Source organism: Arachis ipaensis, chromosome B4 (assembly GCF_059453495.1).
Source record: "Arachis ipaensis isolate K30076 ecotype BB chromosome B4, ASM5945349v1, whole genome shotgun sequence".
In the NCBI taxonomy this organism is placed as follows: domain Eukaryota; kingdom Viridiplantae; phylum Streptophyta; class Magnoliopsida; order Fabales; family Fabaceae; genus Arachis; species Arachis ipaensis.
Window position 1 is genome coordinate 64,061,160 of NC_142439.1, and position 72,089 is coordinate 64,133,248.

At 37.5% G+C, this 72,089-nt stretch overlaps 2 protein-coding genes across 7 annotated transcripts; one reads left to right on the forward strand and one right to left on the reverse strand.

Moving 5' to 3' along the window:
• Window positions 1–5,218: 5,218 nt before the first annotated feature.
• LOC107636529 (uncharacterized) lies at window positions 5,219–6,298 on the forward strand. Its single transcript, XM_016340030.1, has one exon. The coding sequence runs from the start codon at window positions 5,219–5,221 to the stop codon at window positions 6,296–6,298; it is 1,080 nt and encodes a 359-aa protein (XP_016195516.1).
• A 4,912-nt stretch (window positions 6,299–11,210) lies between these two features.
• Window positions 11,211–17,015, reverse strand: LOC107639347 (P-loop containing nucleoside triphosphate hydrolases superfamily protein). Of its 6 annotated transcripts, none has more exons than XM_088483498.1 (9): window positions 16,774–17,015; window positions 16,582–16,645; window positions 15,865–16,044; window positions 14,856–15,037; window positions 14,586–14,766; window positions 14,297–14,508; window positions 12,268–12,393; window positions 12,080–12,183; window positions 11,211–11,595 (listed from the first exon to the last, which is right to left on the reverse strand). In XM_088483498.1, the coding sequence occupies exons 1-9, from the start codon at window positions 16,799–16,801 to the stop codon at window positions 11,389–11,391; spliced, it is 1,284 nt and encodes a 427-aa protein (XP_088339624.1). In that variant the 5' UTR covers window positions 16,802–17,015; the 3' UTR covers window positions 11,211–11,388. The 6 variants fall into 6 exon arrangements, with proteins under 6 accessions (XP_088339624.1, XP_016198308.1, XP_016198309.1 ...); XM_016342822.3 differs by having other exon boundaries at window positions 11,211–11,610; window positions 16,774–17,004; XM_016342823.3 differs by having other exon boundaries at window positions 15,865–16,053; window positions 16,774–17,004.
• Between the last annotated feature and the right edge of the window lie 55,074 nt (window positions 17,016–72,089).

Sequence of the window (72,089 nt, forward strand, 5' to 3'; positions counted from 1 at the left end):
TTAACGCCAGATTGCCACCCTTTTCTGGCATTTGGACGCCAGAACTGGCCATCCCTTGGGCATTTAACACCACTTTCTTACCCTTTTCTGGCATTTGAACGCCATAATCATTCCTCTCTGGGCTCTTACTGTCCTCAGAGGGATTTTGGGCAGTGGGTTGGTCATCCTCTGTTAGTTGTTCCTTTCTTGGCTTTCTGCTTCTTTGAGGTGAGACATTCAATGTTTTCCCACTCCTTAATTGAACAGCTTGGCATTCTTCTGTTATCTGTTTAGATAACTACTATCTTGTTTGATCCAATTGTGCTTCCATATTCTGGTTAGCATTTTTAGTGTCTTGGAGCATCTCTTTGAATTTTGCGAACTGTTTTGTTATAATAAGCAGTTGCTGATTGAGTTCGGCAACTTGTTCTTGAGGACTAAGTTCAGTGGATACTGGTTTAGCTTCTTCTTTTATGGTGGACCCACTACTTGAGTATGGATATTGATTTCTAGCAACTGTATCAATGAGCTCTTGAGCCTCTTCAATTGTCTTTCTCATATGTATAGATCCACCAGCTAAGTGGTCTAGAGATATTTGGGCCTTTTCTGTAAGCCCATAGTAAAAGATGTCTAACTGCACCCATTCTGAAAATATTTCAAAAGGGCATTTTCTTAGCATCCCTCTGTACCTCTCTCAGGCATTATAAAGGGATTCATTATCCTCTTGTTTAAAGCCTTGGATGTCCAGCCTTAGTTATGTCATCCTTTTTGGAGAGAAATATTGATTCAGGAATTTGTCTTATAACTGTTTCCATGTTCTTATGCTTGCTGTGGGTTGGTTATTTAACCACCTCTTAGCTTGATCTTTTACAGCAAATGGAAACAGTAATAATCTGTAGACATCCTGATCTACTTCCTTATCACGTACTGTGTCAGCAATTTGTAAGAACTGTGTCAGAAACTCAGTAGGTTCTTCCTGTGGAAGACCGGAATACTGGCAATTTTGCTACACCATGATAATGAGATGAGGGTTTAGCTCAAAATTGTTGGCTCTTATAAGGGGTATACAGATACTACTCCCATATACAGCAGAAATGGGATTAGCATATGACCCCAGAGTCCTTCTGGACTGTTCATTTCCACTTAGGTCCATGATGGAGAAAAGGAGATGATGTGGATTGCAAATAGAATATATTTTTGTTTTTATTTACTTTAATTAAGGATAAACCAAATTAAAATAGGATAAAATAAATTAATTGGAAACTAGAATATAAATTTCGAAAACTAAAAGAAAAAAAATAAATAAAAAAAATTCGAATACTAGAGTGATTAATTAATTAAAAAGATTTGAAAAAATTTGGATATGATTTTCGAAAAAAAAATAGAGAGAGAAAGTGGTTAGGGAGTTTTGAAAAGATATGTCTTAAAATTAAAGATACTTGTAAAAAATAAATAAATAAAAGAAAAGATTTGAAAAAGATATGATTTTAAAATTTGAAGATTGAAACTTTCTCAACAAGGAAATACCAAACTTAAAATTTTTCAATCAAAATAATAAAAAGGGACAAGTAATTCGAAAATTATGAGTAAGAAAAAGATTTTGACAAATTTTATAAAAGATTTTCGGAAAATATAAAAAGAAATTTAAAAATAGTAATTTGTTTTGAAAAAGATTTAAGAAGATAAATTTTTAAAATTGAAATTTTAACTTGCCTAAGAAGAAACTACCAAATTTTAAAAATTTTGACTAAATCAACCTAAGGAATTCGAAAATAATGAGCAAATAAAGGAAAAGATATATATATATATATATATATATATATATATATATATATATTGAATTTTTGAATTTTTGAATTTAATGAAGAAAGAGAAAAACAATAAAATGACACCAAACTTAGAATTTTTAGATCAAAACAAAGAAAACAAACAAGAAAACTTTGAATGTCAAGATGAACACCAAGAACACTTTGAAGATCAAGATAAACACCTAGAATAAATTTTGAAAGCTTTTTTTGGGAAATAAGGACACCAAACTTAAAAATTTTTATACTTTGGATACTAATAATTCGAAATTGCACAAGAAAAACAAGAAAAAACACAAAATAAGAAAAACTAAAGATCAAACAAGGAAAATAAACAAGAATAGCTTGAAGATCAATGAAGAACACAATGCATATATTTTCGAAAATTAAAGAGAAATTAAAACATGCAATTGACACCAAACTTAAAGCATGAAACTAAACTCAAATAGAAAACTCAATTATCAGTTTATTAAAAATTTTCGAAAAAAATTTTAGAAAAAGAAAACAAGGATTTTGAAATTTTAACCAAAAAAATAATAATAGAAGACGCAATTTTAGTGACTCTAAACCAAAAAGATAAAGTTTTCCTAATCTAAGCAACAAAATAAACCGTTAGTTGTCCAAACTCAAACAATCCCCGGCAACGACGCCAAAAACTTGGTGCACGAAATTATGATTACACTTTTCACAACTCCGCACAACTAACCAGCAAGTGCACTAGGTTGTCCAAGTAATACCTTACGTGAGTAAAGGTCGATCCCACGGAGATTGTCGGCTTGAACCAAGTTATGGTTATTTTGTAAATCTTAGTCAGGAGATTAATGATAAGAGTGATTGTATTTATGAAAATAAATAACATGAAATAAATAGTACTTGTGATTCAGTAATGAGAAACAGGCTGAGGTTTCGGAGATGCTCTGTCATCTGAATTTCTGTTTTCCTACTGTCTTCTTCTCCAAACACGCATGGCATCCTTCAATGGCAAGCTTTATGATCCTCTCGGATGAAAAATACCAGGTACGATCTCTACACAGCTAATCAACTGTCGGATTTCTCGTCTCGGATGAAAAATACCATGTACAGCTACCGCACGGCTAATCATCTGTCGGTTCCCACTAGCGTCGGAATAGGACCCTTGTCCTTTTGCACACTGTCACTGCGCGCAACATTCGCAGGTTTGAAGCTCATCACAGTCATCCCTTCCCAGATCCTACTCGGAATACCACAGACAAGGTTTAGACTTTTCGGATCCCAAGAATACTGCCAATTGGTTCTAGCCTATACCACGAAGGTTCTAACCTCCGGACTCGGTCTGTGGATCAGAGACCCAAGAGATACGCACTCAAGTTGTCGCCCAATGACTACATTGAGCTCAGATAGAACGGAAGGGGTTGTCAGGCACGCGTTCATAGAATTGAGAATAATGATGAGTGTCACGGATCATATCATTCTCTAGATTGAAGTACGATTGATTATCTTAGAATAGAATCAAGCGTGATTGAATAGAAAACAGTAGTAATTGCATTAATCCATTGAAACACAGCAGAGCTCCTCACCCCCACCTATGGGGTTTAGAGACTCATGTCGTAGAAGATACAATATGAAGTGTAAAATGTCATAAGTTTTAAACTGAATCTCTAAAAGTAGTTTTTATACTAAACTAGTAACTTAGGTTTACAGAAAATGAGTAACTAAGTGCAGATAGTGTAGAAATCCACTTTCGGGACCCACTTGGTGTGTGCCTGGCCTGAGCTTTCAAGCTTTCACGTGCATATGCCCAAAGTTGGAGTTAAACGCCATCCTGGGTGCCAAAATGGGCGTTTAACGCCAAGAATTATGCTAGTTTTGGCGTTTTACGCCAGAAAGTTTTAGGCTGGCTTTGGACGCTAGTTTGGGCCATCAAATATTGCTAGAAATTCCAGGATGTCTACTTTCCAACGCAATTAAGAGCGCACCAATTAGGATTCTATAGCTCCAGAAAATTCACTTCAAGTGCAGGAGGGTCAGAATCCAACAGCATCTGCCGTCCTTTTTCAGCCTCTGAATCAGATTTTTGCTCAGGTCCCTCAATTTCAGCCAGAAAATACCTAAAATAACAGAAGAACATACAAACTCATAGTAAAGTCCAGAAATTTGATTTTTGAATAAAAAATAATAAAAATAAAATAAAATGTATATAAAACATACTAAAAACTATGTAAAAACAGTGCCAAAAATGGTATAAATTATCCACTCATCAACAACTAAACAACTTTTCTATCTGCCTGACTAAGATTTATAAGATGACCACTATTTGATCCAAGCCAACAATCCTCGTGGGATCGACCCTGACTCACCTCAGGTATTACTTGGACGATCCAGTACACTTGCCGGTTCAGTTGTACGGAGTGTGGGAATCCGTGCACCAAGCCTCAACTAGTCACTCTAGTGTAACAGAATTCTCAGTTTTATGGACTCCCACAGGAGGACCCCAACAAATTCATCTCTGATTTTCTACAGATCTGTGACACTGTCAAGACTAACGGAGTAAACCCAGAGGTTTATAAGCTCATGCTCTTACCTTTTGCTGTAAGGGACAGAGCAAGGCTATGGATGGATTCTTAGCCTAAAGAGAGCCTGGACATTTGGGAGAATTTCTCAATGGATTCTTGACCAAGTTCTTTCTACCTCAGAAGCTGAGCAAGCTTAGGGTGGAAGTCCAGACCTACAAACAGAAAGAGGGTGAATCCCTCTGTGAAGCTCGGAAGAGGTAAAAGCAACTGATCAGAAGATGCCCTCCTAACATGATCTCTGAGTGGACTATTTTAGAGATCTTCTATGATGGCCTCTCTAAGATATCCAAGATGGCACTGGACCACTCTGCCGGTGGCTCACTCCACACGAAAAAGACGCCTGAGGAGAAGCAAGACCTCATTAATATGGTTGCCAACAACTAATACATGTACACTTCTGAGAGGAACCCTGTGAACAATGCGACAGCTCAGAAGTGAGGAGTCATGGAAGTCGACACTCTAGACGCCATTTTAGCTCAGAACAAGCTCATGTTCCAGCAAATCAATATGATCTCTCAGCACCTGAGCAGGGCACAGAGCTTAGCTGCGTACTCCCCATAGATAGCATATGAAGTGGACACTGGTGACAACACCTAGACCACAATGGAGGAAGTGAACTACATGGGAAACTCCTCCAGAAACTCCAACAACAATCCCTATTCGAATACTTTCAATTAGAGATGGAAGAACAACCCCAACTTCGGGTGGAGAGATCAGCAGAAGCCTCAACAAGGCTTCAACAGCAATTAGGGTGGAATGAACCAGAACAGGTTCAACAACAGATCATTTCAACCCTCTCAGCAGTAGATAGAGACTCCCCCACAGAGCCTCTCTGACCCGGCTACTATAGTCTCTAACCTCTCCAAGACCACTCATAATTTCATGGTAGAAACTAGGTCTTTCATCAGAAATTTGGAGATACAGGTAGGTCAGGTGAGCAAGAAGATTCCAGAGATCCCATCCAACACTTTTCCAAGCAACACTGAGGTGAATCCAAAGGAAGAGTGCAAGGCCCTCACTATGGGAGCTGAGGCCGAACTAAAAGAGGAGTCTGCTACTGAGGAACTGAAGGAGATCAAGGCTCAGGAGGAGACTGGGAGTGTCACCATGCACATCCCCATGAAGATGGAGGAGCTTGAAGACCAACCATCTCCAAACGTGCAAAAGGAACCTAAGGAGGAGCAACTTGCTCGGTTCTTGGCAATTCTCTGGAAGCTGCAAGTCAATATCTCTTTTACAGAGGCATTGAAGAAGAAACCCTCCTATATGGCCTGTCTGAACAATACTATCTCTGAAAAGACGGCCCTGAAGGAAGATGAGATGGTGATACTGGTCAAAGAATGCAGCGCCCTGATCCAGAAGAAGATGCCTCTGAAGATGCCAGATCCCGGAAGCTTCCTTATTCCCTGCACTATAGGGACTATGACTTTTGAGAAGGCACTGTGCAACCTTGGCTCAAGCATCAACCTCATGCCTCTCTCTATGATGAAGAAACTAGGGATCCAGGAGGTGCTGCCCACTAGAATCTCATTAGAGATGGCAGATATGTCCCTGAAACGGGCTGATGGCATGGTGGAAAACGTCCTTGTAAAGGTTGAAAACCTTTACCTCCCGGCGAACTTCGTGATATTTGACACTGGGGAGGACAGAGACGACTCCATCATCCTTGGAAGGCCTTTCTTAGCTACTGCGAAGGCCTTAATAGATGTGGAAAAAGGTGAGCTAGTCCTAAAGTTGCAGGAGGATCATATTCTGTTAAACATCCCAAACCCTCACTCTCCCTCAGATAAAGGAGGTACTACTGTACAACACTTAGTGTTCCAACCTTGTCTCTCAGTAGAGAGCATTACAGAGCCCCCTGACATCAAACCTAAGTTTGGTGTTGGGCAATCACCATTAATCACTGAGGAAGAAGGTACCAAGAAGAAAGTACCCAAATGGGGATTAATAATGAGCAACTAAACCTAAGGTTAGGAGCTCAGCTGATTCCTATGGATTATTAATATTACTATTTCTATTTCAATATATGTTTGATTCTCTTCTATGATGTATTGTCATTCTTCATCCAAATGAGATTGGGTATGCCCCTTTTTCTACATGAGTTCTTCACGAGTCCTGGCCCGGATAATACTGAGCTAAGGCTTGAGAATACATCACCTGAACCAATAATTCATATGGGCTAATTGAGGATATGTGACATATAATCTGGTTAGTTATGGGTGATGAGGTTCTTATGGGGCTAAGGCTAGAATCATTGAGCTTCATTCTCTGATCCAGAAGATTTGACTTTGTCTGTGGCGTTTTGAGTAGGATCAACAAAGGAGAGTGAATTGCGCGGGCTTCATCCTCGTTCATATTAAATGACCATTGACAATAGCATTTGATATGAATTAGAGGAGATTAACTTGATGAGAGGACATGAGTTAATCACTTACAACTTTGCCATAGAACGAATCATTCATTGTTGAAGTAGTCAGTAAGACGTATTAATCCAGAAAGATAAAGCACCTCCAAAGCCTTAATTGATTTCTCATTATTGTTTTCACATTAATTCTTTATTAGTTTCTTTATTATTTTGTTTTATGCGCCTACAACAACAACCACTATCTTTCTATTCGCCTGACTAAGAAGCATAAGGCAGTGTGGATCAACCCCCTAATGGGCATTCAACACCCATTCCTCAAGTTGGACTGATGTAAGGGCAGAAGTCAGCCAATTAAGAAATCAATATATAAACACGTTGAGAGTATAGTTCTTAACCAGCAAAAATTCACTCATCAATTTAGATAGGTTGTCACAAAAATTAGAATAAAAATACTGGGAGTATGAGTCCTAGGTCATCTCCCAACAAGTTGACAAAAGGGTGCTATTTTATTAATCAGGAGTTTTCTGAGAGATTTTGAGAGTTGAGTGACAGAAAATAAATAATTATAAATAAGTGCAATGAAAATTAAAAGGAATTTATATTATTCAGAATAAAAAGCCTTGACTGGGGGAATGATTAATTGGAAGTTCTATCCTTGTTGGAATCCTCTCAAGTGTAGTATAAAGAGGTTTTTATTTTCACTTAGTTAACCCTTACTAAATAAAGGAAAGTCAAGTGATTGAGCTAACTCTTATTCGCAAATCCTAGTCCTCTCCCTTGGGAAGGTCTAGCGTTAGTAAATACAGAATTAGCCAACAACTTCCAATTTAACTAATCACTTGAGCATTCCAACTCAAGTGTCTCCTCTTAATCAACCCCCATGTCAAGTTGGGAGTCTACTCCATCAACATGGATACCATCTTCGTTGTTGGGAGTAGGGAATAGAAAAGAGACATGATAATGGAAATAAAATTGAAAGTAATTAAATAAATAATAAAATTGAATGGAAAAATACTGCTTGCATTAATAAATTCTAAAAACAATCTAATTATAACTCTAAACAAGAATTAAGAATATGGAATAATAAGGGAATAAGAAAACAAACTAGAATAATAACTTCAACGGAGGTGATGACTCTTCAATATCCAAAAGCGAAAGCATAAAACTAATAAACTATGAATGTAAAGAAAACCTAGAGGAAGCGTAAATTCTCTCTAGATTCAGATCTAAAACTAAAAACTATGCTAATGAGAATGTGTGTTGAGTCTCTGCATGTTCCCTGGCTCTAGTCTATGTTTCTGGGCCGGAAACTGGGTCACTAGCATTTTCTGTTAATTCTGCAGATCGCGCATGTCATGCGTACGCGTCAGTCACGCATACGCGTCGCTGTTCGTCTTGGCGTGTCGTGCGTATGCGTCATCCACGCGCACGCGTCTTCGTGCAAACTCCAATCCACGCGTACGCATCAGGCACGCGCACGCGTAGCTGCAAATTTCTCCATATCGCGCGCACGCGTGAGCCATGCGTGCGCGTTGATGCTCGCTGGTTATCTTCTCAGTTTCTTGTGTTTCTTCCATTTTTGCAAGCTTCATCTCCATTCTCTAAGCCATTCCTGCCCTATAAAGCCTGAAACACTTAACACACGGATCATGGCATCGAATGGTATAAAGGAGAATTAAAATACACAAATTAAAAATTTCTAGGAAGCAAGTTTTCAAACATAAAACAAAACTAGGAAGGAATTGTAAAATCATGCAAATCATATGAATAAGTGGGTAAGGACTTGATAAAAACTACTCAAATGAGCACAAGATAAACCATGAAATAGTGGTTTATCATGGATGCCAAGCTCAGCCCAAGTACTCAACCAAGGTGGGCCCGAGAGTGAACTTTCGCACCTTTAGCCTAGTCTATCATACTTTTGTACTTCTTAGTTATTAGGCTATTATATATAGAACAAAGATCACCACTGTTTGAGATCTTTGCCCCTTTGCACATTTTACTATTATTTTCTGTAAGCTATGAGCAACTAAACCTCCTAAGTTAGGGTTAGGAGCTCTGCTGATTTTCATGGATTAATAATATTACTGTTTCTATTTCAATATGTCTGATTCTATTCTCTTATGCATTCTCGTTCTTCATCTCATGAATTGAGGATGAACCGTGACATTCATCCTTGTTCTACTTGGGTTCCGTGCGAGTCTTGACCTGGATAGCATTGAGCTAAAGATAGAGATTGCATTGCGGATTCCAAGAGCGTACCTGGGCAACTTTGGATATGTGACATAAAATCCCATTGACTGTGGGTCACTGAGGTCTCTGTGGCGCTAAGGCTAGAGTCAGAGAAGTAGCATTCCCTGATCCAGAAGATCCGACCTTGTCTGTGGCATTTTGAGTAGGATCGTGAAGGGGAGTGCATTGCTTAGGGCTTCACCTTCGGCCACAGTGGGAAGCCATTAGTTAACTTGATGAGAGGATATGAGTTGCTCGGATATAGTGGACTGCTATGGTTTAGAAGAGATTAACTTTATGAGAGGACATGAGTTAATCATGTATGGCTGCCATTGAAGGAATCATTCGTTATTGAAGTAGACAGTTAGAAAAGTAATCCAGAAATAATACGCATCTCTGAAGCCTTAACTGAATCTCCATCACTGCTTTCACACTAACCTGGTATTTCGTTCTTTACTATTTTATTTCTGCTTTCAAACAAACAACCATCTTTTCTAATCGCCTGACTAAGACCTACAAGATAGCCATTGCTTGCTCAATCCGACAATCTCTGTAGGATTCAACCCTCACTCACCTGAGGTATTACTTGGACGACCTGGTGCACTTGCCAGTAGTAGGGGTGTTACACTTCTAGTTATCCAACAAATTAGAGTAATTATCCAAATCAGTCCTTCAAGTTTTTAAAATCGAATACTTTAGTTTCTCAGGTTTCAAAATACAGCAGTCTCCAATATTTACTTCCACTAGACAATACAATCCCTTTTTGTTAGTTACCAACGATGACTGCTGACGTGGAACATTAACTCATACACATGGCTATTAAGTATCCACGTATGCGATCTAGACAAATCAGTCCCCAGAATGAAGTACAAAATAGACCTCAAAAAGTTTAAAAAATCTCAAACAATCCCTAAAAAAAATTTTAAAAACATTCAAGATATTTCTTTTGAATTATTTATATATAATTATTTTTAAATTAATAAATTTTTATTTCTAATATTTTTGGTCGATTTATCTCAAATTTGATTATTTATATATAAAATTTTCTATATATTTTCAAAATAAATTATAAATTAATTTTGAAAAGGCACTTTTTTCAAAAAAAATTAAAATAAATAAATTTATATTTATTTTTAATCATGCAAAATATCAATTTTAGTTTAATTTATAGATACCATATTTTATAATCATTCTTTAATAACAAAGAAGAGAATAAGTTACTGTTGTTTGAAAAGATAGGAGAACTTTCATTTAACATAAAATTTTTTACATAAAAAATTGAAAATATTTGTGCAAATGCGTATGAAGGCAATACTTTATAACTTGCATGCAATGCGAACCAAGTCATCTATGAAGTCAACTATTTTGGTCAACCACAAGATTAAAGTAGATGATTTACAAAAATATAAAGATCCTAATACTTTGTAATATTTGAAGAAATGTGTTAACAAATTCAAATGTTCTGTTCATGTTTTTTAAAAAAAAATTTAATTTAATTGTAATATTGCATAAAATAAACTTGCAGTTAAAACTATTGTGCTACCACAATTAAAAATTATGCCAAGAAAAAATATTTTTTTTTTCACTTTGGATTATTTTTCTAAGTTTATTTGGTATCAATATCTCAAGAGTTTAAGTTATATAAATAATAGTATTCATAATTCAATAACCTCTTAAGATTTAATGGTTATTATTATGGCTTTTACATCATCTTCCTATAGCTATTATATATTAATGATTAAATAATATTATTTCTTATGATATTTTGATGTTAATAAATAAAATTATCTTTTAGTTTATATTTTGTTTTTTTTATATTCTTTATTTATTATGTACTTTTTAATAATATTTTATTTTTCGAATTAATAAAAATATTATAAAATGACTTGAAAAAAATTAAAAACATTCGAAGGAACTATTTTGCAATTTTAAAATTTTTAAGGAATTGTTTTAAATTTTTTTTAAATTCTTTGAAGATTGTTTTATTCTTCACTTTGAAGACTAATTTGTCCAACTCGCACACATAAAATTTGGTAATTACGTGTATTATCTAATAGAAATAAACGTTGAGAATTGTTGTGTATTTGAAAATCTGAAGGACTAAAATATTCTATGTTAAAAATCATAGGAACTGAATTAGTTAATTACTGAAAAAATTATGTAAAAAATTTTATAATATTAGATTTCAGCACATTCCGCAGGTCTAAATCTGGTTCAATTAAAAAATTGTAAATTTGTTGCCTCTTTTAGTTCCAACATGTTACGATTAAAACATGATTTCACATCACAAAAACACTAGAGAAATTGGCATACATAAGTGTACTAATAAAAGATCAACAAGAATAGAATACACGCTGGTTTTTTTATATTTTTTATTTTTTTCCAATTTACAGATATTCACATTACCAAAACTCATAGCAGCATCATTACAAATAAGCCTTAGCACCATTCAAAGCTACCATATGTAGCGAATCTTGTGCCAATCTATTTTGAATTCCATCTCAGGAACTTTCAGTTTTTTTAGTCTGGCAGGATATTTCTTGCGACATGCTTGCTGTTGAAGGACATGACAAGGTTGTGGCAACATGTCATACGCCATCACAACAGCGACGGCTAGCACGAGAATCGACAAAACCACGCAGAACAGAAACTTTGTATCGACCTGCAAATACAATATCTTATAACAAACTCGTTATATGCAAATGCAAAAGCAAAAGCAATACCAAATTCTGATTAGTGAAATCATGCATTCGTGTATTATGAAATCTTGTCATTTTTACGGGGCTTGTATGGAAATTACTTCGATTGGAAATTTTAATTATGAAAATTTTTTTTACCCTCCCTTCCTCACATTCGCATACGTTATTGTATTCGTATTTATACTCCTCTTTGTATTCGCAACACAACTTACACATTCATAATTCAAATCAATCCTTTTCATATTTGATTCCAAAAGATAACACTGATATATAATTCCACTCAATTCAAATCAATTCGACTCCAAATCTCTTATGTTTCAAACACACTCTTAATAAACTTAAAAGATTCTTTTGGAAAAGAAATACGGTAAGCTAATTAAAATCAAAAGTTCGCAAATTTGTTGCCAGCTTACTTTTATAGCATAAACTTCAGGAAACAGTACATACCTTTCCAAGAACTTTGCTTTGCCGGGGAAAATTTCTTTCCGCATGCTCAAGGCTATATCGTAGCATCTCAATGATGGTAGACTCGGTAGCTAGATCATCACAATCTGCAGGATAATTAAGAAAATATTAGATTTTCATGAACACAGGAACATTAATGGAAGGACAAGTTATAAAAATTGGAATGCTACCAGGGATATCAAAAATTTGTATTGTTGGTGGAATTCCTAGTAATTCTCCCAAATAAGCACGGACACGGACACGGTCAGGCAGGGAAAGGAGATCCCCATGAGTGAAAACAAGAACAGGTTTGTCATCTGCAAGTAAGAAACAAGCGGAATACTGAAAAAACTTGAATTTTGGTCCAACATATATTTTCAATGATATTCTCATAATTTTCAATATGATCAACAGCAGAAATGTACACTATTTCAAGTATGCGTAAAAAATAAGGTGTGCAAGCCTCAATTTACTCAAGCATTGTGAGAAAGCTTCGCAACTGTATGTCACCAAACATTTCAGAGAACTAGGAAGTAGGAACAACCCAAAATGACTTTTAGTCTTTCATAAATGTGCATCCATTACCCTGAAAAATTTAAAATGAGTCCTCTGTGCGGTTGAATATCTATTGTAATTGATTATCTAAGTTTACCCTGTTTTGGTTGAAGGAAAGAAACAAAAGTATTGGAATTCTTCCAACAGTCATTTACATTGTTATTGAGGTTACCTGCAATCTAATCATGATAGATATGAAATCGTGCATGTTTCATACCGAATTCCCACACCCTCAAGCACAGGATTAGGTTGCACTATACAGCTCAATGCGATTTACTGTCAAGTATATCATCATAATTATCTCAAACATAAAATAAACCTTAAAAAATTATAAGAAAACCACACTATCACAGTGATTATAAAGACATTCACTTGGAACTGGAAAATGTCAGAAATATCCTAGTGATAATAATCAGGAGAGCCCGACTTCTGTTCAAGTGTAAGATTCCACAGATTCAAAGAAAGAAAAGAAAAAGAGGCAGCCGGTGCATCACATCCCACGTTACGCAAGACAAGGGAAAGACCACACCCAAAAGAGTTGTAGGTACCCTAACCTGATGGACATATCAATGGCTGATTCTATTATATCTTAAACCTGTGACATCAATACGTAGACAACACACTAAAGAAACTAAAAAAATAAAAGTCATGCATTTTTGTGCAGAAAACCATCAAACTATGTATTGTTGAGCAGCATTATGTTTCACTAGGACGTTCCACTTGTCTAGTTGAAATTTCATAGTGCAAGTTGAAGTTCAATTTTCCTCCACCTTGAACGATTCATCTTTCCGAGTTCACAACTTAACACTAAGATCCAAGGTTCAGTCAGATCTATAAAACATTCCGAGTCATGAAGAATAAACATGTGCAATCATTATTCATTTGACTTCATTGCTGCTAATAATTGATAAAATTCTTAAGAAATGGGCAAAGGTGCAAGGTGCTACTTCAAATGCTACAACTAATCACATATAAAATCTCTCTTAGGACATAACAGTGTGGCCTATATGGTAGATTAGAAAAGCCAATAGTTTTCTCGAACAAGAAATATTCATCATTCAGGTATAGATACCAAACAGTTTTTATGCTGTAATGCTAGAAGGGAAGAATGTAGGCCATAGCCCATAGGTGATATGAGCCCACATGTTCTCTCAAAAGTGGGGAGGACTAGAATCAATGTAAAAGTAGTCAGGTGGTTAGGAGTATGAGTATGAGAAAAATAAAAAAGAGCTTTGGTTCACCAAACGTGTTCAATACTCAACACTATCTAGTGCATTCTCTTTCAATTTCCATTATTTACTATTGTTTATCCTTATATACTTCTCGTACCAACTACATTGCTTCAGAAAGATTTCCTAATAGAACAAAGACACCTAACTAGGACAAAATGAATTGGGGGAAAACAATCAACTTTTTGGTACATTGGTGGCAACAAGATTTAACCAAATGACTCGTGCTAACTACTTAAGCTCATTACAACTAGCCTTCTCCCATAGTATCATAGAAATAGAAAACACACATTACTATATATATACATAAGATTAATGGATGAGACCGAGAGTAAGTTCTCAACACATACATTGGTGATAATGGATCTCAATTCATATATATATGCAGATGGTAGGAAAAGAATAATAGAAAAGCATATAATTGTCTTGAAAATACCTTTAAATGACAAGAATGGGCTGTTGAAAGTTTGAACAATTGTTTCAATATACTGTCTCTCCCGTGCACCAGTATCCTTCATTGATTTCAGAACCGAAAGACCACTTACAACATATATTACAAAATTAACTTTTCTGATCTTACTGGAAATGAAACCATTCTTGCGAGCTTTACACTTCAAACTTTTCTTTAATATTCGACTATCTGTCTTCCTGAGATATATATGTCAATATCAGCATGAGTGAATTTTGAATCTAATAATGTTTCTTTTATATTTTTATGTATAGACCTTACAACAAGCTCTCCATGACGAACACCTTTTGTCATCCAACTCTTCAGCACTCTATCATTCTCATTTTCATTCGAGTTGTCAGACAAACTACGTGTATCACATAGACAGATCGAGGTTGAGTGCCTTGGAATCATATACTCCTGGAGGAAGTATGTCCCATCTCCTGTAAGCAAATTATCTGGCATCAAAAGATAAACAAAGACATGTCATAAAATGAAATTACATATTCATTCAAATTGACATTAAAGGTAAAATGAGAAATTGTACATGATACTTGTGCTCTTGCTGGTGCAAATTTATCATCCTCAAGCACCTTAGAGATTCTATTTATCATACTACTTTTCCCAGATCCTCCTGGACCAACCAATAGAAGGCATGTTGTCTTTGGTACATCATAATCACACGTCTGTAAGCCACCCACATTCTCAATCCATGCTCCAGGCTTGTAGCTGAGGCAATAAAATCACCAGATATGACATAATCAAATATGAAAGATAAAAGTAACGTTTCAGATCACACAAAACTAAACTTCAAGTTGGTTGGTAGCATGCACAACAGTGTAAAAGATGATTCAAGATGAAACCACAGAAAAATTTCATGCTAGAAGTGATGCAATCAAATTGCCAATAGATCAATCATGGAAGATAAGGGTATGAAATAAGAGAAGTAGATATCTGCATTTAACATTGTGAGAAGCACCAAGTGCTTCAAGGCTTTGCATGCGAACACATAACACGAATACCTAGGGCCTTTACATTTGAATCTGTTTTCCACTTGTTTATTTTGTCAAAAATATTGTCTTCACTCACTGTTTATAAATCATAAAAATTTCAGCAAGGTGGAGTTGGCCATCATTAGGAACCAAAACATTTTCAAGATTGCACAACCAAATGTTCCAATTTGAATACAATAATGGTTGCTCAGGAATCAGGATATTTAGACAGGGTGAATAATGACCCAAAGTTCATGACTGATGTCCTGCAATCTTTGTTAAGGAGTTCAAAACAAGTGTAAGGGGAAATTTTTTTTTACTATTATTATTATTATTATTATTATTATTATTATTATTATTATTATTATTATTATTATTCCGATCTCCATGGCTTGGTAATTTTTATTCCTTTCTTCAGTAAACTGATCAGATACAAATTTCCAAGGGTGATACTAAAAGAATTCAATGTTTCAATGTGGAATCACAAAATAACCAAAAAAAAAAAATTTCTAGGCGCTTTTAGTTAATAGAAAACTTAAATGAGACGAGAGTTGAAATAAGAACCTCAGGATTTTTTCTTTCACATGCTTCAAATTCTTGCTATCAATCGCGAATCGATCATAGCTTTGCGAGATTTCTTCATAGGCACTAAGCGTTTTCCTTTCATTGACTTCAAAATCAAACCTAGAAGAACACCTTTCTTCGCTAGTTTCTCCAACATCTGACCCGTTCTCCACATTCACTCTATTGTCTCTATCAGAAAACCATTGTCAAACAAATGATGACAAAGGAGCAAGGAAATCAACTATAAAAAAGAAAAAAGAAAGCAAAAGTATGAACTCTGATCACCTACCAAACTATGATCCAGTAAACTTTGCAATATACTCCTAAAATGTCACAATGACATGTATAGTATGATCCATATAACTCTTCTTAGCTGCTTATTCATACGATCTTTATATTTTCCTCAAAAAAGAAAAATACTTCAAAAAAATAAAACCGAGGTTCTACCTTAAAATATGTTTAAAATGTCATTTTGTACAATATTTATTTGTTTTGTACATCTTACAATATGTTTTGTACAATATGACAAAAACAAGGTGAAAATATTGAAGTTTAGGTATGCGTATGTTAGTAAGTTACAAAAATAATGGATTTCTCCAATAAGTAATTTTTGCACTGTACCAAATCAGCAGCACCTGAATTACATTTCAGGAAAAAACAAAGGGTTTTAAACAACAACAGTATCAAAATCCACCGATGATAATAAAAAAAAATTACCTGAGTGCAGCTGGGGAGTGAGAAGAAAGCAAGGTAAAATCCTCTTCCAAGAAAGAGTCTTGATCTGCACATAAGAGGCATTGGCATGTTGGTAATTTGGTCGGACAAAAAAAAATTCTAAGAAAAGAAAAGAGGTTTTCATGCAAAGAAATCCGAAGGGGAAAGAAAAAGACACATAAAGAAGAAAGATACCATTAGAAACAACGGAGTCACCCCCCATGGTGATCGTTAACGGCTCTTCTTCTTCTTCCACTTTATTCTTTTCTTCTTCTTGATGGGTGCGCAAATGAAGTTTCGGTGGACTGGGACTCGGGGAGTGTTGGTAAAAGCGACCCACTGCCACGTATCTGCCTATCTGGTCTCATATTTTATTAGGTCTCGTTTTGGAAGAGAAGAGACAGAGAGACAAACTGAAAAATGGTTAGATTTGTTGTGATAACAACAAATATGTGGATGTCATTTATTATGGGCTTTGAAGGATGAATGTATTAAAGAAATTTGAAAATGTAAATTATTTTTGGCCTATAAATAGAAAAGCAATTGAAGAATAATTTTACACATCAATAAAATATTTTTTCTCTCTTTTTACGTACAATAGAAAATTTTTCTTTTTCTTTCTTTCTTCGTATACTACAAATAAAATATTAATATATAAATTATCGTTATTATGATAGGATATTAATATTAGTGAATATGAATAATAGAGTCTTCTATTTACACTTCTTTATTTTATTCTCATTATTTATTTATTTCACAACAAGATTGAGATTAATTAAGTCTTTATTTAGGTGTCATTAAAATAATAAAAAATTTTAATAAAAATTTATTTTTTAGTGTATTTAATAAATTTTTAATAATAAAAATAAAAATATTAAAAATTAAAAAATATATCTTTTTTAAAAAGTTACAATTTACATCTTTTTTTAAGATATTTTTTCTTAAAAAATATTTTTCACATAATAAATGAACAAAAAAGTATTTTTATCTTATTTTACCCAAATATAATTGATAGATAAAAAAATCTTTTTATATGAGATATTCAAATATAAAATTATTTTTATTTTTGTAAAAGATCTTTTAAAAAATATTATTTAAAAAAAGATCTTTTTCAAAAATAGCGTCCAAACAAGTCCTAAATCTTTTTATTTTATTTGGTGTAAAATATTATGTCTTTATATTATAATTAATTTAAAATAAATATAAAAATTAAAAGATAAATTTAAATTTTTTGTTTTATTTTTTGAAATTTTAATTTCATATATTTTTATTTTTAAAAATATTGAAAGAATTGAAATTTTATATTTCAAAATTAAAATTTTAATTCTAAAATACTGAATATAATATTAAATCTTAATTTTTAATAATTTTAGTCTCCATATATGTAAACAAAAGTTACCTAAATATATAATTTTTTTAAGTTAGAAGTGAGATTTAAACCAAGATATTTAGCTAAGAATGAGAAAATTATATAATTTTTTGTAGAGTGTAACAACAAATTAAAATTTTTTTGTTTCAAAATATAACCCTTACACTAATATATTAATCAAATAATAAATTATTAATAAATATTCATATAATTACTACTGTGAGACCCAAAATTTTTGTAAGATGTTATTACGAGTCAATTTCAATTTATTTATTTATTAAGAATTTTAATTTTATAAATTATTTTATTAAAACTAATTAAATCAAGTTTTGATAATTAAATTAGAAATTTTATCTAATTTTATAATTATTGGATAATTTTCATATTTAAATTATAAAGTTTAGAAATTGTAAAATAATAAGAATTTACATGATTTGATTTAAATAATTGTAATTTTGGAAATTAATACTTTAATTTTTATAAATAAATAAAAAATTAATTATATTATCTTATATTTTAAATTAAAATACTTGATTGAGAATTAATTAGTAAATTGATAATTAAATAATATTTTTAAAGTAATTTTTGGAAATAAATTAGATTTTAATTAATTACAATATCCCCAAATTTTATTAAAATTACCCTAATCTATTAACCATAAATTCCCAAATTAGAACCCACTAACCCTAACCCCTCACCGCCACTCATATTCACTCACCTTACTCACCTCCTTCGAAACCTAACCCCCCCCTCCTTTTTTCCTCACTCTCCTTCAATCAGAAGCACACTAAACACACACACACATGACCACCCAAAACAAAAGAAAGAAAGAAAGGGAATAATGGATGGAAATTGCATTGCAAGCCGAGGAAGAAGAGATAAGAGAGGGTGCGCATGCGAGGGAAAGGCGGTGTTGCTGTCGCCGCCATCGCTAGGCTACCGCCGTCGAAGCCAAGTGCCACGTCCAGCCACCATCGAGCTGTCCTGCCGATGCCGCCAACGCCGACGATGAAAGAGATCGGACAGAAAGAGAGAGCTCGCCAATGAGCTGTGCGAGAGAGGAAACACGAAGATGGAGAAGGGTTTGCGCCGCCAGCTACGCCGTCAACGCCGTTCATGCCTCCCGTCACCGTCGGCTTCGCACCGAGTTTTTGTCGCTGTCAGGTCCGCTGTCTGGTCACCAGATATTGCGCAGGTGTAGCCAGAATCACTGTCGAAGCTACCGCCGCCTTGTTCTTAGTTCCTTTCTTTGTGCGGTGAGTTGTTTTGCTCCGAAAGCTCTTTATCGCTATTTCGTTATATGTCGCTGAGGTTTTATGGTGTTAACTGCTATATGATTGAGTTTTTGTTATTATATGTTGCGATTAGAGTTGTTGTGGTTACTGCGTAAGCGGTTTGGAGCTGAGGTTGCAGCTGCTGTTGATTGCGGGCCGAAAGAAAAGGATTTCTTGATGCGTTCGGTTTATGGGTTTCGATTATTCGAGGTAGGGACGCTTTCCTTAAACTCATTTTATTTCCGAGAATTGTTATAAATCGATATTGATGCAAAATATATTTTTGGTGATTATGAGTGTCTTATGAATTGATTTGAGTTGTTCTGAATGATTGTGATTGTTTGTCTGGTGGGATTATTGACTATTTGAGAAGGTTTAATATTCTGAGTTATTGATTTTGTTAAATTAGCAGTCGCCAAATTGATTTTCTTGAGATTTGGAAATATTTTGATATTGGAAACGAATTTTATTTATTGGAAAAGATTTGAGACATTGGATTTGGATTGTTGATTTATCAGGAATGATTTTCGAGAATTGAAAATGATTTGAGATATTGGAAATGATTTAAAAAAGTTTGATGAATGTTTGGATGGAACCCGAGAAGGGTAGCAGAATCCGAGTTTCAGAGGGGATGCTGCCAAAATTTTATAAAAATTAGATATTTGTTTGGATGGTTATTTAAAATGATTTTGATTTAAGGATTATATTATATGGTTTGATTTTGAGTTATTAAGAAAATGATTACGTTTTGAATTTGATTTACTTTAGAAAGGATTGAATTATGTTTGAATTGGGATTGTCGATGAACGGAATGGGAGGATGAAAGATGATGATTGAATTTGAATAGAGAATGATGAAAATTGATTTTAAAGTATGATTTTTGAATGAATTTGGAAATGAGATATGAATTGATGATGAGAATGAATTAAAAATAAATGAGACTTGCAAAATTGAGACAAAATGTTGACCCTCTGTCGTAAGATGTGACCGGACACTTTAACTCCCCGGGTTCCCCCATGAGCATGCATATATATCAATTTGAGCTTGGGGTTTGTCTCTCCCCATGGATGAGCTTGGGATTTTTCCCATGCATATTATTGAGTTTGGGGATGTGATGGATTATTTTGGAAAATGAATTCCAATCACCTTAAACTCACCGGCAAGTGTACCGGGTCGCATCAAGTAATAATAACTCACGTGAGTGAGGTCGATCCCACAGGGATTGAAGGATTGAGCAACTTTAGTTTAGTGGTTGATTTAGTCAAGCGAATCAAGTGTTGGTTTGAGTGGTTTGTAATTGACAGAAGCTAAATTGCATGAATTGTAAAGGGAGAGGGAAGAATTGCAGTAAATTAAAGAGCAACAAAAGTAAAGAAGCTGAATCTTAAAGTGCAAGTAATATAAATTGCAGAAACTTAGATTGCAAGAAATGTAAACAACTGAAGCTTAAAGTGCAAGAAATGTAAATTGCTTGAATAATAAAAGGATCCGGGGGCTGGGATTGCAGAATTTAAACAAGCAGAAGTTAAAGATAATCAACAGAGAAGTAGAAGAAGAATTAAGATGCAGCAGATTTAAACAAAGAAAGGAAAATTTCTTTGAACACAAAACAGAAAGTAGAATGTAGTCCAATTGCAGTAGCTAAATGGAAATTGAAGATCTCAGGGGTGGAGGAGACTAGAAAACAAGTCTAGATCTCAAGTCCTTCCTTGATCTAATAAGAACAATTGCAAAAGAAATGGAAAAGTAAATTGCAGAAGAAGTAGAAGAGAAAGAAGTAAAGAGAATTTGGATTCGAATCTCAATTGCTGAAATTATGCAGAAAAATGACAAAGAGATCTCAAGGTGAGATTGAAACAGAATTTCTTCAATTCTTCACCCAAGATCCAAGACAAGAAGTAGAGAATGTAAAGGCAAGAACAAGGAAGAAGAGAGATCAATTCCCCTTCTCAATTCTCCAAAATAAACTCAGAGATCCAAAATCAAAGTAAAGCTCTCAAAATTACAAGTTAAAATTTTAAAAGAAAGTAAAAAGTCCTATCTAAATCAAACTAGCTTCTATTTATACACTTCCTATTTTTAGATTTTTGAATTTGGAGTGGGCCTTTTAATTTGGTGAAGAATTGAATTAAATTGGATTTTAATTTGAAATTTCAGCCCATGTGTTGCTTGCTCCCAGTGGTGTGCTCTGCTCTTGGTGAGAGCGCAGCATCATGGCTTGTGTCCTTGGCCCTTGGTTGCGTGCCAAGCTTGTGTGCATCAGGGTAGCGCTCTGCTCTCCTTGAGAGCGCAGCATCATGCTGCCTTTGAGCTTGTCTTCTGCGCACCAATCCTCCCTGGGCCGTGTCCATGTTACGTGACATGCTTCAAGGAATAAGGAAAGTAGCGCTCTGCTCTTGGCAAGAGCGTAGCATTGGTGCTCCAAAGGAGGGTTCCTGGTTCAAATCTCGCTGGAGGCATGCGCTGGCCAATTTCTTTTGTGCACAAAGTGGCACCTTGCTTCTTGCTTCCTTGAGGTGCTTTGTTCGATCCTTGGGGGTAGCATTTTAGCCATTTTTGGCTTATTTTCCTTTGTGAGTAGCGCTCCCTTTTAGGTTCCTGGTTCGAATCTTGTGGCAAGCATTGGCAACCATTTTCTTTGAATTTAGTTTTGGAAGGCCCCCGATAATGCTCTTGACAAGAGCGGAGCATCATGCTTCTCCCCCTTTCTTTCTTGGTTTATTATTGTGCTCTGCTCTCAAGGAGAGCGTAGCATCGAAGCCTTACTTCCTTGGTTCATTATTGTGCTCCCTTGGAGAGCACTGAGCTCTTGGAGAGAGCATTGTGGCTTTCTTCCTTCATTGTGTCACGCTTCCTTGTTTCTTTTGCCACAGTTTTCTCTTCCTTGGGCCACGTTTCTTAGCCTACGCTTTCTTGTTTTCTTCTTTTCTTCACCTACAAGTAATCAAAACAACCAATCAAAGTATCACTAAATTCACAAGGTTTATAAATCATCCAAAAACCAATTAAATTTAGCTTAAACCTCATGATTTAGTATCAATTAAAGGGTGGTTGATTGATTCAAGGAAACCATACAATTCCACTCCAAATTACTTACTTACAATGAAAGAAAGTGCATAAAAACTAATGAAACAAATGCAAAAGTGCTTGAAAAACTAGTATAAGATGACTTGTCATCACAACACCAAACTTAAAACTTGCTTGTCCCCAAGCAAGCACTAAACATAAGATGAGATAGAATGAAATAGAGAAGTATGGATGTCCTTATTTAGCAGATAGTTGAACTTGGTTCATGGGGTTTTATGCAGATCAATGGTGGCTCATTTATTACTTGCTGCTAAATAAACAATGTTTCCTCAAGGGTTCACTAAGGTTGCTGTTACAATGCCTTGCTTTCTGCTTACATCTCTTGTTAGCTTTTTCCTTCTTTCTTTTGCTTAGAGAACTTATTACTTATTGATGGCTTGGTGGCAAATGTTGCAGCAGCCTTTGGCTTAATTGTACTCAACATTCCTTTACCACAGACACATGGCTCACCTTTTTCTTCCTAGGATCATTGGTGTCCAGCATCTCTTTGGATAACTAAGTGTTTTGTAGCTAGGTTGCTCTTTATTGTGGACTTTCAGTTGGCAATCCCAAATCAGTTGATCTAAGTGGCCAAGTTTTGAAATACTCCTTAGAACTTACTTGTCCAAGCATATCCTAGTACAAAAACACCACAGGCATGTGTCCTAGGGTCCAAGCTATTGGTGTCTAGCCTTATTGTTTATTTCTTTGCCACTTTTTGGCTTTTCTTTTTCTTTTTGTTTTGATTCTTTTTCAAGGGATTTTCAATAATATAAGGCTTCATAGCAACAAACTAGCTTAGACTTCAAAGAACATGTCATTATGCAGCATTTATTTTGTGAGCTAATAATTGAATCAAACACATACCACCACTAATTTTCATCCTAACTTTTGCAACATTGAACAATTACTTTTCTAAATCAAACAATTTTTTCTTTTATTCAAATAGCAAAGGGAACAAAAAAATACTCAAGCTAATGAAGGATGACAAGATTATGCCGATAACTTTTAAACTAAAAATATATGCAAAACAAAGAACAATTGAAGGCATATCATGTTTCAGATATACATCTTCCTTATTTAGTTTGAAATTATGAAAGAACTTCACCACCTTCTAGTTGTCATGTCTCTGGTTGTTGCTTGATTCTCCCTTCTTTTTCTTTCTCTTCCAGAGCTTGGAATAATCCTGAGTTTCTTCACTAGGGCACTTTCTATCCCAGATAGGATCTATGAGACCTGAGAGCCCAACTGCCTCCAATCTTTGATATATTACCTCTGTATAGTGATGAGACCTTGCTTTCTGTCGGTCTCTAAATTCTTGGCACTGCTCAAATGGTTTGATTTGTGGATCTAGTACTGGCATATTGTGGGTCAAATACTCCAACCTTGCTTGCATGTTTTCATCATACTCTAATTGTTGCACATGTCTAACCTCTCCAATAGTATGATGAATGTTCTTCCACTGATACAAGTTGTGATTATATTCCCCATATTTGGCTTGGGTCAGGAACATTTTGTCGTATGACTCTTGAAGATTTGTTGTTTGTTCTCTTTGTCCCTCAAGAATCTTGGCTTGAAATTCTTGTTGTTGGACCATCATTTGTTGCTACTAGCTCTCTTGTCTCTCCTCCATTCTATGCTGCCAAGCTTCATTTTGCTCCCTATCTTTCAAATATTGCTTCCAGTGCTCTAGATATTGCTCTTGTTGCCTTGAATACTGCTCTTGTGCTCTCACATTTTGTTGCGATATTTCCTCAAGAGCTCTTTGTAGTTGACTCATGTCTATGGCATTGTGAGCTTGCTCTTCCCCCTCCTCTGATCATGGCATTGTGAGCTTGCTCTTCCCCCTGATGACAAGTCATTTTAGTCTAGTTTTACTAGTCTTTTTCTTTGTTTTTATTAGGTTTTATACACTTTCTTGCATTGTAAGTAAGTAATTTAGAATGGAATTGCATAATTTCTTTAAATCAATCAACCACCCTTTAATTGATGCAAAATCATGAAGTTTAAACTAAAATTAATTAGTTTTAAATGAATTTTAAGCTTTGTGAATTTTGTGATACTTTGATTGGTTGTTTTGATTACTTGTAGGTGAAGAAAAGAAAAAAAATAAGAAAAGCGTAGCCTAAGGAGCATGATCTAAGCAAAGAAAGAAAGAGTGGCACAAGGAAAAGAAGCGTAGCTCAAAGAAGGAAAAGCGTGGGTGAAGTCAAGAAACAAGGGCACAAAGCTCTTGCCAAGAGCTTTGAAGCTCTTGCCAAGAGCTTTATCAAGAACACATGAAGAAGGAACCAAGAGCCAAGCTCTTGGCAAAGAACTTTGAAGCTCTTGCCAAAGAGCTTTTTCGGGCATGCTCCAAAGAAAATCAAGGAAGAAAAGCTCACTAATGCACTCACCAAGACTTGAACCCATGACCAAGAGGAGGGGGGGCCAGCGCTACTTCACAAGGAAAAACAAGCCAAAATTGGCTTGTTTTCACTCACCAAGGTTCGAACTAAGTCCCTCAAGGAAACAAGGCCTTGTGTGCCACTCATTTGCCAAGGAAAATTGGCTTGTCTTCCTTCACCAAGGATTGAACCGGGCACCTCAAGGAAGCAAGACTTTGGGGGCTTCTCTGGTGCCAAGGAAATTAACTCCACAAGTGCTCCACCCAAGACTTGAACCAAGGACCTCAAGGACAAGTAAAGCTCTTGCCAAGAGCTTTCAAGCTCTTGCAAAGAGCTTTGTTCTCTTGTCACAAGAGAAGGACCGTGCGCAACACATTGGAAGGAAAGGGAACTAAAGCTCTTGGCCAAAGCTCTTGCCAAGAGCCGAACTCTTCCCTGGGAGGTGCACCATGGGCTGAAAATTGAACTAAAAATCCAAATTAATTCATTTCTTCACCAAATCAAAAGCCCATCCAAATTCCAAAATCCAAGAATAGAAAGTGTATAAATAGGAGCTAGTTAATTAGGACCTTTAGACTTTACTTTGAATTTTTCCTTTTAATTTTCATCTTCATTTGGAGCTTTTACTTTAGAATTTAGATCTTAGAGAATTGGGAAGGAGAATTGATCTCTCTTCTTCCTTGTTCTTGCTTGAGCACTCTTTACTTTTCTTGCTTTTGATCTTGGGTGAAGAATTGAAGAACTTCTGTTTCAATCTCACCTTGAGATCTCTTGTTTACTTTCTCTGCATAATTGAATTTCCATTTCTGTTTACTTTACTGCTTCATCTTCTCTTTAATTCTGCAATTTACTTTTCTTTATTTCTTTTGCAATTGCTCTTGTTGGATCAAGGAAGGATTTGAGATCTAGACTTGTTTTCTAGTCTCTTCCACTCCTGAGATCTTCAACAACCTTTTAATTTGCTGCAATTTAAGCACAAGTCAGTTTCTGTTTTAATTTCTCAAGCATTTCTACTTTTCTGTTTAGATCTACTTTACTTCAATCCACATTCTACTCTTCTGTTTTGCTGCAATTTACTTCCTCTTGTTTAAATTCTGCAATCCCAACTCCCAATCCCTTTTACAATTCAAGAAATTTACATTTCTTGCACTTTAAGATTCAGTCATTTACATTTCTTGCAATCTAAGTTTCTGCAATTACATTACTTGCACTTTAAGATTCAGCACTTTTACTTTCTTTGCTCTTTCATTTACTGCAATTTCCCCTTCTCCCTTTACATTTCAAGCAATTTAGTTTCTGTCAAATACAAACCACTCAACCAATACTTGATTCGCTTGACTAAATCAACCACTAAACTAAAATTGCTCAATCCTTCAATCCCTGTGGGATCGACCTCACTCATGTGAATTATTATTACTTGATGTGACCCGGTACACTTGCCGGTGAGTTTTGTGTTGGATCGTTTTCCACACATCAAGTTTTTGGCGCCGTTGCCGGGGATTGAATTAGATTGACAATGATTAAGTGAAGTGGAGATATAGATCAAGCATTTTATCTTTTCTGTTTTTTTAATTTTTGACTAAGCACACTAACTGTTTGAATTTTTGCTTAAGCTAACATTAACTTCACTCTAGCAATAGAGTGTATAGTTCTGGTTTCTGGTTCTGTGTTTATGTCAGGAGGAAAAAGCAATGAATCCATACCTTTTGATCCTGAAACACTTTGGAGGTTGAAAAGAGAACCAAGAAATGGAGGGAAATCCAAGAAATCCACAAGTGGGAGTGGCCAACGACAATGGTCAGCCCCAAAGGAGAGTATTGGCTTCATATATATTTGCTAATCCAAGGCATTGTGGGAGTAGCATCCTTACCCCAAATGTCGATGCAAATAACTTTGAATTGAAGCCTCAACTCATCACCTTGGTGCAGAACAACTGTTCCTATGGAGGAGGCCCCTTGGAAGATCCAAACTAGCACCTATCCACCTTTCTGAGGATATGTAACACAGTGAAGACCAATGGTGTGCATCCTGACAGTTATAAATTGCTGCTATTTCCATTTTCCCTCAGAGACAAAGCCACTCAATGGTTGGAGTCATTTCCAAGAGATAGCATCAACAATTGGAAAGATCTAGTGAGCAAATTTCTTGCTAAATTTTACCCGCCTCAGAGGATTATTAGATTAAAGACCGAAGTACAAACATTCACACAGATGGATGCTGAACCTCTCTATGAGGCATGGGAGAGATACAAGGCTCTAATCAGGAAGTGCCCTCTTGAGATGTTTAATGAATGGGATAAACTCCAAAATTTCTATGAAGGACTGACAATGAAAACTCAAGAGGCACTTGACTATTCAGCAGGAGGCTCAATGCAACTCATGAAGACAGCTGAAGAAGCCCAAAACCTCATAGACACAGTGGCAAACAATCAATATTTCTATGCTCATCAAAGACAACGCCAACCAGCTCAAAGGAAAGGAGTATTGGAGCTGGAAGGTGTGGATACCATCTTCAAAGTGATGCATCAACAAATTCAGCAACAATTTGAGCAGATAGCTAAGAAAATTGATGGACTGTAAATCGCTGTAGTAAATACACAAAGCCAATCTCAAATCTCACATGGGTGGAAGCAATCTGAAAAAAGTTTTGGGACATTCAATTATGAGCAACAAAGCCCTGAGCAGGTGTAATGCATGAATAACACTTCAAGTTCATTTCAACACAATTTTCATGGTGATGCACACAAGACACCCTGGAGGACTCATTCTAATTCAAGGCGGGGTGAGCATCAGAATCAAGGACAAAGGGACTTCAACTCTGAAAACCTCAGCAACACAAACAACCATAACCATTCATCCAATAATACCAGCCAATTCAAAAATTCACAAAACACATATCACCAACCCCATAACAACTCACAAAACCACCAAAATAGCCTTTCTACATCCACATTCCACCAACAAAATAACCCTGCAAATATTTCAAACAACCTTCAGCAACAACCATCTCATCTCACACAACCACAACCAAATCCAGACTCTCAAAGAATCTCTAGTCTAGAAACATTAATAGAGAAACTCATCAAAACTCAAGAGATGGCAAGACAAGATCAAGAAGCAGCAAGAAAAGATCAAGCCATAACAAATAAAAACCAAGAAGCTTCAATCAAAAATCTTGAGAGGCATATGGAACAAATGGCTAAACAAATTGCAGAGATGGGTGAGAAGCAATCAAATGCATCCTCTAGTGCCACTCAAGACCACCCAAGGGACAAAAGAAAAGCTACACAGTGGGAGGAGTGCAAGGCAATCATAGTGAGAAGTGAGAAGACTGGGGAGAAGGAATCCATCAATCAAGAAGAACGCAACAGAGAAGTTCCACAAGAAGAGACAGAAGAGAGAAGAGAAGAGAATAGAAAGACCAAGAATGCAAAAAGCTCAAAGAGAGACAAGAACATCCTTGAGCCACAGCTACAAGAGAAGAAGGGAGCGGTGAAGCCATATATCCCCAAACTTCCATATCCTCAAAGATTCAAGAAAGAGAACGAGGATAAGCAATATTTAAAATTCCTGGACATATTCAAGACACTCAGCATCAATATTCCCTTCTTAGAAGCACTTGAACAGATGCCATTATATGCCAAATTTATGAAGGAAGTGCTGACAAAGAAAAAGTCCCTAAAAGAAGGACAAATTATTGAGATGACAATGGAATGTAGTGCTATTCTCCAAAGAGAGTTGCCAGAGAAGAAAGATGATCCTGGGAGTTTTTATATACCTTGCACCATAGGAGACATAACAATTGAAAAGTCATTCTGTGACCTTGGTGCAAGCATAAACTTGATGCCTTTGTCTCTAATGAGGAAACTTCAAATTTCTGAGCTGAAGTCCACACGAATAGTTCTCCAAATGGCTGACAAATCCATTAAGCAAGCACTGGGAGTTGTGGAGAATGTGTTGGTAAAAGTAGAAAAATTCTTTCTCCCGGCTGACTTTGTTATCTCAGATATAGAAGAGGACCCTAACACTCCCATCATCCTGGAGAGGCCTTTCCTAGCTACGGGCAGAGCATTGATAGATGTTGAAAAGGGGGAATTATTGCTGAGAGTGCATGATGAGCACCTAGCATTCCATGTTTTTAAAACCTTGCATGAGCCCACTCAAGAAAAAGATTGTATGAAGGATAAGGCCAGAGATCAAAGCTTGAAGGAGGCATTCAATGAGTTAACTCCAAGACTTATAAATTCATGCTTGAAAGTAGTAGAGATGGTGCAACAGACCAAAGAAATCAAGGAGGAACTAGATCCAAAACCCCCAGATGAGAACATCAACACTCCAGATAAAGAACCACCAAGGCATGAATTATCTCCTGAGAAAGAAGAGAAGAAGAAGAGGCCAAAAGGGTGGAGAAACAAGAAAATCCCCACTGAAGGCTTCTCACCAGGGGATAAAGTGATGTTGAACACCCAACCAATGAAGGTGTCTCCACAATTATCTGAGTACTATACTGTGAACTGGATCCTTTCACTTGAACACTTAGAGATCATCAAAGAGGAGACCGGAAGAAAGTTCACAGTAAGAGGAGAAAAGCTGAGGCACTATGATTTTCAACCTCCATGATCAAAGAACAAGATGTCAAGCTAGTGACATTAAAAGAGCGCTTGTTGGGAGGCAACCCAACCTGAGGTAGTTTTCTTTTAATAGCTATTTTAATAAAAAGGTTAATTAGTTTATCTATATTGCAAGGAGCTAAGTTTGGTGTTGCACACCAAAACAATCTAAGGGAGAATGAAGGATTCTAAGTTTGGTGTTCCACCAAAATCTCATCATAAAATATATTCTCACCTTCTGCATAATACTAGCTGCAAGCAATTAGATGAACCAATTAATCAAATTGTTGTTTTCTAATCTTTGATTTTATAACCTTTAGCAAAGACAAAAGAATTCATGAATGGTTAACTTGTTGCATCAGAGACATTGACAATGAATTAAGTTTGGTGTTCCCACACCAAAATAAGTTTGAAAGCCGTGCTCAATTCTTGCACACTAACCAGTTGCCTAAGGGCTTGGGGAACAAGCAACTTTCAATATCTTTTGTAGGAAGTCATTCAATCTCTTGGAGGAAGGTACATCATCATGGACAGAGGGAGGACATGGAACCCAACAATGATGATGACACAGAGGAAACAAATAGACTCCAAGAGGTTGTATTGTTCTCTGACTGATTCTAGTTCAAATATGTTAATTGAAAGTGCAAATGTCCCCTGTTGATTAGTGTCTTCTTAGATTCATTTACTGTCTGTGAGTTTGTTTGTTTTCATGCTGTTATGGCTTGCTAGTCTAAGTGCTTGATTCACTTTCATCTTACTTGAATTATATGCTTTGTTCCTCATGCTTGAATAAAAGAAAAATAACTGTGAAATAAAGAAAGAGTAAAAGTCTGGTATGATATGAGACAAAATAAGATTATGTGGTGGTATGTGCTGGTTCATTAGCTGATTTATAAATAAGGCTGAATGCAGGCATGGCTTTGTGATATGAACTTGAGTTACATTTCATGAGACTTGACAAATGAAAAAGGTCCAAAATAAAAGAAATAAAATACAAGAGAAATAAGCAAAAAGAAATACACAAGGCTGGACACCAATGGCTGCAAATTTGGATAAATGCTTGTGATGCTCTTGTACAAAGATAAGCTTGGATAACTAGGTTCTAAGGGGTACTTCATCACCCAGCAACTTGAGTTAACTAACCCGAGATTGCCAACTGAAAGTCCACCATCAAGAGCTACTTTGAGACAAAGTATTTAGTAACCCAAAGAGGTGCTGGGCATCAATTTCCAAAGAACAAATAGAGATAAACAAAACAAGCTATGTGATGTGTGTGTGCTAAGGAGAGGCTTGAGCAAGTAAGCCCATAGGGGTGTTTCAACACCTAGCATCTTGAACCAACTGGGGCGGGAATGCTGGCTGAAAGCTTACTCTAAAAAGCTGCCTTACAACATAGCATTAAGCCTCAGCCAAGAAAGAGAGCAAAAAAAAAAAAAATCGGGGACCAAGCAATAACAAGTCTCATTTTTTTGTGTAATTCAAGTAAGGATCCAAAGGGATGTTGATGTCTCAGCCACAGAATAAAAATCACTAAGATACCATGCATAAAAACCCCATTTACCAGTATTCAATGTCTTCCAATAAAAGGCTTATACACTTCTCTGCTTCTAGTAATCTTCTTTATGTTTTACTGCTTGCTTAGGGACAAGCAAGTTTTAAGTTTGGGGTTGTGATGACAAGTCATCTTAGCCTAGTTTCACTAGTCTTTTTCTTTGTTTTTATTAGGTTTTATGCACTTTCTTGCATTGTAAGTAAGTAATTTGGAATAGAATTGCATAATTTCTTTAAATCAATCAACCACCCTTTAATTGATGCAAAATCATGAAGTTTAAACTAAAATTAATTGGTTTTAAATGAATTTTAAGCTTTGTGAATTTTGTGATACTTTGATTGGTTGTTTTGATTACTTGTAGGTGAAGAAAAGAAAAAAATAAGAAAAGCGTAGCCTAAGGAGCATGATCTAAGCAAAGAAAGAAAGCGTGGCACAAGGAAAAGAAGCGTGGCTCAAAGAAGGAAAAGCGTGGGTGAAGTCAAGAATAAGGGCACAAAGCTCTTGCCAAGAGCTTTAAAGCTCTTGTGGAGAGCTTTCCTTTAAAGAATCAAAAGCCAAGCTCTTGCCAAGAGCTTTGAAGCTCTTGCCAAGAGCTTTATCAAGAACACATGAAGAAGGAACTAAGAGCCAAGCTCTTGGCAAAGAACTTTGAAGCTCTTGCCAAAGAGCTTTTTCGGGCATGCTCCAAAGAAAATCAAGGAAGAAAAGCTCACTAATGTACTCACCAAGACTTGAACCCATGACCAAGAGGAGGGGGGGCCAGCGCTACTTCACAAGGAAAAACAAGCCAAAATTAGCTTGTTTTCACTCACCAAGGTTCGAACTAAGTCCCTCAAGGAAGCAAGGCCTTGTGTGCCACTCATTTGCCAAGGAAAATTGGCTTGTCTTCCTTCACCAAGGATTGAACTGGGCACCTCAAGGAAGCAAGACTTTGGGGGCTTCTCTGGTGCCAAGGAAATTAGATCCACAAGTGCTCCACCCAAGACTTGAACCAAGGACCTCAAGGACAAGTAAAGCTCTTGCCAAGAGCTTTCAAGCTCTTGCAAAGAGCTTTGTTCTCTTGTCACAAGGGAAGGACCGTGCGCAACACATTGGAAGGAAAGGAAACCAAAGCTCTTGCCAAGAGCCGAACTCTTCCCTGGGAGGTGCACCATGGGCTGAAAATTGAACTAAAAATCCAAATTAATTCATTTCTTCACCAAATCAAAAGCCCATCCAAATTCCAAAATCCAAGAATAGAAAGTGTATAAATAGGAGCTAGTTTAATGTAATTAGGACCTTTAGACTTTACTTTGAATTTTTTAATTTTCATCTTCATTTGGAGCTTTTACTTTTGAATTTAGATCTTAGAGAATTGGGAAGGAGAATTGATCTCTCTTCTTCCTTGTTCTTGCTTGAGCACTCTTTACTTTTCTTGCTTTTGATCTTGGGTGAAGAATTGAAGAACTTCTGTTTCAATCTCACCTTGAGATCTCTTGTTTACTTTCTCTGCATAATTGAATTTCCATTTCTGTTTACTTTACTGCTTCATCTTCTCTTTAATTCTGCAATTTACTTTTCTTTATTTCTTTTGCAATTGCTCTTGTTGGATCAAGGAAGGATTTGAGATCTAGACTTGTTTTCTAGTCTCTTCCACTCCTGAGATCTTCAACAGCCTTTTAATTTACTGCAATTTAAGCACAAGTCAATTTCTGTTTTAATTTCTCAAGCATTTCTACTTTTCTGTTTAGATCTACTTTACTTCAATCCATATTCTACTCTTCTGTTTTGCTGCAATTTACTTCCTCTTGTTTAAATTCTGCAATCCCAACTCCCAATCCCTTTTACAATTCAAGCAATTTACATTTCTTGCACTTTAAGATTCAGTCATTTACATTTCTTGCAATCTAAGTTTCTGCAATTTACATTACTTGCACTTTAAGATTCAGCACTTTTACTTTCTTTGCTCTTTCATTTACTGCAATTTCCCCTTCTCCCTTTACATTTCAAGCAATTTAGTTTCTGTCAAATACAAACCACTCAACCAATACTTGATTCGCTTGACTAAATCAACCACTAAACTAAAATTGCTCAATCCTTCAATCCCTGTGGGATCGACCTCACTCATGTGAGTTATTATTACTTGATGCGACCCGGTACACTTGCCGGTGAGTTTTGTGTTGGATCGTTTTCCACACATCAAGTTTTTGGGGTCTTTCTTCTTGATCATCATCCTCAATAATTCCTTCCATGTTACTCTTTGTGATTTCCGTCCCCTTTTTTACTTTCTTTGTGTCCTCATCTTCAAAGATCACTCCAGCTTTGTTGCATAGCCTTAGAATGGTGCTTGGATGACCAAGCCTAGTTGATTTGTTTGTACTTTTAGCTATCTCTTGAATATTGTCGGCTATGAGTTGTGTGAGGTTGATTTCTCCCCCATGTAGGATACAGTATGTCAAGAGTGCTCGCTTGATTGTGACCCCTGAGGTGTTTCCAGTAGGGCGTATAGATCTCCTTACTATCTCATACCATCCTTGGCCTCAGGAATGAGATTTATTCTTTTCAATTGGCTTGGAATTCCTTTTGAATCTCTTTCCCAGTCTGTGTCTTTCAAGCATATCCTCTGTAAGATCTCATCAGGGTCATTCTCTCCCTGCAGTTTGGCCTCATAGCTGGGCTCTTCATAAGTTATCGTTCTCAACTTCAGGGCCCTTGTAATGGATGCTGGACTGAAATTCACTTCAACTCCTCTAACATAACTTCTGCAAGGGATGCTGTCTTCACTCTCTTTCACAGCATTTGCATAAAATTTCCTGATCATGACTGCACTAATCTTGGTGAGAGGATCGCATAGGAGATCCCACCTTCTTTCCCTAGTAATTTACCTCATGATGGGGTATTCCCCGTCCCTCTGCTCAAAACCCCTCTCATGAATGATGTGCTTTGTTTTCATGAATCTATGATATTTTCTTTCATGAAACTGAGATCTAAACTTTCTTATATCATAGGATGGGGGTTCAGTTACCATTAGTTCCTTCCCCTGTCTTCTCCTTGAACTTGATGAAGCCATAAATTCAATTAGAGAGAGGAGGCAAGGGTGGATTTGTGGTTAGTTGAGGTACGGTTTTATAGTGCAAAGAGGACGAAGAAAGAAATGTTGCTGTTGAGAGGGGAGTGGGACGTGTTTAGGATTGCACTAGGTAGAATAAGGACTTATGATTGTAAGGAATATTTGTAGGAATATGTGATGCATGAAATGTCCCAACCTATTTATAGGCAAGGCATTAAAGCTTTGGACGAAGACCATACTTGAAGAGGGATTCGGTCATGACTTATGAAGGGTGGAGATTGGGTTGAGCAACATAGTAACTTCATGAGATGAACGGCTTGCATGTTCTCTTGAGGATTGACAAGGATTCTCTTCCCATTGGTTGCATGAGGTTTGTCCTCCAAGGTGACTAGCATGCAGATTTTTGCTTTCTAAGGTAGGCACACCTCTCTAGGCATATGTGATCCTTCTCTCTTGGCTTGTCATAGCCGTGTCTTCATCTTGTCTTTACCTCAACCTTCTTTTTCCTAATTAAATCAAAATGGTAAGTTTTAGGACATAATTGTAGCACGGTGATGAAGTGGTGAATGCTTAGATTATTTATTATGTTTCTTAGTCATAAAAGATCAATTGTGTCCCTTACTTAGTGAACCAAGGTTTGGTGAACACCAAACTTGTCTCTTGCTAAGGGATTAATGTCAAATGCAAGCAATTTATCACAATTGATACCTTCATCATAAGATCTAATTTATTTTCTAACATAAATTCCTGAAATGAAACAATGTATGATTCATCTATGCATGACTTTGATTCTATGAACAAAAGTTGATTCTTCTGAAAATTGGTACATATGCAGACACCAAACTTAATGTTTGGTCATATACTTCATCGAAATGACTAAGCATATGATCTAAGAATGCTTGAAAAGCTAATTTTTGTGTGCTGTCAAGCACACCAAACTTAGAAGTCTGGCATGTGTTTCAAAACAGTGTATGCATCTGTCAAGTATGTCTAATAAAATTCAAAATCATGCTAAGGTGATCATAATTTATTGAATTTAAAAACGAACAAGAATCTTAAATCATGGGTTGCCTCCCATGGAGTGCTCTTTTATTGTCATTAGCCTGACATTGGACCCCTCTTTTATGGTGGTTGATGACTGTAGTGTCTCAGCTTGTCCCCCCTGACTGTGAGCTTCTTCTTTGTTCCTTGATGCTCAATTTCGGCGTGCTCAAGTAAGAGTATTTTGCAAATAGTGTAGTAGTCATTGACTTGTTGGTTTGTCCCCAACTGTTGATAGATCAACTGTACTTCATCACCCTTGGAGAACCCCTCTGTTGGAATCTTTTTGTTCTTCCAACCCTTTTTAGTCTTGTTCTTGTTTTTCTTCCTTCTTTTTGCTGATCCTTCTTCTTTGACAGTAGGTTTCACTTTGGGACTTTTCTTCTCAGTGGCTAACACTTCAATGTCTTCTTGAATTTCTTCATCACTCTGCACAGTCTCTTTCTCTTTTTGCCCTGTTGTATTATCTATTTCTTGCTCTAGAGGGTAACTACTGATCGTCTTGTTGATTCCTTCCTTCCACTGCAAGTCTTCCTTGTCAGTTTCCATGCAGTTCTTCTTTTCATCAATGAGTTGTATTTCTGGAAATACATTCAGGGTGATGCTTTCATCATGCATTCTGAGGGTCAACTCTCCTTTCTCTACGTCTATAATGGCCCTAACAGTGGTCAAGAATGGTCTTCCCAGTATAATGGAATCACCTTCATCCTCATCTGAATCTAAGACTACAAAATCTGCAGGGAATATGAATTTGTCTACCTTGACTAGAAGGTTTTCAATCACACCTTTGGGACATATCACTAACTTGTCCACTAATTCTAAAGACATCTGTACTGGCTTCACTTCCTCTATGCACAGCTTTTTCACCAAAGAGGAGGGCATCAGATTGATACTAGCCCCTAAGTCACACATTGCCTTGTTGATGATCATACTACCGATGGTACAAGGTAGAAAGAAACTCCCATGGTCTTCAAGTTTAGGGGGGAGTCCTTTCTGGATTAATGCTCTGCATCCTTCAGTGAGCAGTATAGTTTCATTCTCTTGCCAATTTCTCTTTTTGTTTATAAGCTCTTTCAAGAACTTTGCATATAGGGGCATTTGCTCTAATGCTTCAGCCAGAGGTATGTTGATCTCCAATTTCTTGAAGACTTCAAGAAATTTAGGAAAGTGTTGGTCTTTAGTCTCCTTGTTGAACCTTTGGGGATATGGCAATGGAGGTGTAAAGTTCACTCCCTGCCTGTGATCCTTGGTTGGTTCCTCCATTGCTTCTTTCCATTTTCTTGAAATTTATGGCTGGTCTTCCTTTTCTTGAGCCTGATTTTGAGTTTGCTTGCTTGCTGTTGCATCCTTGTTATTGGCTTCCTCTTTTTCAACCTGCTTCTTGTCATTTTTCTTTGGCTTCTTGGTTGCTCCTTCATCTTTCATCAAGATCTTTCTACTCCTTAGTTGTATAGCTTTGCATTCCTCTTTTGGATTAGGAATGGTGTCGCTTGGGAGTGAGCTTAAAGGTCTCTCAATAGCAATTTGCTTGGAAAGCTGTCCAATCTGCCTTTCCATATTCTTCATGGAAGCTTCCTGGTTCTTTGTTGTCATCTCTTGGTGCTTCATCATTTTCTCCATTAAGATCTCCAAGTTGGTGATCCTCTGAGAGTCTTGTGAGATTGGTTGGTTGTGGGGTATTGAGGGTTGATGGTAAGTATTTTGATTGGTGGCTTGGTTATTGGATGGATGATGGTTAGAGTTGGGGTAAGTGTTTTGTGGTTTTCTGTATGTGTTTTGGTTATTATTCTGCTGGTTGTTGTAGTTTGTGTTTTTTCAACTGTTTTGATTTGAAGTCCTTTGCCATGACTGTTGAGTTTGATTGTGATTGTCTCCCCATCTGAGGTTGGGGTGGTTCTTCCAGGAGGGGTTGTAAGTGTCACCATAAACTTCATTTGATCTAGAATTTTGATTGTGCATATATTGGACTTGTTTTTGCTACTGATCCTCTTGAGTTTCTTCATTTGTCCCCCACCTGGGTGATGGTTGGCTTGTGTTTACTGCTGCAACTTGGAGGCTATCAATCCTCTTAGCCATTTACTCAAATTGTTGTTGAATTTGCTGCTGCATCATTTTGTTTTGAGTTAGGATTAAGTCTACTCCTTCCAACTCCATCACTCCTTTCCTTTGTGATGGTTGGCGTTGTCTTTGGTGAGCAAAGAAATACTGGTTGTTAGCCACCATATCAATGAGATTTTGGGCCTCCTCTGTAGTCTTCATCAATTGTAAAGAGCCTCCTGCTGAGTGATCTAGAGCCTCCTGAGATTTCAATTTCAAGCCTTCATAAAAATTCTGCAATTTGTCCCATTCATTGAACATTTTAGGAGGGCTGATGAGCGGATAATTTATACGCTTTTTGGCATTGTTTTTAGTATGTTTTTAGTTGGATCTAGTTATTTTTAGGGATGTTTTTATTGGTTTTTATGTTAAATTCACATTTCTGGACTTTACTATGAGTTTGTGTGTTTTTCTGTGATTTCAGGTATTTTCTGGCTGAAATTGAGGGACTTGAGCAAAAATCAGATCCAAAGGTAGAAGAAGGACTGCTGATGCTGTTGGATTCTAACCTCCCTGCACTCAAAGTGGATTTTCTGGAGCTACAGAACTCAAAATGGCGCGCTTCCAATTGCGTTGGAAAGTAGACATCCAGGGCTTTCCAGCAATATATAATAGTTCATACTTTGACCGAGTTTAGACGACGTAAAAGGGCGTTGAACGCCAGTTCTACGCTGCTGTCTAGAGTTAAACGCCAGAAACACGTCACAAGCCAGAGTTGAATGCCAGAAATATGTTACAAACTGGCGTTAAACTCCAAGAATGACCTCTGCACGTGTAACATTCAAGCTCAGCCCAAGCACACACCAAGTGGGCCCCGGAAGTGGATTTATGCATCAATTACTTACTTCTGTAAACCCTAGTAGCTAGTTTATTATAAATAGGACTTTTTACTATTGTATTAGACATCTTCGGATCATCTTTTGATCATTTTGAGATCTCTAGACCTCCATGGGAGGCTGGCCACTCGGCCATGCTTACCCTATATTCACTTATGTATTTTTCAACGGTAGAGTTTCTGCACTCCATAGATTAAGGTGTGGAGCTCTGTTGTTCCTCATGAATTAATGCAAAGTACTACTGTTTTTCTATTCAATTCAACTTATTCCACTTCTAAGATATTCATTCGCACTTCAACCTGAATGTGATGAACGTGACAATCATCATCATTCCCTATGAACGCATGCCTGACAACCACTTCCGTTCTACCTTAGATTGAATGAGTATCTCTTGGATCTCCTAATCAGAATCTTCGTGGTATAAGCTAGATTGATGGCGGCATTCATGAGAGTCCGGAAAGTCTAAACCTTGTCTGTGGTATTCCGAGTAGGACTCTGGGATTGAATGACTATGACGAACTTCAAACTCGCGAGTGCTGGGCGTAGTGACAGACGCAAAAGGAGGGTGAATCCTATTCCAGTATGATCGAGAACCTCAGATGATTAGCCGTGCTGTGACAGAGCATTTGGACCATTTTCACAAGAGGATGGGATGCAGCCATTGACAAGGGTGATGCCTCCAGACAATTAGCCATGCAGTGACAGCGCATCGGACCATTTTCCAGAGAGGGTAAAATGTAGCCATTGACAACGGTGATGTCCTTACATAAAGCCAACCATGGAAAGGAGTAAGACTGATTGGATGAAGACAGCAGGAAAGCAGAGGTTCAGAGGAATGAAAGCATCTCTATACACTTATATGAAATTCTTACCAATGATATACATAAGTGTTTCTATCTTTATTTTCATTCTATTTATCATTTATTTTCGAAAACTCCATAACCTTTTGATATCCGCCTGACTGAGATTTACAAGGTGACCATAGCTTGCTTCATACCAACAATCTCCGTGGGATCGACCCTTACTCACGTAAGGTTTATTACTTGGACGACCCAGTGCACTTGCTGGTTAGTTGTATCGAAGTTGTGAATGAAAAACGATTTATTAAGACGTGCGTACAGAGTTTTTGGCACCGTTGCCTGAGATCACAATTTCGTGCACCAAGGGCACTTCCTAATTAGAGCCTTGTATCTCTCCCATGCCTCATAGATGGGTTCAGTATCCATCTGTGTGAATGTTTGTACTTCAGTCTTCAACCTAATGATCCTTTGAGGTGGGTAAAATTTGGCAAGGAACTTGCTCACTAGATCTTCCCAGTTGTTGATGCTATCTCTTGGAAAAGAGTCTAACCATTGAGTAGCTTTGTCTTTGAGGAAAAATGGAAATAACAATAGCTTGTAGCTGTCAGGATTTACACCATTGGTTTTGACAGTGTCACAAATCCTCAGGAATGTGGATAAGTGTTGGTTTGGGTCTTCAAGTGGTCCTCCTCAATAGGAGCAGTTGTTTTGAACCAAGGTGATGAGCTGTGCCTTCAGTTCAAAGTTGTTTGCATTAACATTTGGGGTAAGAATGCTACTCCCACAATGTCTAGGATTTGCAAATGTGTAGGAAGCCAAAACTCTTCTCTGTGGTGAATTGTTGTTGTTATTGGCTGCTCCTCCTGGTGGATTTGTTAGGTTTGTTGAGTGTTCCTCTATATCTTGGAACTCTTCTTCTGAATCCTCTTCTCCAACAATACCTTTCCCTCTTTCTGCTCTCCTTAATCTCCTGAGGGTTCTTTCGTTTTGTTCACAAAAGTTGGGTATAGCTCTCCTTGTCCCTGACATACAACTAAAATAATAAAAATCACACAAAACAAGAAAAACAGTAACACTTCAATCCATTGCTAGAGTGTAATTTTAGTTAGCTTAAGCAAAAATTCAAACAGTTAGTGTGTTAGTAAAAAAAATGAAGAAACAGAAAAGAAAAAGTGCTTGATCTAGACCTCCACTTCACTTAATCATTGTCAATCTAATCAATCCCCGGCAACGGCGCCAAAAACTTGATGGATTATTTTGGAAAATGAATTCTAATCACCTTAAACTCACCGGCAAGTGTACCGGGTCGCATCAAGTAATAATAACTCATGTGAGTGAGGTCGATCCCACAGGGATTGAAGGATTGAGCAACTTTAGTTTAGTGGTTGATTTAGTCAAGCGAATCAAGTGTTGGTTTGAGTGGCTTGTAATTGACAGAAGCTAAATTGCATGAATTGTAAAGGGAGAGGGAAGAATTGTAGTAAATTAAAGAGCAACGAAAGTAAAGAAGCTGAATCTTAAAGTGCAAGTAATATAAATTGCAGAAACTTAGATTGTAAAAAATGTAAACAACTGAAGCTTAAAGTGCAAGAAATGTAAATTGCTTGAATAATAAAAGGATCCAAGGGTTGGGTTTGCAGAATTTAAACAAGCAGAAGTTAAAGACAATCAACAGAGAAGTAGAAGAAGAATTAAGATGCAGCAGATTTAAACAAAGAAAGGAAAATTTCTTTGAACACAAAATAGAAAGTAGAATGTAGTCCAATTGCAGTAGCTAAATGGAAATTAAAGATCTCAGGGGTGGAGGAGACTAGAAAACAAGTCTAGATCTCAAGTCCTTCTTTGATCTAATAAGAACAATTGCAAAAGAAATAGAAAAGTAAATTGCAGAAGAAGTAGAAGAGAAAAAAGTAAAGAGAATTTGGATTCAAATCTCAATTGCTGAAATTATGCAGAAAAATGACAAAGAGATCTCAAGGTGAGATTGAAACAGAATTTCTTCAATTCTTCACCCAAGATCCAAGACAAGAAGTAGAGAATGCAAAGGCAAGAACAAGGAAGAAGAGAGATCAATTTCCCGTCTCAATTCTCTAAAATAAACTCAGAGATCCAAAATCAAAGTAAAGCTCTCAAAATTACAAGTTAAAATTCTAAAAGAAAGTAAAAAGTCCTATCTAAATCAAACTAGCTTCTATTTATACACTTCCTATTTTTGAATTTTTGAATTTGGAGTAGGCCTTTTAATTTGGTGAAGAATTGAATTAAATTGGATTTTAATTTAAAATTTCAGCCCATGTGTTGCTTGCTCCCAGTGGTGTGCTCTGCTCTTGGTGAGAGCGCAGCATCATGGCTTGTGTCCTTGGCCCTTGGTTGCGTGCCAAGCTTGTGTGCATCAGGGTAGCGCTCTGCTCTCCTTGAGAGCGTAGCATCATGCTACCTTGGAGCTTGTCTTGTGCGCACCAATCCTCCCTGGGCCGTGTCCATGTTGCGTGACATGCTTCAAGGAATAAGGAAAGTAGCGCTCTGCTCTTGGCAAGAGCGTAGCATTGGTGCTCCAAAGGAGGGTTCCTGGTTCGAATCTCGCTGGAGGCATGCGCTGGCCAATTTCTTTTGTGCACAAAGTGGCGCCTTGCTTCTTGCTTCCTTGAGGTGCTTTGTTCAATCCTTGGGGGTAGCATTTTAGCCATTTTTGGCTTATTTTCCTTTGTGAGTAGCGCTCCCTTTTAGGTGCCTGGTTCGAATCTTGTGGCAAGCATTGGCAACCATTTTCTTTGAATTTATTTTTGGAAGGCCCCCGATAATGCTCTTGACAAGAGCAGAGCATCATGCTTCTCCCCCTTTCTTTCTTGGTTCATTATTGTGCTCTGCTCTCAAGGAGAGCGTAGCATCCAAGCCTTACTTCTTTGGTTCATTGTTGTGCTCCCTTGGAGAGCATTGAGCTCTTGGAAAGAGCATTGTGGCTTTCTTCCTTCATTGTGTCACGCTTCCTTGTTTCTTTTGCCACAGTTTTCTCTTCCTTTGGCCACGCTTCTTAGGCTACGCTTTCTTGTTTTCTTCTTTTCTTCACCTACAAGTAATCAAAACAACCAATCAAAGTATCACTAAATTCACAAGGTTTATAAATCATCCAAAAACCAATTAAATTTAGCTTAAACCTCATGATTTAGTATCAATTAAAGGGTGGTTGATTGATTCAAGAAAACCATGCAATTCCACTCCAAATTACTTACTTACAATGAAAGAAAGTGCATAAAAACTAATGAAACAAGTGTAAAAGTGCTTGAAAAACTAGTGTAAGATAACTTGTCATCAGGATGCGTGATGCATTTGCATCTTTGCTGTATTAGCTTGTTAGTTTAGTTAGTTTTAGCTTAGTTTCATTCATTATATTTGGAATAAACAAACACTTTGATGAGTTTTACCTCCATGCATTAAAATACCAAGGACTAGTGATGACAAGTCATCTTAGCCTAGTTTCACTAGCCTTTTTCTTTGTTTTTATTAGGTTTTATACACTTTCTTGCATTCTAAGTAAGTAATTTAGAATGGAAATGCATGACTTCTTTGAATCAAACAATCACCATTTAATTGATGCTAAATCATGATGTTTAGGCTAAATTTAATTGATTTTTAATGATTTATAAACCTTGTGAATTTGGTGATACTTTGATTGGTTGTTTTGATTTCTTGTAGGTGAAGAAAAGAAGAAAAGCAGAAAGTGTGGCTTAAGAAGTGTGGTTCAAGGGAAAGAAAAGTGTGGCAAAGAAAATGAGGAAGCGTGGCACATGGAAGGAGGGAAGCCACAATGCTCTCCCCAAGAGCTCAGCGCTCTCCAAAGGAGCACAACCAAAAATCCAAGGAAGCAATGTTTCAATGCTCTGCTCACCTTGTGAGCTGAGCACAATTTGAATGCCAAGAAACAATGAAAGGAAAAACAATGCTCAGCTCACCAAGGGAGCATTATCGGGCATTCATCAAAACAAATTCAAGGAAATAAGTTTGCTAATGCTTTCTCCAGGAGTCGAACTAAGCACCAAAGGGGAGTGGGGGGAGCGCTATTATAAAGCTTGGCAAGAGAAAAATTGGCAAAATGTCACCCCAAGGATTCGAACTAAGTACCTCAAGGAAAGGAGGAGAGAGAAGCGCTACTTCCTCCACAAAGAAAAGAAGGTAGCATGCATTCCTCAAGTATCGAACCAAGGACCTCCCCTTGGAGGAGCCAATGCTCAGCTCACTTGGAGAGCTGAGCGCTACTCATGGTGCACCACACACAAGCGTGACACAGGCCAGGGAAATGGAGCGCGCATCATGACAAGGCAAGGAGTACAAGGCGCGCACAAGACATGCACCAAGGCACCAATGCTCAGCTCACCTTGTGAGCTGAGCATTCCCCTGATGCCTTCTCCCAGCAAGGCACGCAACAAGGATCCTCACACTAAGCCTCAATGCTCTGCTCACCACTTGAGCTAAGCATCCTCCTGGAAGCAAGTTCTCCATGGGCTGAAAATTCAATTAAAAATCCAACTTAATTCATTTCTTCACCAAATCAAAAGCCCATCCAAATTCCAAAATCCAAGAATAGAAAGTGTATAAATAGGAGCTAGTTTAATGTAATTAAGAGCTTTTTTTTTTATCTTTGTTTTACTTTTTTGACCTCTAGACTTTACTTTGAATTTTCCTTTGAACTTTCATTTTCATTTTGAGTTTTTACTTTTGAATTTAGATCTTAGAGAATTGGGAAGGAGAATTGATCTCTCTTCTTTCTTGTTCTTGCTTGAGCACTCTTTTATTTTCTTGCTTTGGATCTTGGGTGAAGAATTGAAGAACTTCTGTTTCAATCTCACCTTGAGATCTCTTGTTTACTTTTTCTGTATAATTGAATTTGAACTTCTGTTTACTGCTTCATCCTCTCTTTATTTCTGCAATTTACTTTTCATTATTTCTCTTGCAATTGTTCTTGTTGGATCAAGGAAAGATTTGAGATCTAGACTTGTTTTTTAGTCTCTTCCACTCCTGAGATCTTCAACCATCTTTTACATTGCTGCAAATTAAGCACCAGTCATTTTCTGTTTACTTCTCAAAGCATTTTACTCTTCTGTTTGAGATCTACTTCAATTCAATTCATCCTCTACTTTCCTGTTTAATGCAATTTACTTGTCCTTGTTTAAATTCTGCAATCCCAACTCCTAATCCCTTTTATAATTCAAGCAATTTACATTTCTTGCACTTTAAGTTTCAGCCATTTACATTTCTTGCAATCTAAGTTTCTGCAATTTACATTACTTGCAATTTAAGATTCTGCTTCTTTACTTTCCTGCTCTTTAATTTACTGCATTTTACCCCTCTCCCTTTACATTCCAAGCAATTTAGTTTCTACCAATTGCAAACAACTCAAGCAATACTTGATTCGCTTGACTAAATCAACCACTAAACTAAAATTGCTCAATCCTTCAATCCCTGTGGGATCGACCTCACTCATGTGAGTTATTGTTACTTGATGCGACCTGGTACACTTGCCGGTGAGTTTCGTGTTGGATCGTTTTCCACAACATCAAGTTTTTGGCACTGTTGCCGGGGATTGAATTAGATTGACAATGATTAAGTGAAGTGAAGATCTAGATCAAGCACTTTTTCTTTTTTGTTTCTTTAATTTTTGACTAACACACTAACTGTTTGAATTTTTGCTTAGGCCAATTAACATTTCACTTCAGCAATGGATTGAAGTGTTATTGCCTCTCTGATGTTGTGTGATTCTTATGCTTTGGTTGTATGTCAGGTACAAGGAGAGTTATACCCACTTTTTGCGAACAAGACGAAAGAACTCTTAGGAGGCTAAGAAGAGCTGAAAGAGGGAAGAACATTGTTGGAGAAGAGGAGTCAGAAGAAGAATTCCAAGATATGGAGGAACACCTAACAAATCCACCAAATCCACCAGAAGGAGTAGCCAATAACAACAATAATCCACCACAGAGAAGAGTTCTAGCTTCCTACAAATTTGTAAATCCTAGACATTGTGGGAGTAGCATTCTCACCCCAAATGTTAATGCAAATAACTTTGAACTAAAGCCATAACTCATCACCTTGGTTCAAAATAATTGTTCTTATGGAGGAGGACCACTTGAAGACCCTAACCAACACTTGTCCACCTTCTTGAGGATTTGTGACACTATCAAAACCAATGGTGTGCACCCTGACAGTTACAAGCTACTGCTATTTCCATTTTCTCTCAGAGACAAAGCCACCCAGTGGTTGGAATCCTTCCTAAGAGACAGCATCAACAATTGGGATGATCTAGTAACCAAATTCCTTGCCAAGTTTTAGCCCCCTCAAAGAGTTACTAGATTAAAGACTGAAGTACAAACATTCACACAAATGGATGTTGAACCCTTGTATGAGGCATGGGAACGATACAAAGCTCTAATCAGGAAGTGCCCACCTGGAATGTTCAGTGAATGGGACAGATTGCAAAATTTCTATGAAGGCTTGACATTAAAATCTCAAGAGGCTTTGGATTATTCAGCAGGAGGCTCTTTGCAACTCATGAAAACTGCAGAGGAAGCCCAAAATCTCATTGATATGGTGGCCAACAACCAGTATTTCTTTGCTCACCAAAGGCAACGCCAACTATCACAAAGGAAAGGAGTGATGGAGTTGGAAGGAGTGGACTCAATCCTAGCTCAAAACAAAATGATGCAGCAGTAAATCCAACAATAATTTGAGCAAATGGCCAAGAGGATTGACAATTTTCAAGTTGCAGTAATCAACACAAGCCAACCATCAACCACATGGGGGCAAAATGAAGAGACTCAAGAGGAGCAACAGCAAGAACAAGTCCAGTACATGCATAACTAAAATTTTGGGCCAAATAAAGTCTATGGTGATACTTACAACCCTTCATGGAAGAACCATCCCAACTTCAGATGAGGAGACAACCAAAACCAAACTCAACAACCATGGCAAAGAAACTCAAACCAAAACAGTTGAAAAAACACAAACCACAACAACCAGCAAAATAATAATCAAAATACATACAGAAAACCACAAAACACCTACCCCAATTCTAACCATCATCCATCCAATAACCAAGCCTCAAACCAAAAACACTTACCCTCAACCTTCAACACCCCACAATCAACCAATCTCACAAGACTCTCAGAGGATTACCAACTTGGAGCTCTTAATAGAAAATATGATGAAGCACCAAGAGATGACATTAAGGAACCAGGAAGCCTCCATGAAAAATATGGAAAGGCAAATTGGACAAATCTCCAAGCAAATCACCATTGAAAGACCATCAAGCTCACTACCAAGTGACACCATTCCAAATCTAAAAGAGGAGTGCAAGGCAATACAGCTGAGGAGTGGAAAGATCCTGGTGAAAAATGAAGAAACAACCAAGAAGCCAAAGGAAAATGACAAGAAGCAAGCTGAAGAAGAGGCACCCAATGATAAAGAGGTAACAGCAGGCAAGCAGACCTCAGAGGAGCTCAAAGAAAGGGAATGAAGGAAAGAGAAGGAAGCAATGAGAGAGCCAACTAAGGAACAAAGGCAGGAAGTGAACTTCACACCTCCACTGCCATATCCTCAAAGGTTCAACAAGGAGACTAAGGATCAACACTTCCCAAAATTTCTTGAAGTCTTCAAGAAGTTGGAGATCAATATTCCTTTAGCTGAAGTACTTGAGCAGATGCCCCTGTATACAAAGTTCTTAAAAGAACTTATCAACAAGAAGAGGAGTTGGCAAGTTAATGAAACCATACTGCTTACTGAAGAATGCAGAACACTAATCCAGAAAGGACTTCCACCTAAACTTGAAGATCCTGGAAGTTTCCTTCTACCTTGCGCCATTGGTAGTATGACTATCAACAAGGCGATGTGTGAGTTAGGAGCTAGTATCAATCTAATGCCTGCTTCTCTAGTGAAAAAGCTGAGCATAAAAGAGGTAAAACCAGTACAAATGTCTCTAGAATTGGTGGACAAGTCAGTGATATGCCCCAGGGGTATGATTGAGAACCTTCTAGTCAAGGTAGACAGATTCATCTTTCCTGCAGATTTTGTGATCTTAGATTCAGATCAGGATGAAGGTGACTCCATTATACTGGGAAGACCGTTCTTGGCCACTGCTAGGGCCATCATAGACATAGAGCAAGGAGAATTAACCCTCAGGATGCATGATGAAAGTGTCACCCTGAGTGTACTGCCAGAAATACAGTTCAGTAATGAGAAGAAGGATGGTACGGAAACTGACAAAGAAAATCTGCAATGGAAGGAGGAAATCAACAAGACAAACAACAGCTGCCTTCCTAAGTAAGAGATAGATGATACAGCAGGTCGAAAAGAGAAAGAGACAGTGCAAAATAATGAAGAAGTTCAAGAGGACATTGGAGTATTGGCAACCAAGAAAAGAAATCTCAAGAGGAAGCCTGTTGTCAAAGAAGAAGGGTTAACAAAAAGAGGGAAGAAAAACAAAAACAGAATCAAAAAGGGTTGAAAGAACAAAAAAATTCCAACAGAAGGACTTTCCAAAGGTGACAAAGTGCAATTGGTCTATCAACAACTGGGAGCAAGTCAACAGACTGATGACTACTATACTGTGAGCAAAATACTCTCACTAGAGCATGCTGAAATAGAGCATCAAGGAACAAAGAAAAAGCTCACAATCAGAGGGGACAAGCTGAGGCATTACAGCCACCAACCACCATAAAAGAAGGGTTCAATGTCAAGCTAATGACAATAAAAGAGCGCTCCATGGGAGGCAACCCATGATTTATGATTCCTGCTTGCTTTTGAATTCAATAAAGTGTGATCACTTTAGCATGATTTTGAATTTTTCTAGACACCCTTAACAGATGCATACACTGTCTTGAAATACATGCCAGACTTCTAAGTTTGGTGTGCTTGACAGCACACAAAAGTCAACATTTCAAACATTCTTAGATCATATTCTTAGTCATTTTGGTGAAGTATATGACCAAACATTAAGTTTGGTGTCTGCATGTGTACGAATTTTGAAAAAAAAAAATCAACTTCTGTTCAAAAAATCAAAATCATGCAGAGATGGATCATGCATTGTTTTGTTTTAGGAATTTATGCTAGGAAATAATTTGGAACTTATGATGAAAGTATCAATTGTGACAAATGCTTGCTTTAACCCTTTGGCAAGAGACAAGTTTGGTGTCCACCAAACCTTAGTTCACTAAGTAAGGAGCACAATTGATCTTTCATAACTAAGGACCATAATATAGAATGCAAGCATTCACCACTTTACCACCGTGTTTTAAATAAGTTCTGAAGCATTTCATTTTGATTTAATTAGAAAAGAAGGGTTGAGGAAAAGACAAGAGGAAGAAACGGCCATGACAAGTCAAGAGAAGGATCACATGTGCCTAGAGAGGTGTGCCAATCTTGGAAAGTGAAAATCTGCATGCTACTCACCTTGAAGGACGAAATTCATGCAACCAATGGAAAGAGAATCCTTGTCAACCCACAAGTTGTATCTATACTTGATTCTTGTTGATATGTAATGATTTAATTCAGAGACTCCTTTATATCTGGCTGGAATGATCATTTGGTTGCAAGTGGAAGTACATGCTGAAAAAAGCTATCTGCATAATTTTTGCTTGAAAGTTATCTGCATAATAATTGTCATTATTCATTGACTTGAATACTTTGCTTTGTTTCCCTTGCTGTTTGAATAAAAGAAAGATGTTTGATTTAGAAAAGTAATTGTTCAATGTTGCAAAAGTTAGAATGAAAGTTAGTGGTGGTGTGTGTTTGATTTCATTGATAGCTCATAGAAATAAATGCTGCAAAATGACTTGTTACTTGAAGCTTAAGCTAGTTTGCTACTATGATCCTTCAATCAATGAAAGTCCCTTGAAAGTAAACTAAAACAAAAAGAAAAAGAAGAAGAAAAGCCAAAAGTTGGCAAAGAAACAAACAATAAGGCTAGACACTAATAGCTTGGACCCTAGGACATATGCCTGTGGTGTTTGTGTACTAGGATATGCTTGGACAAGTAAGTTCTAAGGAGTATTTTAAAACTTGGCAACTTAGATCAACTGATTTGGGATTGCCAACTGAAAGTCCACAATAAAGAGCAACGTAGCTACAAAACAGTTAGTTATCCAAAGAGATGCTGGGCATCAATGATCCTAGGAAGAAAAAGGTGAGCCATGTGTCTGTGGTGAAGAAATATTGAGTGAAATTAAGCCAAAGGCCACTGCAACATTTGACACCAAGCCTTCAATAAGAAATAAGCTCTCTAATGCAAAAGAAAGAAGAAAAAGCTAACAAGGGATAAGCAAAAAGTAAGGCATTACAGCAGCAACCTTGGTGAACCCTTAAGGAAACATGGTTTGTTTTGACAGCAAGTAATAAATGAGCTACTCTTGATCTGCATAAAACCCCATAAACCAAATTCAACTATCTGCCTAATAAGGACATGCATGCTTCTCTATTTCATTTTATCTTCTCTTATGTTTAGTGCTTGCTTGGGGACAAGCAAGTTTTAAGTTTGGTATTGTGATGACAAGTCATCTTAGCCTAGTTTCACTAGCCTTTTTCTTTGTTTTTATTAGGTTTTATACACTTTCTTGCATTCTAAGTAAGTAATTTGGAATGGAAATGCATGACTTCTTTGAATCAAACAACCACCATTTAATTGATGCTAAATCATGAGGTTTAGGCTAAATTTAATTGATTTTTAATGATTTATAAACCTTGTGAATTTGGTGATACTTTGATTGGTTGTTTTGATTTCTTATAGGTGAAGAAAAGAAGAAAAGCAGAAAGCGTGGCTTAAGAAGTGTGGTTCAACGGAAAGAAAAGTGTGGCAAAGAAAATGAGGAAGCGTGGCACATGGAAGGAGGGAAGCCACAATGCTCTCCCCAAGAGCTCAGTGCTCTCCAAAGGAGCACAACCAAAAATCCAAGGAAGCAATGTTTCAATGCTCTGCTCACCTTGTGAGCTGAGCACAATTTGAATGCCAAGAAACAATGAAAGGAAAAACAATGCTCAGCTCACCTAGGGAGCATTATCGGGCATTCATCAAAACAAATTCAAGGAAATAAGTTTGCTAATGCTTTCTCCAGGAGTTGAACTAAGCACCAAAGGGGAGTGGGGGGAGTGCTACTATAAAGCTTGGCAAGAGAAAAATTGGCAAAATGTCACCCCAAGGATTCGAACCAAGTACCTCAAGGAAAGGAGGAGAGAGAAGCGCTACTTCCTCCACAAAGAAAAGAAGGCAGCGTGCATTCCTCAAGTATCGAACCAAGTACCTCCCCTTGGAGGAGCCAATGCTCAGCTCACTTGGAGAGCTGAGCGCTACTCATGGTGCACCACACACAAGCGTGACACGGGCCAGGGAAATGGAGCGCGCATCATGACAAGGCAAGGAGCACAAGGCGCGCACAAGACATGCACCAAGGCACCAATGCTCAGCTCACCTTGTGAGCTGAGCATTTCCCTGATGCCTTCTCCTAGCAAGGCACGCAACAAGGATCCTCACACTAAGCCTCAATGCTCTGCTCACCACTTGAGCTAAGCATCCTCCTGGAAGCAAATTCTCCATGGGCTGAAAATTCAATTAAAAATCCAACTTAATTCATTTCTTCACCAAATCAAAAGTCCATCCAAATTCCAAAATCCAAGAATAGAAAGTGTATAAATAGGAGCTAGTTTGATGTAATTAGGAGCTCTTTTTTTATCTTTGTTTTACTCTTTTTGACCTCTAGACTTTACTTTGAATTTTCCTTTGAACTTTCATTTTCATTTTGAGTTTTTACTTTTGAATTTAGATCTTAGAGAATTGGGAAGGAGAATTGATCTCTCTTCTTCCTTGTTCTTGCTTGAGCACTCTTTTATTTTCTTGCTTTGGATCTTGGGTGAAGAATTGAAGAACTTCTGTTTCAATCTCACCTTGAGATCTCTTGTTTACTTTTTCTGCATAATTGAATTTGAACTTCTGTTTACTGCTTCATCCTCTCTTTATTTCTGTAATTTACTTTTCATTATTTCTCTTGCAATTGTTCTTGTTGGATCAAGGAAAGATTTGAGATCTAAACTTGTTTTCTAGTCTCTTCCACTCCTGAGATCTTCAACCATCTTTTACATTGCTGCAAATTAAGCACCAGTCATTTTCTGTTTACTTCTCAAAGCATTTTACTCTTTTGTTTGAGATCTACTTCAATTCAATTCATCCTCTACTTTCCTGTTTAATGCAATTTACTTGTTCTTGTTTAAATTCTGCAATTCCAACTCCCAATCCCTTTTATAATTCAAGCAATTTACATTTCTTGCACTTTAAGTTTCAGCCATTTATATTTCTTGCAATCTAAGTTTTTGCAATTTACATTACTTGCAATTTAAGATTCTGCTTCTTTACTTTCCTGCTCTTTAATTTACTATATTTTACCCCTCTCCCTTTACATTCCAAGCAATTTAGTTTCTGCCAATTGCAAACAACTCAACCAATACTTGATTCGCTTGACTAAATCAACCACTAAACTAAAATTGCTCAATCCTTCAATCCCTGTGGGATCGACCTCACTCATGTGAGTTATTATTACTTGATGCGACCCGGTACACTTGCCGGTGAGTTTCGTGTTGGATCATTTTCCACAACATCAACTAGGTTAATTTTGGCCAAATTCATGCAAATAATTCAAGGAGCTTATAAATGAGTTAAGGTGAATGAATCTCTTGAAATTTATTGCATAGAATGGCAAGACTTTGAGGAAGTTTCTTTAGTTGATGATAGGTAATGAAGCAAGAAGGCAATGGAGCGAGAATTGGAGCATGAAGGCTGAGAATACATCAAGCTGGGCAAGGCTGAAGAGGACTTGCACGTTGCCAACGTGCACTACTACTTGAGTGTTTGGCAACAACGCCGGGAAGCAAAGCTTGGCAAGGAGAATGAAAGCTTGAGCACGTTGCTAACCTTAGAGCTACATTGGCGTGTTTGGCAACAACTCAAGGAAGCTTTGGATGGTGATTCTGAGCCACTCGAGCACGTTGCCAATGCTGGCTATCACTGGCGTGTTTGGCAACAACGCCAGGCAACCCTGAATGGTGATTTTGAAGCTACTCAAGCACGTTGCCAATGCAAACAATCAAGGGCGTGTCTCATGGCAACGTAGAAATGCTTGGAGCTAGGAGGAAGGCTCGAGCATGTTGCCAACGCTGGGTTCCATAGGCGTGTTCAATGATAATGCCAGGAAGCAAGCATGGAGCAAGGAGGCAGGGGGCTAGCACGTTGCCAACATGCTGAGAAGAAGGCATGTCTAGCAACAACGCCTGCGACCCTGGTAGCCTGACCTTGCCTTCTTCAATGATACATAACTTGAGCTGGAAAGATCCAATTTAAGTGATTCTAATTGCATCAGAAAGAGGACATTCAGAGCTTTCCAACGATGTATAATAATCTATATTAAAGCAGAGGATTGAAGCTCAAACTATAGGCAACTTTAAGAATTAAAAGTTGAGTCCAAGAAGAAGAGAGTCACGTTTTTGCTATAACTTAGGCTAGCAACGCTCATCACCAAGCCCCCAGCCCATGAAACCCACGAGCACGTTACCAACGTATAATAACACTGGCGTGTTTGTCAGTAACACCCGTTCACTGGGCCAGAATTGATGTGAACAAGCTCTGCTTCTTCTGTTTTCCTTAAAGGCCAGCAACTCCACTCATGAACTAGCTAATCCAACAAGAACAAAGCCCAATTTGCTAACCCAACAAACATAATTGAGGGCCTCTCAAAGAGCTTTAGGACTAGTATAAATAGAGAAGAGTTTTGTACGTAGGGGACTTTGGACACATTTTACTTTTTACACTACACTTTTACTTTCATTTTTTACTGCATATTTCGGAAAACATACCAGGGAGCTATTTTGTTTTATTTGGGATTTCAAATTTCAATTTTAAGAATTCTTCATCTTCATCCTTCATCCTTCTCTACAATTAGTTTAATTACCATTTTACAATTGTTGTTGAATTTGGAGCTATGATTCACTAAACCCTATTTTCATTAGGAGGAGGAGCTCTGTTTATTTAAATGGATTGATAGCTCTTCTTCTCCTTCTCAATTCAAGTGGATTTCTCTAAGAGGGAACTCTTATTCTTCAAAGATTCAATCACCAACGAGAGAGGGATTGAATCTATAAGAATTGTGTGATGAACTTGAGAAAGGAGTCACATAACTCAGTTTAGAGTTCATCCTTTCATAATTTTCTTGATTGATATACTTTGGGTTGGTATGTGAGATGTAACCACCCTTGGTAGAGATCCTGAGAATTGTGTGGCCTTGAGGATTAGTTCTTGAACTTCATCTTTTCTCATGACTAATTAGATCACGAGAGTGGCAATTGATTGTGTTGAGAGAAATTGAGTCGCCAAGAGATTGAGACTCAATTATTCACAATCCGCCATAGATCTATTCTACATGATTGAGAAAGGATTGAGCAGCATTGATTCATGAGAATTTGTATCTCCGATCCCTAGTGATCTCTACCATCAATTCTCATTTCCTTTGTTCTTTAGTTATTTTGAATGCCCACTACCCAATTTCCATTTATATTCTTGCAATTTATTATTCTTGCCATTTACATTCTGCTCTCAATTACTTGCAATTTATTATCTGCTTTTTACAATTCTGCACTCTTACTTGCAATTTATTCTTTATGTCATTTAAGTTTCTTACAATTTAAGCTTCCGTTATTTAATCTTCAGCCTCTAATTTCTTGCACTTTAAGTTTCATCCCTACTTTAGTTCTTTAATTTCCTTGTCATTTACTTCTTTGCAATGTCTTTCAGGATTTTAAATCTCATGAAATCAAAACAATGTTTGCCTAACTACAATACCATTTAACTAAAATTGCTTAATCCACCAATCTCCGTAGGATCGACCTCACTCCGGTGAGTTTTACTACTTGAAATGATCCAGTATACTTGCCGGTTACGCGTGAAATCTAATTTTCACGCATCAAGTTTTTGGCGCCGTTGCCGGGGATTGGAAAAGATTAATAATGATTAAGTGAATGGTAGTTTAGATTAAGCATTTTTCTTTTCTTTGTTAAGCCCACTAACTGTTTGAGATTTTGTTTCACTAACATTAACCTCACTCTAGCAATAGAGTGCTTTACTTGTGTTGTTGGTTTGTGTGTGTTGTATGTCAGAAGCAAGGAGAGGAGTATTTACTTCTTTTGACCCTGAAGACGAGAGAATCCTCCGAAGACTAAGAAGAGAAGTAAGAGGAAAAGGGATAATTGGTGAAGAGGATTCAGAAGGAGAAAACCAAGTCATGGAGGACAATTTGCATAATCCTCATGAGGAAGTTGCTAACAAGAATGGACCACCTAGAAGGGTGTTGACCTCATACACCATTCCTGATCCAAGGCATTGTGGAAGCAGCATACTTACCCCAAATGTCCATGCTAATAACTTTGAGTTGAAGCCCCAACTCATCACTTTGGTGCAAAATAATTGCTCTTATGGAGGGGGCCTCTTAAAGATCCTAATCAACACTTGTCTATTTTTCTGAGGATATATGATACGGTTAAGACAAATGGAGTGCACCCAGACATCTACAAGTTGTTGCTATTCCCATTCTCCTTGAGGGATAAGGTAAGTCAATGGCTAGAGACATTTTCCAAAGAGAGCATCAACAATTGGAATGACCTGGTGAGAAGATTTTTAGCCAAGTTCTACCTACCTCAGAGGATCATCATGTTGAAAACAGAGGTCCAAACTTTCAGGCAATTGGAAGGGGAGTCATTGTATGAAGCCTGGGAAAGATATAAGGTACTAATGAGAAGATGTCCACCTGACATGTTTAGTGATTGGATTAAACTCCAAAACTTCTATGAAGGCTTGACTTTAGAAGCAAGGAGGGGATTAGACTACTCATCAGGAGGATCACTCAACATGATGAAGACTGCTGAAGAGGCTCAAGACCTCATTGAGGTTGTTGCAAACAATCAATACTACTACTCATCAGAGAGGCATCATAACTCAACCCCAAAGAAAGGTGTGATTGATGACGAGTCATCTTATCCTAGTTTTTTTAGTCTTTTTCCTTTGATTTTAATAAGTTTTATACAATTTCTTGAGTTACAAGTAAGCCATTTGGGTAGAAATTTATATATATTTAGATTCAATCAACCATGAGTAAATTGATGCATTTTCATGAGGTTTTGTGCTATAATTTCTTATATGACAAGGATGATAATAAATCTCATGATTTGAGCATAGCTTTGATGCATTTGTTGATTGATGACAGGTGACCAAAAGTGCTGGAGGAAAGTTGAAGAAAGGGGATGGCAGAAGACAGCAAAACCACCCTGGGAAGAGTTGAAAATTATACCCTGGAGAAGCCCAAGTTTGCACCCAAGTTTGCCTCAAACTTGGAGGCAAACATTGGTGCAACAACTAGCCCTGGAGGAAGCCAACGTTTGCGACCAAGTTTGTCTCAAACTTAGAGGCAAACGTTGGCATAGCATATGCACCAGGGTAGGCCACGTTTGTGACCAAGTTTGCCTCAAACTTGGAGGCAAACGTGGGTGCAACTTATATACCCAGGGGAGGCCACGTTTGCGTCCAAGTTTTCCTCAAACTTAGAGGCAAACATGGGTGCAACTTATATACCCAGGGGAGGCCACGTTTGCGTCCAAGTTTGCCTCAAACTTGGAGGCAAACGTTGGCGCCAAATGTGATCTTGGAAGGAGCATGTTTGAGTTCAAGTTTGACCCCAAACTTGAACTCAAACGTGAATGACAGACAAAAACCTTTCTGCATAATTTCAGCAATCCAACGTTTGAGTTGAAGTTTGCCTCAAACTTTGACTCAAACTTAAAGGCTCAAAGTCCAAATTGCAAAAGGATTTTCTCTCAAGTCCAAGAGCAACCAACTAAGGCTATCTTCAATCCAATTCCATCAAGACCAAGGCCCAAATTCAAGGCTCCAAGACCATTAGAAGAAAGTGTATAAATAAAAGTTAGTTTGATTTAGGAGGGACGTCAATTTTTACTTTGGAATTTATACCTCTTGGAGGATTTTTCTTACTGTAACTGGATCCTGGAGGAGAATTGAATTTTCTTCCTCTTGGGTTTTCTTGTTTTCTTTACTGCAATTCTTGCTTGAGTCTTGGGTGTTGAGAATTGAGGAAATTCTGTCTCAATCTCACCTTGAGATCTCTTTTTGTTTCTTTCACTGCACCATCGAAGAATTAAGATTGGAATTCAAGTTTTCTTACTGTTTTGATCTTAAATTTGTTGCAATTGCTTTCTGAATTAGATCAAGGAAAGTAGTGAGATCTAGACTTGGTTTTCTAGTCTCTTGACCCCTGAGATCTAAAATTTCCTTTTAATTCTTCTGTTGAATGCTTCTTCAAGTCAATTTATATTTTCTGTTTGAGATCTGCTTCGATTCAATTCATCCTTTACTTTCCTGCTTGTTGCAATTTACTTTTCTCTGTTTAATTTCTGCAATCCCAATTCCCAATTCCTTTCATAATTCAAGCAATTTATATTTCTTGCACTTTAAGATTCAGTCATCTACATTTCTTGCAATCTAAGTTTCTGCAATTTATATTTCTTGCACTTTAAGATTCACTCTGCACTTTAATTTTCAGTCAATTACCCCTCTCCCTTTAATTTCATGCAATTTAGCTTCTATTGGATACAAATTACTCAAATCAACTCTTGTTCGCTTGACTAAATCAACCACTAAACTAAAATTACTCAATCCTTCAATCCCTGTGGGATCGTCCTCACTCACGTGAGTTATTATTACTTGATGCGACCCGGTACACTTGCCGGTGAGTTTTGTGTTAGATCGTTTTCCACACATCAAGTTTTTGGCGCCGTTGCCGGGGATTGATTAGATTGACAATGATTAAGTGAGGTGGTGATCTAGATCAAGCACTTTTTCTTTTCTATTTCTTTAATTTTTGACTAACACACTAACTGTTTGAATTTTTGCCTAAGCCAATTGAAACTTCACTTTAGCAATAGAGTGAAGTTTTCCTGGTTTTTGCTGGTTCTATGCATTCTTTGTGTTCTTACTTGCTGAGTATATGACAGAAGCAGTTTTCTTCTATTAACCCTTTAAGCCTATCAACTGTTTGACACATTGTGTCAACTAATCCTCTAACCATATTTTGGCATGAATATATTCAATCTTCATTTGGACTGTTTGTGATTGTGCATATCATGGAGAAGAACCCAACGAATCCCATTCAGTGTGGGAGCAGTATCCTCACCCCAGATGAGTGATGACAATGCAACCCATGAATTGAAGCATCCGCTCATCACCATGAATGATGTTGCTCAATGGCTTGAAGCTTTCCCACAAGTAAGCATCATCGGATGGGAAGATCTAGTGAGTGAATTCATGGCCAAGTTAAAACCACCCCAGAAAATTGGTAAGCTAGAGGCAGAAGTGCAATCATCCACACGAGAGAAGAGAGTGATGGAAATTGAAGTTTTAAATGCAGTCATGGCTCAAAACAAGCAAATACACCAACAACTTCAGCAACAAATGGAGCTGATGGTCAGAAAAATCAACAAGCTGCGAACTGCTGTAGTAAATGCACACAACTTACCTCAAAACTCACATGGTTGGAATTAATCTGAAAAGATTGAGACAGTTAACTATGAGCAACAAAGTCCTGAACAAGTACACTCTCCAAACAGTACCTCAAGCCTGTTCCAACACAAGCCTCAAGATGATGTGTACAACCCACCCTGGAGGACTCATTCCAACTGGAGGAAGAGTGAGTACCAGAATCAAGGGCCAAGGGACCCCAATTACTACAATCCCAACTTCACAAACAAACATAAACACCCCCCTCTCAACAACAACTATCACACACCACCACAACGCACATACTTCCAACCTTATCACATTTCCCAATTCTCCCAAAACAACTTTCATCAACCATCCCATTTGATGCAACCACAACCAAATCCAAGCTCCCAAAGAATCTCTAGTCTAGAGGTAATGATGGAGAATTTTATGAAAATTCAAGAGATGGAAAGACAAGATCTGGAAGCAACAAATAAAGAGCACGAAGCCTCAATCAGAAAATTTGAGAGGCAAATAGAACAAATGGCTAAACACATTGCACAAATGGGTGAAAAAAGGGCAAACACCATCTCCAAAGCTACTGAAGATGATCCAAAAGACAACGAAAAAGTGATGACAAGTCATCTTAGCCTAGTTTCACTAGTCTTTTTCTTTGTTTTAATAGGTTTTATGCACTTTCTTGCATTGTAAGTTAGCAATTTGGAGTGGAATAGCATGATTCCTTTGAATCAATCAACCACCCTTTAATTGACATAAAATCATAAGGTTTAAGCAAAAATTAATTGGTTTTAAATGAATTTTAAGCTTTGTGAATTTTGTGATACTTTGATTGGTTGTTTTGATTACTTGTAGGTGAAGAAAAGAAAAAAAAAATAAGAAAAGCGTAGCCTAAGGAGCATGATCTAAGCAAAGAAAGAAAGCGTGGCACATGGAAGAAGGAAGCAAGGCAAGCTCACATGCAAAGCTCTTGCCAAGAGCTTTGTGATGACAAGTCATCTTAGCCTATTTTAACTAGCCTTTTTCTTTTGTTTTCAATTGAATTATGCACTTTCTTGAGCCATAAGCAAGCCAATTGGGTAGATTTTCATGTTTCCTTGGATTTAACCAACCATATATGAATTCATGCCATTTCATGAGGTTTTATGCTATATTTGTTGCATATTATGAAAGATTGAATACCTCATGATTTTAAGCATAGCTTTGATAAGTTTGGTTGATTCATGATAGGTGAAGAAAGCTTGGAGAAAGGTTGAAGCAAAGAGGAATGGCTAGGAGTGAAGAGAGGACAATGGAATAAAAGAAATTGAACCGGGATGCATGAAGTTAGCCCCAACGTTAGCCCCCTAACTTGGAGGCTAACGTTGGGCATGAAAATCACTCCCTGGGCTCCCCACGTTTGAGCCAACGTTAGCCCCCTAACTTGGAGGCTAACGTTGGCACATGACATTGCAAGGAAGAGGCCAACGTTAGCTCCAACGTTAGCCCCCTAACTTGGAGGCTAACGTTGGAACTTGAAATTCATCCCTGGCCATCCAACGTTGGTGCCAACGTTAGGGGTCTAACTTTGACCCTAACGTTGGCACATGAATTACAAAGGGGGAAGGAGCCAACGTTTGCGCCAACGTTAGCCCCCTAACTTGGAGGCTAACGTTGGCGCCACACACCACAAGGCATACAAGGGGTATACTTCCAACAAGAATAACTTGAGCTACATAGCTCCAAATGAGGTGATTCAAGAAGCATTGGAAAGTAGGAATCAAGAGCTTTCCAAGCATATATGGCACTGCATGGTGGACACTAAAATTGAGGGAGAAAACTGCCCCACAATGTGCATAAACGAACATGGTGGAAACCTGCAGTGAGGCCACTTGACCTCTGCACCTTCAAAGGAGTATAACTCGAGCTGTAGAGCTCCAAATGATGTGCTCCCAAAGGCATTGGAAAGTAGACATCCAGAGCTTTCCAACAATGTATAATAGTATGGGGTGGACAATACATTTGAGCCTCCAGAACTGGCGTTTTCGCCAACGTTTGAGGGCTAACGTTACCTCAAACGCTGCACACCAAAGCCAGCGACCATGCCCTCTTCAAATGATCATAACTTGAGTTGTAGATGTCCAATTGAAGTGATTCCAAGTGGGTTAGAAAGCTGACATTCAGAGCTTTCCAACCATATATGATAGTCTATATTGGGCATAAAATTGGCAACATGACAAGAGGACAAAGTTGGCCCCATAAATGTGCATAAGGGAGGCCAACGTTAGGGTCAAAGTTAGACCCCTAACGTTGGCACCAACGTCCATACCAGAAGGATTTGGCTTGCTGCTATGAAAAGTTGGGGCCAAAGTTAGACCCCTAACTTTGGCTCAAACTTTAGGTCCAACTTTGGCTAACCTCAAATCCGGTTCAATTGGTTCACTTTGGTTCTTCTTCAAACTCCAAGAGCAATCAACCAAGGCCTTTATCAACCCAATTCCATCAAGAGCAAGGGCCCAAATGATCATCACTCAAAGGCACAAGAAATAGATAAAATAGGAATTTCATTTAATTGTAATTTGTTTTTAATTTCATTTTCATTTCCATTTTGTAAAGCCTATATAAGGCATCATTTTCATATTTGTAAGGAGGCTGGCTCCACTAGGGAGCATTAGGATTAGAGAGCTCTCTCTTAGTTTACATTCTTGTCTTGAATCTTGAGTGGAGAATTGAAGAAATTCTGTTTCATTCTCCCTTTGAGATTTCTCTTTGTTTTGCTTGTCTGCATAATTTCAGAAATTGGGATTTGAATCAAAGTTTTCATTTACTGCTTCCATCTTCATTTCTTCTTCAATCTGTCTGCTGTTGAATCAAGGAAGGGCTTGAGATCTAGACTCGTTTTCTAGTCTCTTTGATTCCCTGAGATCTTCAATTTTATTTTGCAATTAAGATGAGAATCTGAGCGTTCCTTACTTCACTGCACTTCACAATTTAAATTCTGTTTTAATTCCTAGCATCCACTTTCCTTTATTCTTCCTGCAATTTACATTTCCAGTTGCTTGATCTATTGCTCTCTTTAATTTCCCTGCACCCACTCCCCTTTACATTTAATGAAATTTATCTTTCTTGCAATTTAAGATTCTTGCAATTTACATTTCTTGCTCTTTAAGTTACTTGCCAATTTACATTCTGCAACTTTAAATTCATTGTCATTTACTTTCTGTTGGCTACAATTTCACACAATTCACATCAATGTTAGCTTGACTAAACTAATCACCCACTAAAGTTGCTTGATCCATCAATCCCTGTGGGATCGACCTCACTCCCGTGAGTTATTATTACTTGATGCGACCCGGTGCACTTGCCGGTTAGATTTGTGTGTTTTGGGAGAAATTTATTTTTCACCAAAATAACTCATCAAGTTTTTGGCGCCGTTGCCGGGGATTGATTAGATCAACAATGATTAAGTGGGTGAGAAGTCTAGATCAAGCATTTTCTTTATTTTTGTTTTCTGTTTCAAAGTGAAACCAAGGTGTTTGAGTTTTTGCCTCACTAAGAAATTCTCATCTCTGATATGAGTAATTTCAATTTTCATTGATGTTTGCAAAATACAAATGGAGTTCAACTCATCATGTGGTCAAACAAAATTTTATGGGATATCACCCACCATCACCAATCTCTAATGATGGCTGGGGATATCACCAAGAAACTTCAAATTCTGGGCACTCCAATTCATGGAGCTATGCTTCAGAACCACAAGATGAGAAAGAAAATCATATGGGATATTTCTTTCCACCACAAAATAATGCAAGTCATGATTCTAATGGTGGCTGGGAAGGGAATTCTAGTGCTCCATATGATAATCATCCAAAGATATCATCACTTGACCATACTTCAACCGAAAGCCCCTTTCAAAACTCACCACCCACACAAACTTCCATGAACCACTCAAGGCTTTCAGAGCTTGAGTCCAAGTTCGAAAAATATGCGAAAGAAGCACAAATATTCGAGAAAAGGCAAGAAGCTTTCTTCAAACATATGAATGAAGAAGTAGAGAAAATAAGGAGGAGCTTAGAACCACTGAGCAAGAAAAATGAAGGCCAATTGATGGATATAAAAGAGGAAGTGGAGGAGCAAGAAAGTGAAGAAGTCATTCCAAACTCAAGTGAGGCAGAGAAGTACATAAAGGAGGAGTTCATGGAACCACCAATACAAAAGGCTCTGGATGAATACAAAACTCCAATAATCACACAGCAACCATGTCTTGACATCCAAGAAGTGAAGGCAATTAACAAAAGCACCAAGAAGAGGATTGTGACCAAGACACCAAGGACAACATTCATGAGAAGGTCAACTGCAAACAATCCTCCCCCTGATCCAGCAAGCAAGATCAATCAAGCCAATTTCACAAGGAAGCTTGCTGAGGAGAGACCAAGACAGGGGGCACTAGCTGAAACTTCTCCTCCTTTGAAGTCATTTCTCTTAACAAATTGGAAGAAAAGGAAGAAAGTAAAGAACAGGTAGACAGTAGGTACAATTCTTCTCCTTGCTTTGTTTAAATTTTAATAAATTGGCATATGATTACATTCTAAGTTTGGTGTTGCCCTGCAACAAACTGTTTTCCATTTTCATGGATGATTGCATCAATTTTACATGAAAGTGACACACCAAGATTCTAAGTTTGGTGTGCCACCTATTTTTCTATGCAAATCAATCCAGCAACATCACTTGTCTGTATAATCATATTGCCTTTTACAGTGTTATTTTTCTTCTTAGTTGGATAATTTTTGTTTTCCCTTTGTTTCATTTATTTACTTGTTTTTAATGCTTTCCTTCATTAACTGTTTTTGTTAATACATCACCAAGACATCCTTATTTATAACAGACTCTTCATTTGGTGATTGTATTTAACATATAACAGTTTCTTTTGTTTAGTTTTAGTTTAAATAAATTGACATAGGATTGCATTCTAAGTTTGGTGTTGCTATGCAACACAGTTTGCTTCAAATCTTTACTGGATACTTGCATTAATTCCAAGTGAAAGTGTCACACTAAGTTTGGTGTGCCACTTATCTTTTATGCAAAGTATTATGCTCACCTTCTTAAGCTTGCAATCACAATGTCTCTGTCTCTTGTGCCTTGATTATTATCTTTAATTTTGCTTGCTTGAAACACATGTACTACTAACATTCCTTGTGAAAGACATTCATGATCCATCTTAGCCCCATAGCCACGGTTCTAATAGTTGCTTGAGGATGAGCAAGCATTCTGAGTTTGGTATGGGAAGGAGGAGAATGGGAGGAAAATGACAACAATAGAGAAGATGAACTACAAGGTTGTAAAGTTCCTTTTCCTCTCATTTGTTTCAAGCACTATGAACTGCATGATTGTCTTTACCTTCTCTGTATGCATGTGTGTATGAAAAGGCATAGTTTGATTTCTAAATTGCAACATGGTGCTATGTCATTATGATTTCCAACTTGAGTTTTGTGAATTCAAAAGCAACAAAAGTATCATGATCATAAACAAACAAGGCATTAAAGAAGACTTTAGCATGTGCATAAAAGTATTGGTAAGCTAGTATGTTTGATTGTTGCTTAATTGCATTAGATTTTATTTAATTGAAGTTTTCATCTAGGACATTTTGTGAAATCTTTTAAAATCATGAAAACCTTGAAGAAGCAAATGCAAAATAAAGCAAGAAAAGAAAAAGGGAAAGAATGAGAAAGCTGAAGGCTCTGAGTACCAATGGCAATTCATTTGTTAAGTACTTGTGGTGTTTATGTATCAAGCCAAATGCTTGAAAACAAAACACTTAGAAGTCAAGGTTAGGCTCAAAAGTGCAAAAGCACTCCCTCAAAGCTCAAGGCTCTGAGCATCAATGATTAGAGAGTCAAGAAAAGAAAAGAAAAATGAGCTTAATGAAGTCCTCTAATCAAATGCTTGTGGTGCTTATGTATCAAGTGGTAATACTTGAAAACAAAGCATTTAGAAGTCGTAGCTTTGTTATCAAATCATGGGGCAAAGCACCCAAAAAGGAGAAGCTAATAAGAAAATCAAAAGCTTGTTTCAAGGAAGAAATATAAGAAAGATTTCATAAATTGAGCTAGATGGAAGCATCAATCATTTACATTTCTTTTGTGATTGTAGCATGCTTAGAAAACTAGCTTACCATGAACATTGAGTTGCTATTCTTCTTACCTTGGATTGTCAATCTTTATTGCATGATTCTTTTCTTGCTTGGGGACAAGCAAGCTTTAAGTTTGGTGTTGTGATGACAAGTCATCTTAGCCTATTTTAACTAGCCTTTTTCTTTTGTTTTCAATTGAATTATGCACTTTCTTGAGCCATAAGCAAGCCAATTGGGTAGATTTTCATGTTTCCTTGGATTTAACCAACCATATATGAATTCATGCCATTTCATGAGGTTTTATGCTATATTTGTTGCATATTATGAAAGATTGAATACCTCATGATTTTAAGCATAGCTTTGATAAGTTTGGTTGATTCATGATAGGTGAAGAAAGCTTGGAGAAAGGTTGAAGCAAAGAGGAATGGCTAGGAGTGAAGAGAGGACAATGGAATAAAAGAAATTGAACCGGGATGCATGAAGTTAGCCCCAACGTTAGCCCCCTAACTTGGAGGCTAACGTTGGGCATGAAAATCACTCCCTGGGCTCCCCACGTTTGAGCCAACGTTAGCCCCCTAACTTGGAGGCTAACGTTGGCACATGACATTGCAAGGAAGAGGCCAACGTTAGCTCCAACGTTAGCCCCCTAACTTGGAGGCTAACGTTGGAACTTGAAATTCATCCCTGGCCATCCAACGTTGGTGCCAACGTTAGGGGTCTAACTTTGACCCTAACGTTGGCACATGAATTACAAAGGGGGAAGGAGCCAACGTTTGCGCCAACGTTAGCCCCCTAACTTGGAGGCTAACGTTGGCGCCACACACCACAAGGCATACAAGGGGTATACTTCCAACAAGAATAACTTGAGCTACATAGCTCCAAATGAGGTGATTCAAGAAGCATTGGAAAGTAGGAATCAAGAGCTTTCCAAGCATATATGGCACTGCATGGTGGACACTAAAATTGAGGGAGAAAACTGCCCCACAATGTGCATAAACGAACATGGTGGAAACCTGCAGTGAGGCCACTTGACCTCTGCACCTTCAAAGGAGTATAACTCGAGCTGTAGAGCTCCAAATGATGTGCTCCCAAAGGCATTGGAAAGTAGACATCCAGAGCTTTCCAACAATGTATAATAGTATGGGGTGGACAATACATTTGAGCCTCCAGAACTGGCGTTTTCGCCAACGTTTGAGGGCTAACGTTACCTCAAACGCTGCACACCAAAGCCAGCGACCATGCCCTCTTCAAATGATCATAACTTGAGTTGTAGATGTCCAATTGAAGTGATTCCAAGTGGGTTAGAAAGCTGACATTCAGAGCTTTCCAACCATATATGATAGTCTATATTGGGCATAAAATTGGCAACATGACAAGAGGACAAAGTTGGCCCCATAAATGTGCATAAGGGAGGCCAACGTTAGGGTCAAAGTTAGACCCCTAACGTTGGCACCAACGTCCATACCAGAAGGATTTGGCTTGCTGCTATGAAAAGTTGGGGCCAAAGTTAGACCCCTAACTTTGGCTCAAACTTTAGGTCCAACTTTGGCTAACCTCAAATCCGGTTCAATTGGTTCACTTTGGTTCTTCTTCAAACTCCAAGAGCAATCAACCAAGGCCTTTATCAACCCAATTCCATCAAGAGCAAGGGCCCAAATGATCATCACTCAAAGGCACAAGAAATAGATAAAATAGGAATTTCATTTAATTGTAATTTGTTTTTAATTTCATTTTCATTTCCATTTTGTAAAGCCTATATAAGGCATCATTTTCATATTTGTAAGGAGGCTGGCTCCACTAGGGAGCATTAGGATTAGAGAGCTCTCTCTTAGTTTACATTCTTGTCTTGAATCTTGAGTGGAGAATTGAAGAAATTCTGTTTCATTCTCCCTTTGAGATTTCTCTTTGTTTTGCTTGTCTGCATAATTTCAGAAATTGGGATTTGAATCAAAGTTTTCATTTACTGCTTCCATCTTCATTTCTTCTTCAATCTGTCTGCTGTTGAATCAAGGAAGGGCTTGAGATCTAGACTCGTTTTCTAGTCTCTTTGATTCCCTGAGATCTTCAATTTTATTTTGCAATTAAGCTGAGAATCTGAGCGTTCCTTACTTCACTGCACTTCACAATTTAAATTCTGTTTTAATTCCTAGCATCCACTTTCCTTTATTCTTCCTGCAATTTACATTTCCAGTTGCTTGATCTATTGCTCTCTTTAATTTCCCTGCACCCACTCCCCTTTACATTTAATGAAATTTATCTTTCTTGCAATTTAAGATTCTTGCAATTTACATTTCTTGCTCTTTAAGTTACTTGCCAATTTACATTCTGCAACTTTAAATTCATTGTCATTTACTTTCTGTTGGCTACAATTTCACACAATTCACATCAATGTTAGCTTGACTAAACTAATCACCCACTAAAGTTGCTTGATCCATCAATCCCTGTGGGATCGACCTCACTCCCGTGAGTTATTATTACTTGATGCGACCCGGTGCACTTGCCGGTTAGATTTGTGTGTTTTGGGAGAAATTTATTTTTCACCAAAATATCTCATCACTTTGCCCAAGAGCTTTTTCGGGCATTCCAAGGGAAAAATCAAAGAGAAAAAGCTCAACTATGCACTCACCAAGACTTGAACCCATGACCAAGGGGAGGAGGCCAGCGCTATTTCACAAGGAAAAACAAGCCAAATTGGCTTGTTTTCATTCAGCAAGGTTCGAACAGGGAGCATCAAGGAAGCAAGGCCTTGTGCGCCACTCACTTGCCAAGGAAAATGGCCAGCAACTTCTTTCACCAAGACAAGAACCGGACACCTCAAAGAAGGGAGATTTTGGACGCTACTCTTGTGCCAAGGAAAATAGCCACCAAGTGCTTCACCCAATGCTTGAACCAGGGACCTCAAGGACAAGTAAAGCTCTTGCCAAGAGCTTTTAAGCTCTTGCCAAGAGCTTTTAAGCTCTTGCAAAGAGCTTTGTTCTCTTGTCACAAGGAAGAAAAGGCGCGCAACACTTTGGCAAGGAAGGGAACCAAAGCTCTTGGCCAAAGCTCTTGCCAAGAGCCGAACTTTCCCCTGGGAGGTGCACCATGGGCCAAAAATTCATCAAAAATCCAAATTAATTTATTTCTTCACCAATTATGAGAGCCCACCCAAATTCTTAGATCCACATTAGGAAGTGTATAAATAGGTGTTAGTTAGATGTAGAACAGGGACCTTTACTTTTTTTTACTTTAACTTTTACCCTTTACTTTGGCTTTTGGAATTTTTTTTGTAATTGGCTTTCTGTTTTGAATTCTGCTTGCTCTTTTAGGAAATCTTTGCTTGAATTGGAAGGAGAATTGAGTTCTCTTCCTTTGGGCATTCTTGTTCCCTTCTCTGCAAAGCTTTGTTGGAGTCTTAAGTGTGGAGAATTGAAGAAATTCTGTTTTAATCTCACCTTGAGATCTCTTTGTTTACCTATCTACATAATTCAAACTCTATTTACTGTATTCACTCTTCTACTTCTTCTGCAATTTACTTTTCCAATTTCTTTTGTAATTGTTCTTGTTGGATCAAGGAATGATTTGAGATCTAGACTTGTTTTCTAGTCTCCTCTACTCCTGAGATCTTCAATCTCTCTTTTAATTTATGCAATTGAGTTACATTTACTTCCTATTTTTTTATTCTTCAACCACTTTTACTTTTCTGTTTAAGATTTACTTTACTTCAATTCATCTTTTATTCTTCTGTTTATTGCAATTCACTTGTTCTTGTTTAAATTCTGAAATCCCAGCTCTCAATTCCTTTTATAATTCAAGCAATTTACATTTCTTGCACTTTAAGATTCAGTCATTTATATTTCTTGCAATCTAAGTTTCTGCAATTTAAATTACTTGTTCTTTAAGATTCAGCACTTTCATTTCTTGATTTCTTTAATTTACTGTAATTCTTCCCTCTCCCTTTACAATTCATGCAATTTAGCTTCTGCCAATTACAAACCACTCAAACCAATACTTGATTCGCTTGACTAAATCAACCACTAAACTAAAATTGCTCAATCCTTCAATCCCTGTGGGATCGACCTCACTCACGTGAGTTATTATTACTTGATGCGACCCGGTACACTTGTCGGTGAGTTTTGTGTTAGATCGTTTTCCACACATCAAGTTTTTGGCGCCGTTGCCTGGGATTGATTAGATTGACAATGATTAAGTAAAGTGGAGATCTAGATCAAGCACTTTTCTCTTTCTGTTTCTTTAATTTTTTACTAAGCATACTAACTGTTTGAATTTTTGCTTAAGTTAACACTAACTTCACTCTAGCAATAGAGTGCTTAATTCTGGCTCCTGGTTCTGTGTTTATGTTAGGAAGAAGAAGCGATGAATCCACACCTTCTGATCCTGAAACACTTTGGAGGTTGAGAAGAGAACCAAGAAATGGAGGAAAATCCAACAAATCCACCAGTGGGACTGACCAACAACAATGGTCAGCCCCAAAGGAGAGTATTGGCTTCATATACATTTGCTAATCCAAGGCATTGTGGGAGTAGCATCCTTACCCCAAATGTCGATGCAAATAACTTTGAATTGAAGCCCCAGCTCATCACATTGGTGCAGAATAATTGTTCATATGGAGGAAGCCCTTTGGAGGATCCAAACCAGCATCTCTCTACTTTCTTGAGGATTTGTGACACTGTCAAAACCAATGGTGTACATCCTGATAGCTACAAGCTACTGTTATTTCCATTTTCTCTCAAAGACAAAGCTACTCAATGGTTGGAATCTTTTCCAAGAGATAACATCAACAATTGGGAAGATCTAGTGAGCAAGTTCCTTGCAAAATTTTACCCACCTCAAAGGATCATTAGGTTGAAAACTGAAGTACAAACATTCACACAGATGGATACTGAACCTATCTATGAGGCATGGGAGAGATACAAGGCTCTAATTAGAAAGTGCCCTCCTGAAATGTTCAATGAATGGGACAGATTGCAGAACTTTTATGAAGCTTGACATTGAAATCTCAGGAGGCTCTAGATTACTCAGCAGGAGGCTCTTTACAATTGATGAAGACTGTAGAGGAGGCCCAAAATCTCATTGATATGGTGGCTAACAACCAGTATTTTTTTGCTCACCAAAGGCAACGCCAACCATCACAAAGGAAGGGAGTGATGGAGTTGGAAGGAGTAGACACCATCCTAGCTCAAAACAAGATAATGCAGTAGCAGATTCAACAACAATTTGAGCAGATGGCTAAAAAGATTGATAGCCTCCAAGTTTCAGCAGTAAACACAAGCCAACCATCAACTCCATGGGGGCAAAATGAAGAAAACCAAGAAGATCAACAGCAGGAACAACCTCAATATGTGCACAACCAAGGCTTAGGCCAAAATGAGGTTTATGGTGACACCTACAATCCATCTTGAAAGAATCATCCAAATCTCAGATGGGAAGATAACCACACGCAAAACCAACAACCATGGTAAAGGAATTCAAACCAAAACAACTCAAAAAACAACCAGAACAATAACCAGCAAAACACAACCCACAATCTATATAGAAAATACCAAAACAACCATCATCCACCTTCCACATCCACATTCCACCCATAAAATAACCCCACAAATAGTTCAAACAACTTCCAGCAATAACCATCTCATTTTACACAAACACAACCAAATCCAAACTCCCAAAGAATCTCTAGTCTAGAGATAATGATGGAGAAACTCATGAAAAATCAAGAGATGGCAAGACAAGATCAGGAAGCAGCACGGAAGGATCAAGCCATAACAAGTAAAAACCAAGAGGCTTCAATTAAAAACCAAGAAGCTTCAATCAGAAATCTTGAGAGGCATATGGAACAAATGGCTAAACGAATTGCAAAGATGGGTGAGAAGCAATCAAATGCATTCCCTAGTGCCACTCAAGACCACCCAAGGGATAAAGGAAAAGCTACAAAGTGGGAGGAGTGCAAAGCAATCATAATGGGAAGTGAGAAGACTGGGGTGAAGGAAGCCATCAATCAGGAAGAACACAACAGAGAAGTTCCACAAGAAGAGACAGAAGAGAAAAGTGAAGAGGATAGAAAGACCAAGAATGTAAAAAGCTCAAAGAGAGACAAAAACATCCTTGAGCCACAACTACAAGAGAAGAAGGAAGGGGTGAAGTCATATGTCCCCAAACTTCCATACCCTCAAAGGTTTCGGAGAGAAAACGAGGATAAGCAATACTCAAAATTCCTGGATATATTCAAGACTCTCAGCATCAATATTCCTTTCTTAGAAGCACTTGAACAGATGCCATTATATGCCAAATTTATGAAAGAAGTACTCACAAAAAAAAGATCCCTGAAGGAGGGACATATTGTTGAGATGACAAAGGAATGTAGTGCTATCCTCCAAAGAGAGTTGCTAGAGAAGAAAGATGATCCTAGGAGTTTTTACATACCTTGCACCATAGGAAACATAACAATTGAGAAGTCATTCTGTGACCTCGGTGCAAGCATAAACTTGATGCCTTTGTCTCTAATGAGGAAACTTCAAATTTCTGAGCTGAAGTCCACACGAATAGTTCTCCAAATGGCTAACAAATCCATTAAGTAAGCACTGGGAGTTGTGGAGAATGTGTTGGTGAAAGTGGGAAAATTCTTTCTCCCTGCTGACTTTGTTATCTCAGATATAGAAGAGGACCCTAACACTCCCATCATCCTGGGGAGGCCTTTCCTAGCTACAGGCAGAGCATTGATAGATGTTGAAAAAGGAGAATTGTTACTGAGAGTGCATGATGAGCACCTAGCATTCTATATTTTTAAAATCCTGCATGAGCCCATTCAGGAAAAAGATTTTATGAAGGATAAGGCCAGAGATCAAAGCCTGAAGGAGGCAGTCAATGAGTTAACTCCAAGACTTCTAAATCCATGCTTGAAAGAAGTAGAAATGGTGCAACAGACCAAAGAAATCAAGGAAGAACTAGATCCAAAACCCCCAGATGAGAAACTCAACACCCCAGATAAAGAGCCACCAAGGCATGAATTATCTTCTGAGAAAGAAAAGAAAAAGAGGCCAAAAGGGTGGAGAAACAAGAATATCCCCACTGAAGGCTTCTCACCAGGGGATAAAGTGATGTTAAACACCCAACCAATGAAGGTGTTTCCACAATTATCTGAGTGCTATACTGTGAACTGGATTCTTTCACTTGAACACCTAGAGATCATCAAAGAGGAGACCGGAAAGAAGTTCATAGTAAGAGGAGAAAAGCTGAGGCACTATGATTTTTAACCCCCATGATCAAAGGATGAGATGTCAAGCTAGTGACAATAAAGAAGCGCTTGTTGGGAGGCAACCCAACCTGAGGTAGTTCACTCTTCATAGCTATTTCAATAAAAGGGTTAATTAGACTTATCTATATTGCAAGAAGCTAAGTTTGGTGTTGCACACCAAAACAATATAAGGGAGAATGAAGGATTCTAAGTTTGGTGTTCCACCAAAATCTCATCATAAAACATAGTCTCACCTTCTGCATAATGCTAGCTTCAAGCATTTAGATAAACTAGTTAACTATTATGCTGTTTTCTAGTTATTAGTTTTATTGCTTTTGAAAAAGAAAAAGGATTTCATATATAGTTAATTTGTTGCATGAGAAACATTGACAAGGAACTAAGTTTGGTGTTCACACACCAAAGAAAAGTTCAAAAGCCCACAAACAAGCTTTGCAGATTAACCAGATACCTAAAAGGCTTGAAAAGCAAGCAACGCTTGAGGAGTATGCAGGAAGATAGCCAACAAATTAAAGAACATTTGCATTATGACTCAGAAGGAGCATAACAGAAGGAAGAATGAAAAGCTGCAACACAACAAGTTGTATTTATACTTGGTCCTTGTTGTTATGAAATGTTTTAATTTAAGGGATTCCTTCATGACTGGATAGAATGTTCATTTAGTTGCAAAGTGGAAGTACATGCTAAAGAAAGCTATATGCATGATTTTTGCTAGAATAAACTATCTGCATAATAATTGTCATCCTTCATTAGCTTGAGTATTTTGTTTTGTTCCCCTTGCTGTTTGAATAAAAGAGAGATGTCTGATTTAGAAAAGTGATTGTTCAATATTGCAAAAGTTAGAATGAAAGTTAGTGGTGGTATGTCTTTGATTCAATTATTAGTTCACAAAATAATTGCTGCATAATGACATGTTACTTAAAGTTTAAACTAGTTGCTGCTATGATCCTTCAATTAATGAAAATCCCTTGAAAATAAATCAAAACAGAAAGAAAAAAAAAAGAAAAGCCAAAAGTTGGCAAAGAAACAAATAATAAGGCTAGACACCAATAGCTTGGACCCTAGGACATATGCCTGTGGTGTTTGTGTACTAGGATATGCTTGGACAAGTAAGTTCTAAGGAGTATTTCAAAACTTGGCCACTTAGATCAACTGATTTGGGATTGCCAACTGAAAGTCCACAATAAAGAGCAACCTAGCTACAAAACACTTAGTTATCCAAAGAGATACTGGGCATCAATGATCCTAGGAAGAACAACGTGAGCCATGTGTCTGTGGTGAAGAAATGTTGAGTATAATTTAGCCAAAGGCTGCTGCAACATTTACCACCAAGCCTTCAATAAGTAATAAGCTCTTTAAGCAAAAGAAAGAAGGAAAAGTTGCAAGGGAAGTAAGCAAAAAGTAAGGCATTGTAATAGCAACCTTAGTGAACCCTTGAGGAAATATTGTTTATTTAGCAGCAAGTAATAAATGAGCTACTATTGATCTGC

Coding starts and splice junctions, on each gene's coding strand:
- LOC107639347 (XM_016342821.3), bottom strand. CDS start 16,801: ATGGGGGGTGACTCCGTTGTTTCTAATG. Junction 15,038..15,864: donor GTGAAAGAAAAAATCCTGAG/GTTCTTATTTCA, acceptor TTATTGCCTCAG/CTACAAGCCTGGAGCATGGA. Junction 14,509..14,585: donor CATGGAGAGCTTGTTGTAAG/GTCTATACATAA, acceptor TATATATCTCAG/GAAGACAGATAGTCGAATAT.
- LOC107636529 (XM_016340030.1), top strand. CDS start 5,219: ATGGTAGAAACTAGGTCTTTCATCAGAAATTTGGAGATACAGGTAGGT.